Source organism: Athene noctua, chromosome Z (assembly GCF_965140245.1).
Source record: "Athene noctua chromosome Z, bAthNoc1.hap1.1, whole genome shotgun sequence".
NCBI lineage: Eukaryota > Metazoa > Chordata > Aves > Strigiformes > Strigidae > Athene > Athene noctua.
Window position 1 is genome coordinate 4,413,584 of NC_134077.1, and position 64,378 is coordinate 4,477,961.

Genomic DNA, 64,378 nt, shown 5'->3' on the forward strand with positions numbered 1-64,378 from the left:
AGAGGGATCAGTGTGCTCCCTGGATCTGGCCAGCCTAGTCCAGCTTCATGCCCTTTGCTAACTGCTGCTGGGAACACTGCAAGAGCTGCCGGGTATATAATTTTGCACATACCTTATCAACTTTCTTGGCCTATCTCCAGCATGCTTTCCATACAAATAGATGGAAAGTTGAAGGAAGCAGGAGAAAAGCCCTCTGACCAATGGGTATTGCTCCAAAAAGGGGTCTGGCATGGTCTGTTCCCCCTTTGTGCTCACACATTGCAGAGCAATGAAAATATCTGCAGGATCATTAAGGCACTTTGGAGTTGCCCATAGGTTGGAAGCGTGGTTGGCATCAAACAGGAGGACCTATGGTTCGCCAAATGTATGAACAGGAAGGCAACAGCCTATATATTTCCTCCTTTTCCAGGCTTAGATGGGGCCAGCCATTCACTGGGGAAGCTGTTGATAGAGAGTCTGGCCCCAGTGGGACACACCGTGACACCAACAGGCTCGTGTAAGCTCCCATATCTGGTGCTTATCAAAACAGAGACTTAGGGCAGGCACAGAAAGATGAGGCTCTCCCACACAGATCCATGCAGGCATGGGGCACTTCACAGACACGAGTGAAAATCTGTGTGCTGCAAAGGCAGTCAGACTTCAGTCACAATTACACCACCTGCGTATTTGTTCCAAAAAAGCAGTTTCAGTAACTTTCCCATTAGCAGAGGTGGAAACCAGACCTGATTCTGAAACTGAGGGGACGTGTCAGCTGTCCCTGGTGGAGGCTTAGTCACAGCAGGATCCTTTCTCCTCTGACATTAACAATATTCCCATTCAAACTATTGCTGCTGACACCGTTTTCCATGGTCCGATGAAACACATGCTTGCGTGCCGACCGTGGCAAACAACTCCTTGCCTGAACAGTCTGTGCCACTCTGGTCTCCCTGTTGCGTAACACCTGTACTTAGTGAGCTGCTCCTGCCCATCCATTGCCCGTTACAGCGGCCTCAGGCACCCCCCCTCTTTGCTCTCCTTAATACCCCTTCTCGCTCTTCATGCCACACGCCGTACAGAGACAAAATCCTCCCCCTTGTCAAAATTCATGGAGCTGTTTCCTCATCCTCCTCTAAATCCCTCCTTAAGACCTGCTGCTGCCTCAACGCCTGCAAATCCTGACGGTCTGTCAGCGGTAAGGCAGGGCTAAGCAGAGACTTCCAATTCTCTTGCAAAGTTTATTTGTTTTCCTGCTGCCTCATTCCTCATGTTGGCCTGCTTTTGATATTCACTGTTTTCCAGCTGAGACATGGACTGGAAAATCCCTACTGCCTGTCATCTCTGAAAAATATCTATATGGTACCAAGAATAATGAACTTTGGTTCTGGACTGGGCTATTTCAGCATGAACACAGCACAAACGGTGACTGGGCTGAAGTTGCCAATAATCACAGTACAATATAAAGTACTGTCGATAATACCAAGATGAACAGCAGCGTGTGTGTGTGTGTACATGCACTAGACAACAAACGACATTCAAAGGCTGTTACAGTTATGGAGCCAAGTATGATAAACTTAGGAAATGGCGTCAATAAATTTAGGTGTAAATTTGAATTTTGTGTTTGTTTTTCTTTTGTTCTTCAATCTCCTCTTGTGTATGAAACCGTATTAACATCCTCTCAAGGTACAAATCTCAGGAAAGCTGGCAGGGTGTGATTTTGAAGAGGACAGCTATTCACTTTTCAATAAGCCAGGAAGGACAGAGGTGATACTGCTCAGCCCATACAGCGTCATGGACAAGACGAAGATCCTCATCAGCTGCTGAAGGGTAAGAACTAGATACTAGTTCTCTCAGATGTACCAAATCTGATTGCATTTCCAGCTTTGTGTTTAAAACAAACAACTGGACACTAAATCAGTTAAGTATTCAATTTGTGCTTACAAGAGATGCATTATGTCTGTAGGACGGATCACTAACCTGGGCAGCAGTCTGGCAGTGCGATAGGTGTGATGACTCAAGGATGACAAAGGCTTTAGTTTAACCGTGGAATGTGGCTACAGGAGTTATTTATAGCATATAGCTGAGCTGCAGAACGTACATTTTTCACATACACAGAATTTTTCAGTTAATGGAGATACTCGTTGTAGAGGTTGGTACATGGTAGGCAGGTGTAAGGACTCGACGCCTTGGTTCAAAACCCCATGAGTGCGATGGTTTGTTGCTGTCCAGAGCCCTGTTAAGGTAAAACCACAATGTAGCAAGTTGCCTCTGAACTCTGAGGGTGAATATTTAAAAGTCTGCTCACCTTCAGCTCATGAGGTATGACTACGCCCATTGGCAAAGCGGGTCTAGAGACACACAATTCATTAGCAACCACTTGGCACGAAGCACCAAAAATAGAGAAGGCTGATGCCGTGTTCCTCTTAATGGTCTTTCCACTGGCAATTACAGAAGTCAAATCAGAGGGAAGAGTGGCCACCAACATAATACATTTCTCCACTTGAGATTGTTTGGGCTAGTTTCCAGCCTTTCCTGTGTCTCAAAAATATTCTAACTGATATGTGTATGTCTGGGTATGTAAAATATCTAAAGGAGGAAACTGCCAAAGCTAGTTCAGAAAATAAACTCAGAAGGTGGTGGCAAGTGAGGCAAAGGATTTAGGGACTGAAGTCGTGAGAATACTTTCTTTGACCTGGTATTTGCTCACCAGGAATAAACTAACATAATCCTGAAAACCTGCATCCAACAAGTTCGAGTATCGTTAACTGTAGAGGACAGTTAGACCTGAGGAGTATGCTCTGTCTGATGATATTGAACAATAAACTGAGAATAAAAAATACCAAGGTCTTCACAATAGTTCACCAGCCTGAAGTTTAATCCTTCGACATCTGTAAGGCGGTTTAAAACTCTCCTTTATGGTGATTGACTGCACTCTGCAGATGACACCACAGGAATTTACTGCAATGAAACATAACACCTTAATGAAGAAAAAAAAAAAAAAAAAGCTTTCCTTCTAATGCAAGCAACTTTGTCTGGTTTTCCCTTCAACCACGTTAACACGATGATTCAGAGATAAGACTCATGCGGTCGTTAAGTTGCCATGATGGATTTTACAAAGGGGAAAATCACGTCAAGTTTATGTAAGCTTGATGGCAGCTGCTCTTTGGAAATACATCTTAATTATGGGTAAAAATACTAAGCCATAACTTGTACACTTATTTTAAAAACCTCATTTTTTTTCAGAGCCATAATTCTTAACATTAGCTCTTCACGGAGGTTAGTATTTATTTATAGGCTGGATACCGTAAGGAGGTAGCCCAGGAAATGCTATTTGATGATGGTGGTTATTAAACGTGCCTGTTAGTGACCCCTCATATTTATCTGTATTTAATTATAGAATTACTGCCATAATGCCCTAAGTTATGTCTGAGAACAAAAGGCAATTCCATTTGTGAGACCATTATATGCCAGCACTCACAACTTCTTAAAAAATAGTAATGACCTTTGAGATGAAATCTTTTCAGCCCAATATTGACTTTCTCTGTGTATATGGAGTTTGGTAAAAATCAAGATTAGCCTTTTTTATTATTTATAGACACACAGAAAAAGACGGTTTGAATGATTTAAGAAAGTTTCTTGCAAACTTCAGGGGCCCCTGGGTAACTAGAAATGGCTCCATTTCTAAATGTTAAACTGGTAGTTTTTATACCAACCACTATATGTAGTAGTTATACCAAATTAAAAAATTTAGATGAGAAATAAAGAAGGTAAGCTGGAATTCCTGAGCTTGAGAGTATGTGTTCACACGTGCCAGTACACCTGAGTAGTGCCACTAACTGCTGACATACAAGAAGTTGAAATGTGTTTGCAGAATTAGAGCCAACATTTGGAAATATTTTGAGCTTTCATATAACAAAACTCTTCAGTAAGGCTTAAATAATATTGATACCATCGGAAGTGCAATAGATGTTTTACTCACTTCCCTAAATTAAGACTATATTCTTTTTCAAGACTGAAATGACAAATACTTTTGACCAGATGACAAAAAACTCTGATGAATATGTTTTTGTTCTATCACCCTCACTTAACAGTAATAATTTTTGGGGTAAGTTAGTAACAAAATATGCTATGGCTCTGCTGATGGGGTGCTTCCTCTTGCATCCAGTTCCAGCTGCTAAAACGTAATGTAATTTAATAGTGATGATTATCTAGACGCATAACACTATGTCATCGACTATACTAAAGCAATTGTTTTGTAAAGATGAAGACAAGAAGCAGCTGAGGTGTGGGCTTCTTCGTGCCTAATTCACACGGCGTCTGAGCGACTATAGGTCATACCGACGTTAATTAATTGCTGAAGTACCGGAACATCTCATGCTCGCTGGTGAGTGGATCTTAACCCAGAGCTGAAGCATGGAGATGTAATATTGATAAAACTCTGAATAATTTGCCCAGATGGTATCAGAAATGTGTGGCAGGGCAAAGGATCGAGACAGGGTCTCTCCAGTCCACCACATTAAGCACAAAGTTATCATTGGAATGATAGCGAATGAGTCTAATAACCATCAAAGCTCAGCGATTATGCAAATCGTGGTACCCTGATTGGGTAATAAAAGCTATCAACCATCCGGAGTTAAGGAGTTTGCATATTGTATGATTACTGAGAAATAAAATCAGAGTGATTATGCAAATCACCCCCTTCAGCCAATCGGACTGAAAGATGCAAGGGGAAAAAAAAAGTGTATTTATGCATCAATAACTATACAGTATCCCTGAGCTCCAGTTATTATTATTCTTGTTATTTGACTGCAGAAGTTCCCAGAGGCCTTGATCAATGCAATAAAAGATAGAATTCGGATTTTTTGGATTCCGCTGCACATCTCGAGTTCCGCAGTCATTACATTTTGGATAAGCAATTGGGATCTGAGCTGATTTCCTGCTAGAAGAAAAAATGTAAATCAACAGATATTGAAAAAAACACAGGGGAAACAAACCGCAGATATAATCCGTAAAATTAAATATAAAAGCGCGTATTTCTGCACATGAGGTGACTTACGGTTTTGACCGATTCTGCAAATATTAGATTAATAATACGCCCGTGGGGGGCTCCCCGGCAGGGGCATGCCGTTCCCCTCCCACTGTTGAGCAGGTACAACGCACCGACGGCGGAAGGACGGGCCGCGCTCCTTACGCGCCAACCGCGCTCCTCCGCGCCCTCCGCCCGCGGGAAAACACAGCGCGGCCCACAGGCCCCGCCCACGGACACGCCCCCTCACAGCACCCCGCCCCCGCCCCGCCGCAAAGCCACGCCCCCTCACTAGCCACACCCGCAGGCGGGAAAGCCCCGCCCCTTCCCCAGCGCTCAGCCCCCGCCACGTCCCGCTCGGGCGCCGGTTCGCGCCCCGGCGGCGGGCCATGGCGTTCACGCTGTACTCGCTGCTGCAGGCCGCGCTCCTCATCGTCAACGCCGTGGCCGTGTTGCACGAGGAGCGGTTCCTCCGGCGCGGTGAGGCCGTCAGCCGCCGGTCGGCTGGGGGGGACGAGCGGCGCGGAAGCGGAGCGCGGGGCGGGGCGGGGAGGCCCGGGCCAGGCCCGGCCGCGGCGGTGTGTTCCCGGCACACGGACTCGTGAAGGGAGCAGCCGCCCGCAGCCCGGCTGGCGGGACGCGGCCGCACGGCTCTCGGCGGGGCCGGGGAGGCGCGCAGCGGGGCTCCGCGGGCGCGGGAAGGCCGGGCGGTGTGGCGGAGGCCCTTCCCGGCTCGCCGGCCTTCCTGGGAAGCGGTGCTGCGGCCCGCCCCTCCCCGCGGCGGCCTTTCCTCACCGGTGCGGGGTATCAGCGTGGGAGGAATTGCTCGGGGGTTTTCGGTCCCGAAGTTTAATTTTCTGGTGGTGTGGTTGATGTCACTTCTGTCGTTGCTTTGTCTGTCTCTTTTATCCCCATAGCTTTCTTTTTTTTTCCGTGCCTTTCTAGTATTTCATCTCCATTTGCGCCACGCGTCAGGGCGCTGTGGTAGCTAGTGTGCGATGGTTTCTTTCATCTTGTCCTGCCTTTTTTTGTTTTGGATGAGATGGCACTTCCCAGGCTTTGCACGTTCACGCTCATGTGTCTGCGGTACTGAATAAAGATCCCCAAGGTTGGGGGCATCCTTTAAAAGAAAACAAAACTCTGCAAAATGCGGAAAAAGCCACTGACACAAAGACCTGCAAAGCCCCAGAATAAATCACCTATGGTCGAAGGTTTCCCATTTTACTGATCTGTAGAATCCTGACTTCTCCAAGTCAGGCTGAGCTTGGATTTTTAGCAGGAGGGCAGATAGTTATCTCTTCTTCCCGTTCCCCGGGAGGATTCACTGCGAGGGACCTGCTCAGTTTGGGTTTGGGGTTCTCTTTTGCTTTCCTGATGAGCTGCAGCACGGAGAAAAGGGAGATGTGGGGGCTAACAGGATGGGTCAAGCCCCTTGTCAGCGCCAGGTGACTCGGGAGACTTGGGAATAACTCCGGGCTCTTCCGAGTGGGAAGCAGTGGTGATGGAGAGGACTCGCCTACCGACCCCAGCGTGGTGCCAGCAGAGGGAGAGAGATGAGAAAGGGGGTGGGGGGGTGGAAATCACTCCGCAGTCGTCTCTGGGGAAAAGAAACTTGCAGGTTGCGCCATGAGGGTTTGAATGTTGAGAGCCACTCCCTTCTCTGCCCCGCTCATCCCCAGATGGGTCAGGGCTGTGGCCCTGGTTCTGTCACTGGGAGCACACACTCTGATCCCTGCAGCAGGCAGGGAAGGGATTCTCCCGTGAAGGGCTTTGTAAGCCTTCAACACTTCTGTCGCTCCCAGAAAAGTTCCCAAGTCTGTTTTGTTTGGGTTTTTTTTAATAACAGTTAGAAAAATCATCATTCTGATTTGGAACTTGTGCTGACCGTTCTCTGTCGTGCAGCTCGTTCCTCAGTGCTGAAGCATTAGTTTCATACCCAACAATTGTGATTTTTGTCTTCTGGTGAAAGGCTGTGTACAGACTGTAGTTTGGTTTTTTATATTTATTTTGGTGGGTGTTTTTTTGAAGCCCAAGTAAACTCATTTGTTTCTCTGGCATACAGGGAGCAGTAGAGTATTAAAAAGGTAAGGGTTTCCTTTACAGAAACGCTGAGGTGTCATTACTGTAAAAGGTTTAACAGTTTTCAGATCTTGTATTCAGATTCTTGCATTCAAATCTGATGGTGGAATAAAGGAAATTGGTTTGTAGTTTGTCTGTCAATGTTAGTATAAACTTCACCATTTTCAAGATGGATCACTCATTAATATTGTTGATAGCATTTGTTGCCTTTTTTTGTTTTTTTCCTGACGTCTCTGGCTGTTTTTATGTGACACAGTTGGCTGGGGAAGTGATCAAGGGATTGGAGGATTTGGAGAGGAACCAGGAATTAAAGCACAACTAACGAACCTTATTCGATCTGTACGAACCGTTATGAGAGGTAAGGTGACAATCTTTTGTTTAAATATTATGGTAAAATTTAGTTCCTGTGATTTAACAAAGTTACATCATGATTTCGGCTTATTTACCAAGCAGATGCTATTTCTGCTTGTCATTTCCACTCTGTCCTTCCTTCACGTGTGGACTCTGTATAGGAGGGCGCAGGTCATGGCTACGTTGCCCTGATTTTGATAAAGTGTAAAACGTTCCCTGACTGACTCTGGTTTGTGGTGCCGATGCTGCGTTTTGCCTTTCCTCGGAGTTTGGGAGCTGGGGGGAAGCTTGGTGATCAGTCAGAGTGTGCAGTTCGCTTCACCTTGCCTAAATTCAATGTTACGTGAAGTACCTAGTGAGGGAAATGTAATTCCCGAGATTCTGAAAGGTAAACCAGGCTTACATGCCCCAAAGGATTGGGGTAGAAAATACACTTTTAATTTGTAAGCTACTGGTAGTTGTTCACTATAAATCACATCAAAAATTCCTTTTATAGGTGATGATAGAGAGGAAATAACAAATTTTACCTATCTTGTTGACTGCAGGGTAAAAAACGATATGTTTCTTCTGGATCGCAGCAAGACAAGGGTAGAAACTGATTTTGAGGTGGTTTGTTTCATTGTTTGGAGAGGGGATTGGTTGGGTCAAAGTTATAATGTGATGGGCTGTATAAAAGTATTTATGCTGTTGCTTCCTAATTTTCAGTATTGTGGGCTTTGGTCCTGGCTTTTTCCACTAATGCTGATTTTTGAATAATAGAATTCAGTGTATTTTTAAAGTTTTCTCTGATTTTGCTCCTTAAAAGGTGGTTTCCCAAGATAAGAAGCTCTGTCACTCGCAGAACAAGATTTTCACAAGTGCTCTTCTCTTCTTTTTTTCCTATAGTGCCATTAATAGCAGTGAACTCCGTTACAATTGTTCTCCTCCTGTTGTTTGGTTGAAGATAACCTGGTGAAGATCTTTCAGACATCCAAAGAAGCAAGTCACTAACCATCACTGCTCTGAGTTTTCTGGGATCCAGCACAGTTTAGCTGTCAATTTGACGTTCAACTTAAAATAATAAAGACACTATTTCTATTTATCCTATTTCCTAATGTTCACTTGCAGTTTCATTAAACAAGATAAGGGGATCAATGCAACAACGCTGTGAATATATTGGACTGTGACAAGTTCTGTTGCTGCCTGTTAATAGCGCTGACTGTTAGAGTACACGTCGTGACATATTGCAATGATCGTCGATAGGATGCAGTTTTTAAATGTCTTGTTACTCAGGGATAAATTTCCTTCGGTACATTTCCCAATTTATTTGTAAATTACGAAAAACAGCAGTTTTTAAATTGCAGTTAATACAGCAGTCCTATTTTAAAGGATATGAATTAGGCTCAGAAAACGTGTTATGAATTCATGAATTACAGTTGTGATATTGAGGGAGATGAAAGTAGCTGGGTAAATTCCTGATTCAGTTCACATTGGAAGTCAAATTTTCTTGGTTTGATTGATTCCAGGCTTTTTCTCTTGGTGTTTCATAGCCTTTTCAAATTGATGTTTCATCTTGATGATGAAGTAAGTTGAAAATAGGTGCAATTGCTATGCAAAATCTAAAAACCCTGTACCTAAAGCTGGGCAGCTCTTAAAACTAGCAGGTGATAATAGTGATTAGCATTTGTTACTGTTCTGTCAAGGATTATTATACTTCTTAAAATGCGTGTTAAACTTCTGTGGTGGTGATTAGTGTGTTGGAAGTGGAAAACCATTTGTATTCCGAGCTTCTTGGGAAAGGTGGGAGGGGAGTTCTGTGCCCTTTTCAAATGCAATTCTTTGCTAAAAAACAGTGAATTTACAGCCTCTTCTGTTACTGCTGCTTCTTCACTCGCCCTCCATCTTCCTTTGTTAAATTAACAGCTTTGAGATTGAAACTATGGATATGATCTTGTTGCTTTGGTCGGATGTTACATAGCAAATCTGAACTGAAGAGAGCTGATTCTCCTTTAGAAAAGTTGGAACTCTCATGTCTGTTCCTCTGCTACAGTGTTTTAGCTTATTTTCAAGGTGGGGAAGGCCAAAGGATACCTGGGAGTTCTGTTATTTTAAAACAGCTTAGTGTATCATCCCTTCTTCTGACGTCTTGATGACTAAAGCATATGCTGTTGTATATGAGGATAAATCTGTAAAATGTGTAAATGAATTTAATGATCTTCAACTGCAGTGTTTTGCAGCATAGAATATATCCAAGGAGAGAGTTCTGTGTTGTTTCCTTTTTCTAGTGAAAACTTGTAAATAAATTCTGAATTTCTAAGTTAAGCACTCTCTTTCATAACTCGCTCTGTATTTGTGTAGTGGTAGTATCTCAAAACCCAGCTTCATCCTGTTCCAGACACCAGAGTTACTGTTTTTACATTAAATACCTTTTTCCTCATCCCTGTGGCACTTGCAGGCATCATCTCTTCGCTATGAAGCTGTATTTTGGTTTACCTAGCAAACCTAATGCGCTGTGGCAACGCTGGCCAGAGGAAGAACAGGATCATGCTAGCCTTTAAATTCTAAAGTAGGTAAATCTTACTGTAAAGTATTCCTTACAATAATCTCTGTGTAATTCTGAGGTGACAAGGGTACAGTCTGGATCTGTTATTTTCCTATCTCTGTCTTTCATGGAAACTGTACGGGACATGTGTGGAATAGCTACAACATGGAAGCTATGCAGCCTTCTTGTAGAATTTTTGTAAAAAATCAGTGGTGGATGTTTCCATTGATGATGCATTGGAGTACGGAATGGTTTGAAGCACAGCTCACATATCATCTCCTTTTCATATGTATTGACTATTAAAACACTAATTCTTTGCTAAAATAAAAGCCAGTCCCAAAGATTACAAGCAACAGCTTTGAATGTGTTGTGAAAAAAAGGGGTTTTTTCCTCCCATCTTCCTGTCCTTCCGAAAGGCTGAAGTTTCAGTGCTGCATGGCTTACAGCATGTGGGCAGATCATTCCAAAATCAACTGTGCACATGCAGGAAAAAGGAGCAGCGGTTCTGTGCAGCAGGAATCCTGCATTTGAGGCAAAACTGGGACAGATACCGGGCAGATGCAAAATAGTGATTCAAAGCGGGGCAGCAGTGGAAGATTGGGTCTCCCATGAGCAGGGAAGGGGCAAAAGGGCAGACAGCAACCAGGCAGAGAAAGTGTAGAGAGAAATGGCGAGGGAGTAACTGCACTGCTGCCATCTCCTCGTGTGGCTTTGAGCAGCTTTGGAACAAGTCTGCTGTGACTAAGTTCAAAGAAGGCAAAGGACCTCAAACCTGGCAGGGCCTCGGGTTCTTCAGTAATGGGGAACATGGCAAAAAGTTTCCACCTGGCAAAGAGCTCCGCATGCAAAAGTAGCCTGTGCTCCAACAGTCCTTTCAAGCCCCAAAGAGCGTTTTCACTCATACCTGCACAGAAATGATAATAACCATAATGTTTTACAGACCAGGATGAGGACTCAGACGTTCCAGTGTAGAGTACGTGGTCCTAGTAAGGATCTGTAAATGGAAGAGGCTTTCACAGCAGAGCATGTGCAGTGTGATGGTACCAGTCATGGGTGGCTGTGAGTGGAAGATGAAGCTTGTGGGAAAATTCAGTTTTTAGCGCGAATACGGTCAGGAATAAGAAATCGGTTCTGTATACCTGTGTTCTGTTTTGAAGGGCATGGGTACAGGCAGAGGGAGAGGTAGGAAGGCAATGGGTTTGTACACCGATAAGTGAATCTCAAACTCTTATCCTTGACGCCTTACCATACGTTGCAATGCTACTTTAGAATTGTACTACCTTACATACCTTGGATTTTCTTGAGGTATCATCACAATATAAAACTGCTAATGTACCTCATAGTAGTTTATTGATGTGCCCTCATTTCTCACGAAATCCTAACTGCAACAGCTTCAAACGCAATTTCATCTACCCCTGTGTTCTGTATGTCGCCTCTCCTGCATGTGAGCGTGGCACACTCCCACTGCCGTCACAGCTAGACAGCGGTCTCCCCAGCCTGGGGCTTCCTACTGTCCCAGGCGAAGCGCCATAGTCCTTAAAATTCTGCCTCATTCCAACCGAGCCGCTGTAGAAAGCTGATCTTCAAAATACCCACAAATACTCGGTGAGCGGCTTCGGCCAGGAAGCGCACAGGGGGCCGCATTCCACACAGCGGCATGGGGCGGCCCTTCCCGGCTCCTTCACACCCCCTCAGCGCGCAGCTCCGGGCCGCAGGACCGGGCTGGCCCCCCCGGAACGGCGGCTGCGACCCGGGGGCTCATGGCGGCTCATGGCGGCTCCCGCCCTCCCCGCTGAGGAGCCGCGCGCCCGCTTCCCCTCCGCGCCGCCGTGGCCCCCCACGGGCCGCCCCCCGCGCTGCCTGTTGGCGACAGCCGGAGGCCAGCCGGCAACACCGGCCCTTGAGGGCTGAGCGCTGCCGCGGTTCCGCGCCTGGCCGCGGCTGTGGCTAACGTGGTGGCGGCAGGCGGGCACCGGCGCTCGGCCGGGCGGTACCGGCGCTAGGCGGGCAGCCCCGTTTCCGCGAGGGCCCCGCGGGGCGGCGCGGCGGCGGGCAGGCAGCGGGGCGGCGGCGGGGAGCCGAGGCCAGGTTAGTCCCGGCGCGGCGGCGCTGCCCTCCCCTCTTGTTGGAGTGGGCTCGCCCTCCGTCTTCGGGCGCGAACGGGCGGAACCAACCATCCGCGTCACGGGAAAGGGGAGCCCGCCGAGCCCGGAGACTTCCCCCGCCAGAGAGTGGGCCAGCTCACCTGCCCGTTGTAAACTGGCGGAAAGAGGCGGCACCATCGCCTTGGCTGGGGTTGGAGAGGGTAGTTGTAGCCTCATGTCTTCTCCAGTAGGAGAGGGCAGGGAAAGGCATCTGTCTTGGAAGGCGTTGTGAGGCAGGGGACCGGCCCCGGGGCTCCCCGGTGAGCAGGGAGGCACGGACTGCCCCCGGCTCCTCAGGGGGCAACGGCAGGTCCACAGAGGAGGCTCTCTGTGGGGCTGAGCGGGAAGAGGAGGCCGTGTGGGCTCTCTGTGGGGCTGAGCGGGAAGAGGAGGCCGTGTGGGCTCTCTGTGGGGCTGAGCGGGAAGAGGAGGCCGTGTGAGCTCTCTGTGGGGCTGGGTGAGCGGCCCTGGAGCCTACAGCCCCACTGCCCTCAGTGCAGCCGGACCCGGGCCTGGGCCGCTCAGCTGCCTTGTCCTGGGGCTCATCTGTGGCTTCAGGGGCTCCTGCTTTTCTGCCTGGCTTGTGCCGTCCCCGCCAGCACAGGTCCTGTGGAGTGGGCTGGTGGGGTTGGGGGTGCAGGAGGCCCGGGGAGGCCAGCCCTGTGTGGGCAGTGCAGGGCACCTCTGTCGTGGTGAGCAGCCCCTCCGAGGCCCAAGCACATCTGTGCCATTACAAGTCTCGCAAGGGGACAAGGCCTCTTTCCCCGTAGGTTGTGAGCATCTCATTGCGTCCCTATAGGGCATGTAGGCTCCTTAGACCAACAAAGACCAGTTAGGAGTTGAACTGGATGGTCCCTCATGTCCTGACCAGCCAGAATTACTATATGGCTTCATCTTGTTTCTGTAGTTGTAATGCCAGCACGAAGGTGAGGCTCCCCTGATGTGTTGCGCTGTGATTATGAAAACAGGTACCGAAGCTTTTTAGGACTTTCTTCCTAGGCTGTGAGCTTTATACTTCAAATTAGGCTATGCTGAAAACCAGCTCTGCAAATAACTTCCATATCACCCGAATAAATACACTGTGAGTAGGACACTGTGAATTGGAGAACCAGTGGAGATCTAGGGTAAAAGAAGAATAAAAAACCCCACCACATTTCTGTTAAAGTAGGATATACTTTCTCTATCCTTAGCAGTGCTATCCGTGCAGGCAAGGTGCAGTTTCTCTGCAGTCATGTGTTTTTGGCTAGAGAATTTATATAATAGTACCTTCTTCAGTCCTCCTTTTAATCTCTCTCAGCACTTAAAATTCCCTCAGCCAGCATTGAAGTTTCTGGAGAAAGGTGTTTTTGTTGTCATGGAGGTAATGTGGAGTCATGCAAATGCAATTCTGTTCAGGCACTTTGTCTACACGAAGTATTTTACTCAGAGGAGATGTCTTAGAACCCTGGTGCCCTCTTTTCCCATGCAGTTGATGAAGGTCTCTTAGGAGTTCTGTTATCAACTTTGTATCATAGACATTTAACCTTGGCCTGTGTAGCAATAGACATACCATAAAATAAGTTGGGTTTTTTTTTCTTATTGCAGGGAACCTGTAGGAATAATGCAAGTGAAATCGCAAGGTTTTCTGCATGTGTGTTGTGCTTGAGACATGATCTTGATCATTGATAAAACTGTCTGCAAATGTAAAACTGTCCCAATAGAAAATTAAATTTATTAAGGCAGATTCTAATCGTGGTGTTGACTGCTCTGTGGTGTTTTTTTTTAAAGTACATACATGTTGCATGTTCTGTCTGTAACCGGAACAGCTCAACGTAAGATGGTGATGACTTGCTAGTGGTAATAGATCAGATACTCATTACTGTCTGACAGCTAGGAGAAAAGCTTCTGTATTGGACATTTGCTAAGAAATAGTGCAGCAAACTTTCTTGTGGAGCAAAATACAGCACTTGCAGCGCACACAAGGAGAAGTGCTAGTTTCCGAAGACAGCTTTTTAGCCAGATGACTTTCACAAGACCCCACTGTTTTCTTCCCCAATGCTTTTATTCTTTGACTGCTGACTTCTGTTTCGGGCTGAGTCTCATGTACCTGTTTGTGTGACACAGACGCTTGCTGTAGAAAGTCTGCTTGACTCTCCCCTTTGCCAGAGGAGGGAGTAACTGGGGTGGAGTAAATGGGGTGCTGAATATCCTTGAGCCCCGAGAACTTCCACGCTAACAGTCTGCAAAGTCACACAAGTAGCCAACCACCAAATAGCCTAAGAGTTAGGGCACCTGAGCTGTATCGTGGGCTGGACCGCCCTAGATCTCACTTACAAAAATGAAATTAACAATATCCACTTTTGCAGAGCATTTTGAGCTTTATAGTCAGAGCACTGTATCATCACTTAGTAGTGTTATATTTACTTGAACAGCGCCATTGGTATCGATGGGACTTGACGAAATGTGCTTGCTGAGGCCTTGAACCAGCAATACCAGACCTAATGATCCTCTTCCCAACAGTCCTAGTTGTTTAGAGAATTTTTTGACGCGCACAAATAAAGGCACTTAAAAAACAAATAGCACCTGATTTCCATATATAGAGTCTTTGGGAAAATACCACCCCATCAATTATGTATTTTTTTTAAACACTGCCTTTTATTTCTCTGTCTAAAGGGGCCCATTTAATACTGCGAGTAATGTTCTGAGTAATACCGGGCTTGGCACAAATGAGGCGCTTAACTGAGTTCCTTATTTTTATTATCCATTGTCTGCTAACCAGTTTTTTGTTGTTTCATTTATTTGCCTTTTCCCTGGGGAAGGAAGGATGGCAGCTCGGCGTGCACTGAAAGCTGTCTTGGTGGATCTCAACGGCACACTTCACATTGAAGACTCAGCTGTGCCAGGCGCGCAGGAAGCTCTTAAAAGGCAAGCTACCTTTTTCGATTTCCTCTGATAGGTTATGTCAGCACTGCTTGCACAAAGAAGCTTCTTTAAGTAAACGGGCCCGAAACTTCTGCCTTTTTGTGCTGTTGTGGATAAGCAAATACGTGGCCAAATTGTGATTGTTTTTACACCTGCGTTAATACCAAGAGAAATCAGCAAAGGGTTTAGATATTGAAAAGTTGCTGCATATCACCTGAGCTCCTGCAGCTTTCCTAAGTTGCTCTCTAGGTCTTTTCTAAGTCTTTTCTTGATAGAAAAAGACAATGTTCAGGGTGTTTCCACTAATTCATATGGGACTGCAGTTTTAACCAAAGTAGAAAGTAGTTAAGTTAACCTGAATTACCTCACGTACACCGAAGTCACTTCAGCAGAGCTGCTCCTCAGTGCTTTGTTTAACTACAGGAACCTGATTGTACATCTAAGCCTGTAGGTCTGTGCTGAGCTGAAGTGGAGTAACAGAGAGAATAGCTTGTCCCAGTGAGCAAGACAACCTTTGCAGAGTTCTCGTCTCATTCAGTCTTGCAGCCAAGGCTTTGCTTTATTATTGTAAAGTTTCTCTTCAAGGTAAACAACCTCAGTCATTTTTTTGTTTGTGATTTGATAATACAGCCCATCTTTTGTAGGAATATCCACATGTCAATAAGCAGGACAGTTAAGTACCTCTTTCTCTTCTGATGAAAGGGTGCCTAAAGAAACTGAGGCATAGTAAAATACTTAATCTGGCTGAGTCAGTGGCAGACCAGGATACGCCACGCCAGGGATCTTTGTACTGTGTTAGGACATTGTTTTCTAGGAGAAGACATCTTGCAATGGATGAAGAAAAGCGGAACGTAATGTAAGCTATCATGGTGAGGGAGGACGCCTTAAGATGCTGGGGCAGTAAGAATTAACAAGGGGAGAGGGACAGGGTTGAATTAAGGATGTGGTGTTTTTACTGGGTTCTATTGGCCACTTAGATTTTTATAAAGCTAGACTCTTGTTCAGAGGAAAAGTTCACAGAGGAATTAGGAAACTCTGCATTTCTTCTTGCAAATAACTCTGTGGAAATAATTATCTTATAAAGGTGTAAAATTGCAAGGAAGTAGAAACTGCTGAAGTGTTGGGTACGCATTTATTTGCTGCACCTTGTCTGCCTGGTGTTTCGTGCTGCAGGGAGAACTTGTGCCAGGTGAGAGTCATCATTCTCAAATTAAAAAAAAAAAAAAAAAGTGGTGATACTCTCGAGAAGAACTCAGTATCTATCCTGTTTGCTGCTCACTTGCAAAGCTCCAGGCAGTAGAATGGACAGAAGAAATGGCTTCTGTAGAATCAGAAGACAAACTGTTTTATAAAGTCACTGATTCTCCTTTGTCTTCTGCTTTTTCTTAATTCCTGCTGAGCTGAGCTCGTGCAGGCCCTGTGCTGGCTGTGGAAAGGGAGGGGGTTAGCAAAGGGATGAGGTGCAGAGGGAGTCTGGTGCTGTTTGTCAGCTTCAACCTGCTGTTACCGCTATGGAGAGTGGGTGTCATCACTTCACTGCAAAGAACAACCACGTCTTTTTGCTTAGAGGTTTGGAAAAAATATTTTCTCATGCTTTTTTCTGCTAACCCATGTCATTGGCCTTCTTAAAGAGAAGCTGAAATGACTGACATGCAGTTTGCTGAGGGAACAAATGGATAGATTCCATTTGTAGGGTTACCTTCCAGTATTCAGGCTGATAATAAAATAAATTTTTTAAATTTTTTTTTCCTAGCAACCAGGCGACTTTTTTACCAGTTTGTTCTTGTGAAGGGTCAGTGTATCTTTCTGGGCAGCAGACCAGACAAGAGGAAGAAGTGGCAGGTGTAAGCAAGTCTCCAGCACTGACCAACTTTATTCTGATGTTCTCCATGTAATCGTGATGCCAGTGTTTGTTTCTATAGCAACAAACAGAGAAAGTGATGGTGGGGGAATAATTAAAGGGAATGCCGTTGAAATTGTCACTTAAAATTATTTGATTGTTTGGTAGCATGTACTGTCAGTGTAGGGCAATAATGTGGTTTTGTGGGATATTGGTGTTCCTCAGCAAAGGGAGAAATGGCTGCAAAAGCTGACATAAAATGGCCACACAGGTAACACAGGTTCCTAGAGTATCCTGCATCTCTGAATGAGCCACAGCTGTGGTGAAATTCACTCAGTGTGTGAGTTCAATACATTCATTCAGCAACAAGGTTCTTTTGTTTGTTTATTTTGGTTCAGGATGCTGTTGATCCAGAATACAGGGCTGGCTTATTTATTATCTAGTTTGAATTAAACAGCTTTTCAAACTTACTGTTGTTGATTGTAAGTGTGTTTGTTACTACAATGAAGATGGAGTTTGGAATCACCATTTTCCTCCTGACTTTTCCTGGTAGAAGCAAAGGAGGGGAGACTTGGGCTTGTTCTGGTAGTGTAATTCTTGCTGTCTGTTTCACGTTACCCTCCAGTCTATGGAAGTTAACAACCTCCTGTTTTTTCTGTGGCACCAGGAGCCTGGGATGTATAGCCTTTTCATCTGCAGCCTTCAGACAAATGGTCCTTTTTCAGTCCCAAAGAGACGTTAATAGAGGGATGCTGTGACTGATTTGCCTTTGCTCTTCCTCCATCAGGCTGCGCAGCGCTTCGGTTACCATCCGATTTGTGACAAACACAACAAAGGAGTGCAAGAGAGACCTGCTGGAGAGGCTGACGAAACTAGGATTTGACATTGCAGAAAATGAGATCTTCACGTCTCTGACAGCAGCCAGAAATCTTCTGGAGCAAAAGCAGGTGCGGCCTCTCCTTCTGGTGGATGATAAGGCCCTGCCTGATTTTGCAGGTGAGGTGGTCAGAAAACAACATGGGGGAAGTTCCTGAGCAACTAAGGAAACATGGTGCCCTCTGTTTGTAGAATGACAGTCATACGTATACCACTAGTCCTGGTGAAGCCTGACACGTGGAACTCCCCAGAGTCATAAACATCCTTTCTTCTTTTTTAAATTAACATTAAACAGTTTGAAGTCGTACCTTCTTGAGGAGTAGTAGAAATGGCATCCAAAGCCTTCAAATAGTCAGGAATTTGGGTAAAACTTGATACTTTTTATTAATTTTCGGTGTAAAATAAAAAAAAAGAATATCACTAGATCACTGGAGAGTTACTGCACCTACCAGTGCTGATTTGTTTTATTGCAAGGATGTGTCAATTTGTTGGAAATCAGGTTTCCCTCAGCTATTGCACAGTTTTTGCTAGCGAAGAGCTGAAAAGCAAATGTGTACACACACACGCAGGAGGCTATTTCTCTCTTAATAGATAATTAGAAAATGTAAAATCTCCAGGTAATTATTGTTACTTGTCTTGTATTGATCATCTAGGTCTCACTCCATATACTTTGATACCTTAACTGGTGACAGAAGATTCATCACCCTCATTTCTCTAGATTGTCATTTTAAGACCTGCTTAAAACTTGCTTTGCTTTCACATTTTTGTTTCACATTTCCCTCTACCAGCAAGAAGGGGAGTAGAATATGATATATTCTAACGCAGACATGCCTGGTGGGTACCCGGAGCTAGGACTGTTAGACCTCGACTTAACCTCATTATTGTTTCAAGAGTAGTGAAGATACTTGCATTTTTAAAGTTTTTAATGTTTTTACTCAGTTGAAAACTGTATTTTGTATATTCAGTCTTTCATTGAAAGTCAAGGCAGCAAAAAGGTGGATGACTTACCACTGCTCTCTGCCCCCAGCCTTGTGAACTGAAATCCTTACAGCTGTGTACTTTAAGTAGATTCTAATCTTGCTAGGAGCTAGACATTCCCTGTTAAATTTTAGTGCCATAGTCTCGTCAGTAATCTTCAGTGTTCAGGAGAAAAGCCTCTGTGGGCTCTGAGGGCAACGAAACCTGATAATCTGCTCTACCTCACATCCTATCCAGAGAAATATGCCCCCAGCAATATTCTCTCTTTGTGTTGTCTGGGAAAGCTTTCTTGAGTCAGAAACAGCAGAGAGAACAACTATTGTACTGAAGGTATTTAAATCAGTTTAATCTCCGTGTATTTGGGATCTTTCCACCAGTTTTACAGTAGCTGATGCTAATTTTGTAAAAGATGGCAAAGACAGAGGTATGAGCAGAATGCATGGGCGACATTATCTGTATTGCCTGGGTCTGGAATGGGTTATTTTGTTTCTTTTTGCTACAAGTGGTTTGGCTCACATTCTCTCAGTGCTGCTCTTGAAACATTTAAATACAGTGGAGAATGCTTTAAATTCCTCTTAATGGCTGCTATCGAACTATTCTTGGCTGATCTCACTGTAAAGTTGGTCACAGATGGATGAATGTAATCCATTCCTGGTTAAAGGACCCAGATGCTCTTGGGTGGTGTCACAAATCCATATGTCATCTCTGAGTGTATGTTTTGTTGTCTGAGCTAACTGAAGAACATGGTGCAGGGGATGTCAGCTGCGATGACACTTTGGCGGGAGCTCTAGTTGTCCCAGTAAAGGTGTAGAGGGTGTGCTGTGTGAAGGGGAATGAAAACCCCAGCAAGTGCAGGATGCAGCTGATAACTTAACTGTCATAAATAAAACTCTCTGGTACTCCTGCTTCCATTGCTGATTCGGTTCAGAGGTGGCACTGCCACGTAAAAACAGTCATGCTTCTCTGGAGCAGTGCAGGACAAAGGAGGTGCAAGCTGTTCTGGAGGGGACTAATGCACATTTAAAAAAAGATTTAAAAAAAGACCTTGCAGAAGAGCCAAAATTAATCTAGTATAACAACTTCTAGGTCATGTGCAGTACTGTCTGCCATCATAACCAGACTGATATGTAGAACAACAGTCAGGCTTTATACCCTAAGTGGAGTTTTCTCTGACTAGAGGGGATAAAAAAACCTGTTGGAATTCACTAATCCTCTTGCTTTACTGTCTTTATAAAGCGGATGAATATATGTAGAAAGCAGTTCTCAGATAAAAAAAGTAATTCAGTTTAAAAAGTGCTTTGCTGACTTTCATTGGAGGCAGTGAGAGAATCGCTGTTCAACAGTCACTGTTAGGACTTGTGTCCAGCTGCAGAGTCGTGTTCTTTGTGAAGGATTGCAGAGTCTGGATAGATCAGCACCTTTTCTGCAGATGCTTTCCTCACTTCTAAGAGACATAAAACTAGTCTGTGTGCTGTGTCTGTGTCAGAAAATGCTCGTTTTTGCTGTAAAGGAATTAATTGCACTTGTTGACTGTGTACTGCTCAGTATGAGTAAAATTCTGTTGGCTCAGAATGATGTTTTGATTTTCCAGGGATAGCCACGGCTGACCCCAACGCAGTGGTGGTAGGACTGGCTCCCGAGCACTTTCACTACGAGAGGATGAACAGAGCGTTTCGGTAAGTCAGCCCCTCCTCACGGCTTCTTGGGTAGCGGCTGTCTTGTACCTCTACATGAGTGAGGAAATCCCTCTCGCATGGGAAGGAGGGGGTGGTAGCAATATCAGTGTTATGTAGCGTGGCTGTGGTGTCTTCCTCTGGGTCTGAGAGAGCACCGCTAACCTCGGTGGGCCTTAACCAGCCCTGGTTTTCGTAGCTTTCAGTCTGTAAATAAACTGTAGAACTGCAGTCATGGTTGTCATTGAGGTGAAAAAGTTGGCAATGCTTCAAGAGAAAATACACAAAACCAGGGATATTGGGAAGCACCAGGAGATGGCTTCTATCTTCAAACCTCAGCCTTTGGAGCCAGATTATTACAGGGAAGGAAATCCAGTATTTAGGGCAGATTTTTCCTTATCTGCCTAATGCAGGCTAATGAGCAATATCTTCTGAAACATCGTGTTCAGGAGTGGCCAGCACAATGTGCTGGGCTAGATGAACTGTGGATCTGGTCTGGTCTGTCTTATTTCTGAAGCTCTTTGTTTTGTGTGTTGATTAAGGGGTAAATCAGATAAAATTTAACTGTGACTGTACTTGGCGGAGGATGCCACAGTGTATGTAGAGGTGCACAGCCATGTGTCCTTCTCTCTAGTTCTAGTTCAGCACAGCACTCTTCATTTTTAACTTGGCAAAACCCTTTTGTTTCTAAGACACAAACGTGAGCCTGCTGCTGAGTTTAGCCCCGGTGATGCGTCTTTTGTCTGTTGTGAAATTCACAGAGAAGGGTTGTCTGAGCACGCCCCTTACCCTGCGCCCCAACAGAGCTGCCATGCCCCCATTTCGTTTTGCTGGGAGCTCTCTGGGCTCTGGCAGCCATTTAGGCCAAGCTGATCAGCCTGGCCTGGTAACAGAGGAGCAGCACCCACCTCCCCATCCCATCCTAGCTAACCCCTGTGAGCAGCTGGTAACCAATGCTAGTGCTATCTCAGAGCTAGAGAGGACATCTGCTAACCCCTGGATAACTCCCTGCAGTGCTACAATACATGCAATGAGTCCTCTCCACTCTTCACTGGTGGGACGATGGCTACCACACAATTTTTCACCTTGGAATTTGAAAAAACTGATCTCAAGCACCTTAATATGTCTTTATAACCACTAAATCCAAAGAGGGATTATCGATTACTGCTCATCAGTGTCTTATGGAGGCTTCTTGGAGTAGGAAGCTGATGCTGTCCTTATCTGCTTGCCAGTTCTATGTCATAAGAACATGTATTGACCCAAAATGACTCTGTCTGCCTCATTAGTGCTTGTTGCCAGTGGCATTGATTTTGGAGTTTTACAGCATGCTCAGGAGTGGGCTGTAATTTCACAACTGCATGAACTTAACCCGTCATGTATTCCAGTGCTTACATCATTTTATTTATTGATATTTCTGCCATGAATATCATAGCCATTGAATAATAGTCATTAGCTGTCTCAGGTTGGGGGCCGGGACACCTGAAGCCAGACACTTTAAACCGGTCCTGACATTCAGGTTGCTGCGGGCGCTGGGCTTCCCCAGGCCAGCACAGGCAGGCAGGCCTGCAGAACTGGCTCTGTGGAGGTGGGAGAGGTTGTCCCAGGCTGGATTTGGACAACGGCTCTGGTGATGGAAGGCAGGTGCTGAAGGCCAAATCCAGTCGGTGTCCCGGCTGTGGGAGCGGTGTGGCCTTGCTGCCTAAGAGCCGTATCCAGGGGGTAGTGTGGAGCGCATGCTGCCCGGGAGTCTGTGTCCTGGGCTGTCAGGGTGTTGTGGCTGCATCCTTCAGCTCGCCTCGCCTCGTCACAGGTGCATTCCCAGCTGCCTGGCTGGCTTGTCTGCCTGGAGGAAGATTTCATCCTCTGTCTATCTGTTCTGAATTTGCCTGGTGTTTTCCTGGTCCTGTGTTTCAGGCTGGGCAGAGGCCCTGAGATGGGCGCTCTCTGATCTCTAACATCTCACTGACTTGTTCTGGGTTTTTCCCCCAGTCCTATATTGAGGGTAAACTGGTTTTCTGGTGTCAGTTTTGTCTGGTCTAATGGAAATACTAACTACTGGCCACACTCTCTTCTTCTTGAGCCTTATGCCATGTCTGTATTGCTTGTCCTTTACTGCTCAGATAATTAAGTCACTTGGGATTTGTATTGCCCATAGCAAAACTTTAAGGTGAATCTGATTAAAGGCAGATACCTACAGTGCTGATGCCTGCATCTGAGCTGGTGACCCGGGCTCCTGAGGGAGAGAGGAGGTGCTCGTAAGGCATCATTCATTTTTCCCCTAGTCGTGCTTAAAATAGGACAGTTGAACTGTGCCCTGGAAGTGCTTTTTCCTCTCCACTGACTCTGAAGAGCCCAGGCTGACTAATTACCTGGTAGGCAACTACTCAGTTGATATCCAACATTAGGTTAGGTAAATCTAACCCAATATGAGTCCCAAAACGAGATACACAGAGTAAGGCCATTCTCTAGGCACCAATTGAAATGACTGAGACTAAATTTCTCTTTTTGTATACGTGGGATTTTGATGCCACATTTAAAAGAATTCTCTCAGGTGAGATCTTTCCTGCAAACTGCTGAATGTAAGTGGTTGTGGTGCTGCTGTCAAATTAAATTTTTCTGTATCCTAGAGGCATCCTTCCATCGTGAACGTATCTGGCTGCTCACAGACTCACATGCTAGCTCCCTTCTTGTTGAGCTTGCTTTGGAACTCATTGATTCAATAGAATTGTTTTGTGATAATTAAGTGAAATGAAATATTATAATTTATGTACTGCTCAGAGTACCCAGGCTGCTCTGCAAGCATGTGGGAAGGAGCAGATGTCCTCCAAGGAGCACACAGCTCACCTAAGCCAGCCTCTTTGAGCAGAGCCACAGCAGAGCTCCAGAAAGGCAGTGAAGGGGCAAAGCAAGATGTTGTTTGTCTTCTTAATGGCGCTTTTTTGTAAATCAGGCAGAGTTAAGGGGCAAAGAAATCCTTCCTTCTGCCCTCAAGGTAACAGCCAGCATTTCCCCTCTTTTTCCTCCGGCTTTACTAGTTACATTCCTACCTGTTGTGATGAAGACTGGAGTTTCTTCGGTACCCAAAGAAGGTGCTGTAAAATCGAATGGGAAGCGTTTGGTGGTAGTTCATGCTCTCTGGAGGGCTTTGTGCCACTGGAGCTGAGGCTGGGGCGCAGGAGGACTGCGGTAACGTTGCTGTGCTTGGCAGTACCCAGAGGATTCCTCTAGCACAGCAGCAGGAATGGAAGAATCAAAGATTAGGTCTGGATTCTGTGAAAGCAAGGTCTCTTAACCTCCCATTTATTACTTTGCTGTCCCAGGTCCACTGTTCCTGCACTGTGTGTGCTACCAAGACACGCTCCTTCCCACAAGGGTTTTATGAGACAGGAGCCCTCAAGTAGACATGCACTGACAGGGCAGCGAGGCTAAGGAGGTGCTGGTTGAGATTGGTGGGGCAACAGCAGTTTCTTAATTACTTCTTCCCTTACATTTTTCCACCTGCTCCAGACGATCCCATGTCCTGTGCAGGTTTTTACAGGTAGGTCAGCCGGCAGGCAGCAGTGGTGTCTGTGGAACCCCGAGGAGGACACACACTCTCTTGGTGGGGCAGAAGTGAGTCCATGGAAGGTGGGAGGATGTCGGCTGTTGGGCAGGCAGCAGTTCCCAGTCTCAGACCAGTGCTGCACTCACTTCATGAGGCTCCCAGGTGCTGTGCCCAGCCAAGACCCTCCTGCAGCACTGCCATATTGTGCATTATGACCCTTATTCATTGGCGCTTTTATTGTACTCAGAAGTATTTGGAATCCACCAACTTGTTGCTTTGAACTATCTTCCACCTGGAATTTTTGGTTCCTAATAGCAAAGAGCCTAAATCCAGTTTTGTTTCTAAAAGACATAGTAATGGCACTGTTAACTTGGGAATTTGGTGAGACATGAATCCCCCCTAATACCTTCATGCCTTTTTGTGTAACTTGGTATTGTAATTCCTCCAACGTTAAAATAGAAAGTTAAGGTAAAGTGATTCACCTTCTAGTTGGGATTCACCTGGAAACACATAGCTGTTAGAGGTGATACCAGGACCCCCAAGAGCTGCTGGGCTGCAGCATCCTGAAAGCACTGCTGTGTTCTCAGCCCAGGAAAGGAGATTAAGGCTGTGGCCATTAAATTGCTACCTCCAACTACTACCTGTAGTTAATGTATTTTAAAATACTTACTTGGAGAAATCAGATGGCTTCTAATGATATGGTGTTTGCCTTAGTGAAAAGTGAGGCTGCTTAGAGGAATGGACCTAATTCCATGAAAAAGATAGACAGAATTTAAAAATAGTTGTGTGTTAAAATCCTCAAGATGAATTAATTCTTTATTTTGGGGACTTACTAGCTGTTTCTGAGGAAAAGAAGGAACTTGAACTCTCCAAATGTATGCTAGCTTGAATTATAATTTGGGGCTTCATGGAAGTCAGTGGGAGTTTTATTGTCAACTTAAATGAAAAGTTGATAAAGGCCAGTTGAGGCCTTCAGCTGTAAATATTTCTTTAATATGACTTTTGTATTTTCTTCTCCAATCATTCTTTAGGTTGATTTTGGATGGTGCTCCTCTTATAGCTATACATAAAGCCAGGTATTTCAAGAAAAAGGATGGCTTGGCTCTGGGACCTGGGCCTTTTGTAACTGGGCTGGAATACGCGACGGACACCAAAGCGACAGTGGTGGGGAAACCAGAGAAAACCTTCTTCCTGGAAGCTTTGCGAGGGACTGACTGTGCCCCGGAGGAGGCCATCATGATCGGTGATGTACGTGGGGCCCAAATACTTTTATCACCCGCCTCTTAACGTAGTGCTTATCTCCACTGTGTAGTGCCTCCCAGATGCCATGAGCTGATCTTCCAAAAAGTGCTGGGATTAAACAAGGGGTGAAAATTGAGCTGTTAGAACTTCCAGGATTTAACATGTAGTCTGTGGGGTTAGTTCTCTTACTTCAGTTGCTAGTTTGATTGGGCGAAAAAGCGGGTCCATTCCTGTGACAGTGTGTCTAACAGGCAGCTAAATGATTTGACTCCGTGCAGCTTTTAAGTGACAGGTTAGTGAGGTGCAAGGCAGAGAATGTTATGAAAACCTTAAGAAACAGCATCTGTGACCGCTAACAATCTGATCTGTTCTGTCCCAGGACTGCAGGGATGATGTCGGTGGCGCCCAGAACGCGGGCATGCGTGGGATTTTGGTACGCACGGGTAAGTGCTGGACGGAGTGGTCGCTGCAGGAGGCAGTGGGGCATTCAGTGATCTTGCTCCAAGCCCTGGTGCCTTGTAGAAGCCCCCCAACTCCGGCCTTTGTACACCGAGGGGCTGCCAGGAGACCCCGCGTCCATCAGCACGTGCATTTTGGGGTGAAGTCAGCAGATGCGTTTCCTTGGCTGCAGCGTGGCAGCCTGTCACGCAGTGGATTGTGATTAATTCAGGATAGGCCATCATATTTGATGTTTCAACAACAGGGCTAGAGCAGAGACCCCAAACGCAGGAGGATGATGTAAAGTAATAGATGGGGGTGGCTGATCTTGTAGGTGTGAATTTTTTGCTCTAATCACTCTTAAAATCCTGAGCACCAATCAAAGAACAGAACTGTTACTATGACATCTCAGATTGACTGGTATTGGCATAGCAATGTAACCTCTGATCATCCAGGAACTCTGGTGATGTTCCCTAGTAATTACACTGGTAATTATAAAAGTAATTTTGCTTCAGACAAAAGTGGAACCTTAAGGGACTGACAGGTATTACCGATGTTATTGACGATACCGTCGACTGGGTAATGTCCTTCTGAGGTGGCAGCTGTTTGTGCCACACAGCCCATTATGCTGAAAATGAAAGCAAGCAATCCTACCTTTTCTCATAAAAAACAGAATGGAAGGTGATAATGTGATTATTTCAAGACCCTGCAACACGAAGATCTGAATCACGTAGTGCCAGCACAGTGGAGTGATGCTAATTTTGAACCAGAGTCGTCCCTGGAGGAACTGCAGTAAGGCTCAGTGTTTGCTCAGGGAAGGCTTGTGGGATGGTTGTTGCAGGAGAACCTCAGATGGGTTCTGGTTGTTACTGATCTGAGGAGGCTGTAATTTTCAGGGAAAAAAAGGATACTCAGAGGAGCTTGGTAAATGTATCTTTTTGTTAATCTGTTACAGGTAAATATCGACCGGCAGATGAAGACAAAATCAATCCGGCTCCTTACTTAACCTGTGAGAATTTCCCAGAGGCAGTGGAACACATCCTAGAGCATCTGCTATGAGAAGGGGAGTGGTTATTTCAAAGAAACCATCTGTGTCATATCATTTTCTTTACTCTTGCTTTCAAAATTAAGGTCACAGGACCAGTCGGTGCATGCGTGGCATCAGAAGCCAAGCCGTGAGCCCCTTCCACTCGAGATGTGGCAGGGCCCTGGCGCAGTCATGGCAAAGCCCCTTTCCTGTAGTAATTTCACAAGGATGCGATGAGGGACCGTGGGTACCCAGCAGGTGAGACAGGAAGGCTACAACCAGCACAGCCCCTTTCCTGAAAGATGCCAGGAGCAGGGCAGAGTTCTGTTTATTTTCAGTTTTCAAGAAGTAAGTGATGAAAAGCCCTGTCTGGAAAGTGTCATTTTCTTCTGCTGAATAAGCTAAACTGACAAAACCTACTGGAAATACTCAAGTAAATAAACCTCAAAGACTAACAGAGCCTTAGTCAGCCTGTAGTGATTTCACAGAGTAGGTCTCGGCTCTCCTCTAATTTAAAGGTAGAGATTGTGTACGTTTAGCACTGACTTTTAAATTAAAATATCACCATTGTTTAATATTAACTACTGTTGATATCTTTCTGCTCATTAGAACAGATCCTGGGTTTTGTTTTTCAGATTTTACATAAAATTAAAACTGTCACCATTTTACAGATGTTTTAATTAGATGCTGTTATTAAAAAGAATGGTACAGAAACAAAACTCTGGTATTAAATGCCATAGAGACTGTGAATTTTTGAAATTAGACTTCAGCAGGGTCCTATTAATGCTACAGTTGCAAAATTTCACTATTGTTGGAGCTTTTTGTTTCTTTTTAATGTTATGGGAAAAATCCTTCACAAGCCATGGGGACAGATTCCAGTTTTTACACAGTTGGTTAGCAGAGCTGTAAAATGAAATTTAATTCCATAGTTTGCAATGTTTTTCCTATGTGCTGAATCCACCAATATGAACCAACTTTGTAATGATGGTAAATAGCTTTTCTGGTCCATTTGTAAACCGTAATAATCAAAGTCCTTTACAGTTGTTTTACAGTGCTCCTGAGTGTTAAATTATTAGAATGTAATTATACATTACTGGAGGATTAACCTTATTGAAAATACAGTTTTGTGTTAATGAGCCATGCTCGTTCTTGTTAAGAAAAATCATTGTGATGAAGAATGGGAAGCTCTCCTTACATCAAAGAGTGTTGATCTGCACTCTGATCGGATCAGATCAGATCTCTGTCTGAGACAGAATGGAGTAAACTCAGCAGAAGAAACAGAAGAAACAATAAACACCACCCCCCCGGAACAAAATCCCATTTGTGTGCCCTCATCGGTTGTAACCTGCAGTTTTGAATAAATTCACACATCTAAGTGCTCATGGCAACAGTTCTGAACGTGTGTTGGTTTCTGCTTGGAGTACGTCAGGGAGGCCTTTGGCCTGTAGTCAGAGTCAGGTTCAGGAGGTGGGAGATGTGTAAGCAGAACCCTGTGAAGAGGTCACCCATCAAGACTTCTGACAACCCGAGTGACGCTGGCACAGAGACTGTCTGCCACGGGGCATCGGTGCGAGACGTGGCGCTTGGAACAGCAGCTGCACCCTGCGGGGAAAACCCCGGCAGAGCTGTGAAGAGGAGAAGTGTCTTGCCAAGCAAGAGGGAGGGTAAGAGTGGGGCAGGAAAGAGACCTGAGAGCCTGAAAAAATGACTAATTAAGAGTTTCAGATTTAAAGATTGCAGGACAGTGGCAGTCCTGACTTCTTGCCCATGCTTTTAAGCAGAAGAGTCTCCAGCCTGGCTGGTATTTACCCTGCGCTGCAAAGGCTCGCTCTGTGTGTTTTATGGCTGGCTGCAAACCAGTGGGGAATGACCAATCCAGTTTCTAGTTAGATTAGCCTAAATCCACTGATTTTCTACACTGTCTGCAAGTCCCTCTCATTCCTTGCCTTTTTCACCTTGGAAAGTCATACATTTGGCATGTCAAGGCTTTGAGCTCAACTGAAAATAATGACAAACTTAACAAAATTTACCTGAATTTCACTGAAAGCAGTGACTTAAATTTTATTGAAAAGGGTGCAGGCCTCTGCCGGTAAAGGTGTGTTGATTGTGATGCTCTACTCTCAGAAAGGGAGAATTACGCTAATCATCTGTTCTGAACAAGCTTTCTGCTCCAGTTCTTCTACCCCAAACCTGTAAACAACTGTTGTAAATAACAAGCAAGCAATCTCTAAGTCTTTATACATAAAGTTAAGGCTGGAATCTTCCTAACATAGCAACTGCCATTACATTATTTCCATGAAGGATGTTTTTTGAATGGTCACTTAAAAAGGCTAATAAAAAACATAAACAAAGAACACCACCCCCACCCCCTAATTACATTTTGGAATTGAAGATTTCCCCCTGATTTTTCTCACTGCATTCTCTTCCCTGGAAACAACACCACTTTCTTCCCGTCACCATTCGATCCTTTGGAGGCACGGTGATGCCACTGTGGATAGCAAAAGTCTTGGAAGTTTTCAGTCTTTTCGGGTTTTTTTCTTTTCAAACTGACTCAAATTCCCTCTGCCAAGCTGTGTACTTCTGGCTTAGATTCTTTGCTGATGGCTTGGTGTGGGCGATCACATCCAGGAAATCTGCTGTTGTGATTGTGTCTAATCGGATTGTGGGTAAGTTACTGTTGCCTAAAGAGAAGAGAATTGATTAAATACTGTTATTATTACCAAAAAACATTCTTTTATGTCCCTGCCAAATGCAACACTTAATATGCAAAACCAAAATTACAATCCTAGTGAGATAAGGAAAACTTGATATCTGTGAACAGAGCACAGATACCGACAGCTTTAAAAGAAGACATTTTCAGAAATGTTAGCTTAGGCAGATGTTTCAGAAATTTAGTTTAAAACTTTCCTAAGCAGATAACAGAGCTCCACCTGCTGGGGTTAACATTATAATGTCTAGAGTTACAGCGGTGGATCAGCGTTTCCCAGACCCTGTTCTCCACTCGGAGCTGTGGTACCTGGCTGATGGTTTTCAAGAGCATCGAAAATTTTCCTCACTGGTCTCATGGCTGCTTCCTTGCAGACAAGTTTTATGTCTGAGCCGGAGTACCCGTCTGTTTCCTGTGAATGATAGATTACAGCTTACAAATCGGTCAGGAATGGAATTTACAAGCATATCTGTTTTATCTAAAATATTTGTAAAGTCTATTCCTGTATGAAATATATATAATGTGCACATATATATTTTTATGTGTATACTCCCCTCAACATCATGCAGCTTGTTCTTGTTTTGAGTGCCCACACTACCTTGTAGGAGCAAGGAAAACACTGGTCATTTTCTTGCTAAAGGCAATTTTCTGTAGATCAAATAAAACCTGCTCTTCTGTGTCTGTTCCTGGCTCTCCTGTTAACATTTTTAAACTGTATTTCCTTAGTAGTGCTTATGAAACAAAAACTTAGCAGTGTTGTCTCTGTGAACAGACATAAAAGGGGCCAACTGGGTAAGCTCTAAGATATTTTCAAAGAATTGAGGATGTGACAATGGGCTAAATGAAGAAAGCCTCCTATCTAGCGAATCTCTTCACTGTCTAAATGCTCTTTTCTCCTGCAGCAGTGGAGCTGTGACAAACCTTCCCTACACAATTAACTGTTCATTACCCCGATGAATTGGAAGTGCTCCCAGCTTGGTGAGAAGAGTGATAAAATATACTGTTGCTGGAAGTCTCCCTGTATTTAAGGCTGAAAATCTGGCCCAACAGAGGGGATCAGAAGACACCATTTTGCAAGCAGAGCTGTGTGAAACCAGATATTTCCACAACCACGAACGTGCTGGTGAAATGCTCAGCCTCGTGCCTCGCTGGTCTCCCTTTGGCTGGAGCCTCAAACCGAGCTGAGGTGCTTCCCCCAGCTCCGTATCTCACAGTTGCTGTACCCAGAGGTGCTGTCCCAACCCTCTGGACCTCCTCTGCCACAATGGCTCCCACCCAGAGAGACCTCAGTCACCGCCTGGGCGCTGTTCCCTGCTGCAGTCTCACCTGGCCCAGCAAGCCGTAGTCCAGATCCGTTCTCAGCTCCACTCCTCCAGTGTTGCTCAGAGGGGGCAGCCAGTGCTGGATCATCACCCGCCGTGCCTCTTTACTTGGGAGGTCAACCAAAATTCTCTTCTCCAACCGCCGCAGCATGGCAGAATCTAACTCCCTGAAAGCAAAGGAGGAGAGGAGTTGTCTCAGCACGCCTCGTGGGGGAGACATGGCGTTGACAGCAAGCTCCCTGCTGTGGGGGCTGACACTTTTTAACCCCGTCTGTAACTGTGTCAGTGTAATTTTGAAAAAAAAAAAAAAAGTGGGGGCTGTTAATTACCCAGTGTATTCCTGTTCAGTATGTTAGCAATACACTGGCTTGTGACTGTGAGTCTTAACAGTAACAATCCGACGTTGTAGTTCTCTTCCCTGGCTCTGGTACCCACCTGCAGCGTGTCTCATCAGGAACAACATCTCCCTTTTTCCCTTTGCTATTAAGGAGATGCTACAAATTGTCTGGGGCACTGTCAGGCCTAATTAATTGCTACTTTGCAAGGGATGCTTAGTAGGTATAGAATACAAACTGAAGGTCTTGGATGTGAGCACCATGTTTATGGCAGAACACGATGTCAATCTGAGATTGCTCCTGCAGTACAAAATATAAATAATACAGCCACAAAGGCAAGTATCTTTATAAAAAATCATGTGAAGGATGGGCAGGCTGGATACATGTGTCAGCCAAAAACGATGATGCTGTCAACATCAACACCGATGTTTTGCCTAAAAAAAGAAAAAAAGGTAAAATACAAAAGTTTGGGACTACTCTTCATTTTTACTTGCTAGTGATGCACAAAGGAAGCTTGAAAGAAAAATGAATGTTTCTTTCTGTTCCTTTCTCAATGCATTTCATCACCATCTAGAAACAGTCCTTCTTGCCAGTGCCACAGATTCTATCAGTGTCAGGAGTCCTGGCTCGCCCAGCACACCAGCTTCTTTCAGACACACATCCAAACAGTTCATTTTAATCTAGTTTTTTTCCCCCAAGTGCTTTTCAGTTGTTTACATCTAACACAACCAAATAACTCAATACAAATTCCTACTCCAGTTCATCTCATGTCACTTGTGTAATGGGAATGGTCTACAGGTACCCCAGTCATCCACATAATTTTCAACAAGAAATAGCTGCTGCAAAATATTTACTCACTCATAAGTCTCCAGTGTCTTTCAGGAGCTGCTCTGAGCTATTATCCCTCCAAGTGCTGTACCAATCTTCCTCTACTGGCCCCATTCAGTCACAGGCTTGTTATTTCAGTCTAAAATATAATTCAAACCTCTGCCGAGAAACACTCATCAAGGGGAAAAACACTTCCACGTGCCTTGTGCAGGCAGAAAAACACAAGCACTAAGCACCATTGCCACCCTTGTCAGCTGAGCAGAAGGAGCCAGCTGTTGGAGGACTGCACCTGCAATCTGGGACCATAGCTACACTTAAATAAACCTGCCTCTACCTTTCCCGACTCCCTGGTGAAATCTTTTTGCCAGCAAAGTCAACAGTCAAGCAACGCTTCTTGTATGAAACTCCTCTTTAATTTACAGGGAGCTCAAAGCCAGCTCAAGTTGGATCTGTAGCACGTCAACAGAGCCTATTTCTGTCACCTTTGGTGACTTCTTATTTTTTAATAGCAACTGTTTTCTACTGACATAGTATTTGATAAAGAAAGTCAAAAATGGGCTCCCAAATCCCCACCTATGTGCCTGAATAGGTTTTTGACAGACCTCAGCATGCCTGGCTCTCAGCTCAGCCACAGCAGAAGCGTCCCTCTCCCCAAAAAAGAGCTCTCAGTTTGGGAGAGCTTGTTCCACATGCGCTGAGCCAAGGGCAATTAAAGTGGAGATGAGAAAAACAGATCAGTAGGAACTCAAAGGACAACAGGAACTCGCTCAGATCTAACCCAGTCCTTCTAATCAAGGCCTCAGAAGTAAATACCAGAGTTTGCTAATCAATGGCTGTTGGCATATTGTTATTATTGATATTTTTAGGCTGTTTAAGATGCTGTCCAACATTCAGTACAACTCCTCTTGCACAGGATCCCACCCAGACTGGACAAAAAACAACATTAGTCCCTGCTGTCCTTCCAAATGTATTTTTCAGTTCAACTTCTCCTCAAAATTGCTTTGCTTGGCTGGAAAGAATTACTCTCTGGCTGACCAACCCCTTGGCTGTTGCTTACCCTTATTACCATCCTCTGTGTAAACAGTGCAGAAGTCCTAAGGGTTTTAGAGATGACTGTGTAGATACTCTAAACCACCGTCGCAGGGAAAGGACAACCACAGCCAGAGCCTCTGCAAATACCCCACATATCCTCTAAATGATTACATTTTCCATCACTCTTCCTACTTCAGAGCATACCTGGGGTGTCCCTCCAAGATCACAGTTTCATGAGCTCCCTAGCCACATTCTGTAAATAAATCTGATGATGCACAGAAGTTGTTCTGTTTATCCAGAAAGGTTACAGTGACCCTGCTTGTTGGCTAAAGAGCAAAATAAAGACATAACATTTTTGCTATCTGAAGTGTTTAGGTTGTTTGCTAAATTGTTTTGTTAGTGATCAAATGCAAGGTTAAGTGACAGTAACCAGAATAGAATAATAAGCATTGAGCCAACCAAAATATTCTCTGAAACAGTAACTAATAACAGTATTAAGAAATGCTCATGAAGGATACACAAAGCTGTACAGGACCTATAAGTGGGTGACTTTTTGGAGCTCCCCCAGGTTGACATCAGGATGCATCATGCCATGTTATCACTCCCAAATTTCATGACGATAAACAAGACAAACACCTATTTTCATTTCCAGAAGGGAGAAGGGTAACAAATGCATTTTAGGCAGAAATTAAGGGACCTCAACAACTCCAGAGGTGAACCCAGAAACAGCAACAAGGACTGACTGGTCCATAGTTAATCCCTGCCTAGTGCAATCATCACTGTGGTGCTCTAGAGGAAAAGGCATCAAGAATGAGGAAACTTCTCATCCTTCCCACCTTCCATCGCCCTGTGCAGAGGCCTGGGCAGGGCCCCCATAAGCTGGGGGCTTGTTCTCACTCCACACCTTCTCCTGCCCCTCTTAGGGCTTCTGTCCTTCTCCAATCCCCTTCCCGCTCTCCTCCACCATACACCGTTCCCTGCTGAGAGGGAAGGAAAGGGCTCACTACGGGGTAATCCCAGATCTGATTAGGATTTTGCAGCCCACCTCTTCCTGAGCTCATCTTGGCCATGCACTCACTCAGGTCGGATAGAAGGGAAGAGTCTATCAGCCTGCACCAAAGCCTCACCCACACTGATGCTGGGGAGGGAGAAGCAAGTAGCACTGCAACGGAAGTCAAGTCCACTAATACATTAGGAAACATTCACTACATGGGTAAAGAACACTTTATTTCTTCACTAATGAGGCCTTTGTTTTATTTAATTACGTTGAATCATTTCAACAAGTAATTTGTCAATAGGAAGTGCCTTCATGAGCAGCAGGTAGTAAGGCTGGGCAGCAAGCACTGCCTGAAGAGGAAGATCAATAGCTGCAGTGCAGCTTAGGACAGCGTAAAGAGCTTTGTTTAGGCTTCTTTTCACTCATCTAAAAGCAGCTTGGTACTAATTTTTTTCATGATCAATAAATATCCAAGTTAAACAAATCTCTTGAAATCCAGCTTAATACCAAATGTTTGCACGAGCACAGGGCTGTGCTGTGAAGCCACAACCTCGGACTGCACTACTAGGTATTTTGAAACTTTGTCATGAAATATCCATATGCAGCTGAAGTCTGGGGTCTTACAATACGACTGAATAGTTAATACACATAAAAATAATCTGTAAGCATAGAGCTGAGATGTTAAAGGGGGTTCGAATCCTGCCAACCTCTCTAGAAGCACGCTTCCAAATTCCTTCAGGTTGTAAGCCTCAGGGACGATATAAGATGCTCATGGCTTTCACAAGCTTTCTATCCTCCTAAAACACCTTTCTAAGGATAGACTCAGTCACATTTTAAAGGTTGGATTTACTTAAGAGAGGCCAAAATCCAACTTGCCCAAGAGCAAAGTTCAGAAAGTCCAAAAGGAAATTCTAAGCTCTCAGGTATAAAACTTTTGAAAGTGGGAGCTGGCTTCTCACAACAGCTCAGCTGCCACCCTTGTACCAACGGAGTTTGCAAGTTTTATGTGGGAGCAGTTCCCCAAAATAGAAATCTTGTCATTTTGGATCTACCTTAAAAAAGCTGTGACATTTCTGATGTTTCAGAGAAGCAATTTTTCTGAAATTAGCACTTCGTAATTGCAAAATGATCCAAAATCAAATGTGTAAAACACTCAAAACTGTATTCTGTAATGTTTGCACGACTTTCCAGAAAGAGTCTATCGTTGCATAAGACAGACGCACACTAACAAGACACGTGCAGGAATTGCTTTCTGCAGGAGCATCGAGAGAGAGGTCAGCCTCATGCTTATGCTGACACATCTCCAAGATCCCTAGATCCACCACCAGCCACACAGTGACCTTCAAACCAGTTACTGTCTCTGAACTCTTCCTCAGTGGGTTTGAAATATCCAATTTTTCCTTTCAAAGCAGTGCGCAGGAGTAGAAAGACATGGATCCTCTGAAGACATCTGATCCTTTTTAATGCTGCCATGCTGCAGCATTACATGTGAAGCTTATCTACTCACAAGATAATTTAAAAGACCACAGAAAGGTGCAACGCACTGCTCAGAGTTTCTCTTCCTAAAAGGGTAACGATGCTACAATAACATAAACATTTATAGCATATTACTAATGAACCATAGAGCCAAATGGATTATTAATGCATTAATCCTCTTTCAAACTTAACTGTTACACACACAGTAGCTATTTATTTTTCAGCATTTTCTTACACAACTGGAACATAATTAAATAAAATTCTGCTCAGTTCCTTTCATGTAGATACTGTAACACAAAATGGGGTGGATTTTGTACTGATTTAAATTCATGAGGTTGTCCAAGGCATAAATCCTCCAAACCAACACACAGACTCTGCTCTGTTATGGCTTTAAAAGCCAGTGATGGCTCTGTACTTGCACTGTTGGGCCAGGGTAGGAACCAGCCTAACTTGTACATCTAATTTCTACATAAATTTTAGGTGCTCACACAGCCATTCTTACAGTTAAAGAGTCTGAAAGCCCTGGGCAGGCCATAGAGAGAGGCAGATGAAAGCGTCTGAATATGTTGCCACTTTGGCACTTGGATTTGAGCAGGTAAGATGTCTGGCTCTCAGAACCATCCTTCCCTGACTACATGGGAAACATAAGATTTTGTATTAGGAAAGAAAATGTAGATGAATGATAGGCTTGTAGAAGGAGACGGACTGGATCTCTTAACCGTGATGGACAGAAACTCCAAACTTTACAGGAGAAAAGAACCGTGTAATTCTCAAATGAGTTCTTAGGTATTTAATCTAATTTATATAACTTTAATGAGGGATACGAAGGGTAACACACTACCTTTTTTTATGCAGCAACTGTGCCTCTATGCCTAACTTAGAAGACCAATCCCTGAGGCTTTCTTACATTCGGAAGAAATACTTAGAATTACTCTCATGGTACTAAATTAGGCACCTGCTTTGATTTACAACATCACAGAACGGCTAAGGTGGGAAGTCATCTCTTGGAGATCATGTAGTCCAACCCCCTGCTCAAATCAGGGTCATCCAGAGCAGGTTGCTCATGGCCACATCCAGTCAGGTTTTGAGCACCTCCAAGGATGGAGATTCCACAACCTCCCTGAGCAACCTGTGCCAGTGTTTCATCACCCGCACTTCAGCTTTCACGAGATTCCTGTGGGCTCACTCCTCCAGCCTGTTGTGGTCCCTCTGAACAGCAGCACAACCCTCTGGTCTATCAACTACTCCTCCCAGTTTTGTATCATCTTCAAGGGTACACTCTGTCCCATTGTCCAAGTCACTGATGAAGATGTTAAATTTACAGCACTGACCGCTGTGGGTCTCTCGATTGCTCTGAATTGCTGCATCTCTTGTTTCACTGTTGACTTGTCTGTCTCATAGCAGGGGAAACTTGCCTTCTACCTTAGCTGCCAAAATTATGTGATGTGAACACAAAAGTTCATGAAAGGTGACATACTCTGAAGGACTCAGGCTTCTCAGCACCAACATGTTTTGAAATGGGCCAGGCTTACAGGCCACATGGGATTGACTGAACATATTAACTTTGGGCCTCAATTCTGAGGCACCAACATCACTTCTGTTGTTTGATTCTCTCTGCCTGTTCCCTTGGCCTTTCAGCCAGGTCTCCCAAAAAGGGGGTCAGCTGAGGAGAGGAATAAAGCATTACCACAAACTTTGTGAGAGAACATTAGGTGGTGTGTCATGTCTGAGAAGTGCATTTGTACTAGGAGCTGAGGCTTTTTTAGAAGTACTCAAAAGCAAGCAGCTGGGGATACACACACTAGGTCATTCAGACTTGGACATGCCCTACAGCCAGCAACTGCCTGCTGATCACAGCCTGGAGTCCTCCCGTCACACAGAGACGCTTTTCTAACACATCTCCCTGTGGCAACCTCACGAGAATCAGCCAGAAACCACTAATCATGAAAAACAATGCTGGAAAGAAGCCTGTGGTTTTGTGGGTGCAGAGCCCCCCCTTGCTGCCAGGCAGTCTTGGACACCTTGTGCTGTGGCTGTCAACACTGCAGAGCTGGGCAAGCGTCATGTCAACAAATGTGCCTTTCAGTCCAATTTCAAGTATCACCACTTAAAATGCTGCTAAGCCACTGCTCACACAGGGTCATTCCTTGGAACATCTGCCGTTGGGCTCCACCAAACATTTCCAAGACCATGGTTGGAAGTTCCCTGGAAACAGCACTGCTATTTTCTCCTTTTCTGACTCCTTGACCACCTCTACATGTGAGAGGTGAGTGGGCCCACTTAGGTCTGCTTACCTTTAGGGACATGGATATCAAGACAGACCTCAGTGCTGTGATGATCATCAGACTGCAAAAACAGCCATTCAGCCTGCCCCCAGCAGACACCTTGTATTTCTCTGCTTCGTGTATACTTCAGGGAAAGAAAGAAAAAAATCCTTCTTATGCCTAACTCATATTTTTTTTACGGGCATCTGTATCCAAGACCAAACAGATGATTTCCACAGTTTACTTTGCTGAGGTTCCACTCTCTGCTTTCAATGTACAGATTTTTCTGTAGGAAAACATGATCTTCCACTGAAGATTTCATAGATGGATAGCCCAAGGACAGGAGCAGCCAGAAATTCACAGACTAGTTCCAGACCTATGTAAACTTTAAGAACAAGCCCATCGTCAATGTGTTTCAGTTCCCTGCATAGGTGTTGGCTTCTACTCTAGAAAATTATTAATGAGCTACAAATCAGACTGTTAAACATAGCTGTGCTTAACCAACAGCTGTTGTTTTCCTCATGTACTATTCCCAACCATTTGATAATGTTTTGCGTGAAAGAAAGAGATACACTGCACTAGTTCAGAGGAATGATCACGCCAGATCAACATGGTGGCTCTGACAGCGGCGATGGGAGACGCTGTTCAAGGAGAGCACATGAGCTGGCCATTTTCTGCTGGCTGTTGCACTCCCCCCACCATCTACAGTCGTTACCCTACAAATGTCACCTCCCTACCTCATCCTTTTCTGTCTGTCCTGTTGTCAATACATGTCCTGCTCGCTTTGAGAACCAACATGTTGAAATGCCCTAGTTCCAGCCATAAACCTTTAATCTTCTATTCTAAATTATCTTAAAAGAAAGTGAATAATTTTGTCCCTCAACTTTTAAAAGTCACATTTCATACCAATAAAATCCAACATTCCTATTTGTGGAGTATCCTTCTAAGCACTAGATGTTTTAAGCACCTTACAGTCCCAGGCTGAAATCCTTCTTAGCTTAAACATAGTAAATAACTTGTTTATAAAGTCAAATACTCCATTTTTAATATTAGCAGCTGGTAGCAGCAGCATATGTTGACTTTATTATGGATTATTCTCATGTGGCACAAATAGCAAGAATTGTGGAGTTTAAAAGTAAAAGCCCCAAATTAATCTTTAAATGCTTTAACCAAGTATCAAGGCTTTTCTGCAGAAGTCTAAATAGAATCTTTATCTGCGCTTAGAAGCTCATGCAAATGTATTCAAAATGTACTCTCTGGATCTCTTACCATGGCAGATTGGAAGCTGCTAAAACAAATACAAGATCATCAGATCGGGCCAAGCCATCCATCTGCACCAGTAATTCTGTTTTCATCCGCCGACTTCCTTCATGTTCACCACTACCAAGATTCAGAGAAATATTATTTGCTCAGTGCATTAAAGTAATCATCTTTATTTATACAGTGTCATTCACAGCAACTGAGCCCTTGTCACAGTTTTGCCCCAGTTCAAAGCATGATTAAGCTCCATTAGCTAACATCTAAGCATTAAAATCAAGCTTTCTAATGATTACTTAAATGGACTCTTTTCAGTGCATTAAAGTGAGGAGAATTCACCCTTATTGAATCCAAAGAAAATTTTTTTTTTCTTCATATTAATCTCCATGCAATGCTGATGTTTACTGGAAAACAGCTAAGGCTTTGATTGATCGATCTATGTAGGAGAATTTTTATAATGTGATAGTTGCCATTAAATAACTAACACACCTACCTATACAGGGCAACTACTGGCATTTTTCTGTGAGTGAATTTTAAGTGGTCACAAGAAGACACACCTACTACTGAATTCAATATTTTGCAAAATGATCTATCAAAAGCAAACAGAAAAATAGGCCATATTGAAATGAATTTAAAAATGCGGTGGAGAGCACACAGAGAGGATCCTTCCCTGAAAAGAGAAGGGGAGCTTTAAGCAAAATGCCGAGATTTCTGGCCCTGATCCAGGTAGCCAATTTTGCAGGAAACCAATTTGAACTCTTGGTCCCAGATGTGGAGTTCTTGGAAACTCCTGGATCAAACCCAGAGAAAACATCAGGGCCTTAGATGCTAAGAGCTACAATTCAGGTTTAATGGCTTATTTCTGCAAACGCATCCACACATCAGTGCCAAGTCAATATTTAATAAGGATATGTAAAAGTAACTGTATAATCTTAGATAAAAATCCTTATTAAAATATATAATCCAGAGATGTTAATGAGAGCTTTTTAAAGTATACATGAAAGCAAAAATTTGGCCCATAATTTATAGCTATTAACTGACAATTATTATGTTGCATCTTTACAATATGTCACGTTCTATTTATAAATCTTTGTGAGTGTATAATTTACAGTACATAAAATCCACTGTAATGGGCTCCTAATGGTTATAACAATATTTTTATATTTCTCCTGCTTCTTCCTCATCCATAACATTTTCAATCTATTTTAAACTATAAACTGCCTATACCATGGATGACAATAATATCCTCCCATTCTTGCATCTGGAAGTCCTGACAATGCCACTAAAATTAGTCTCATTAATGAAAATGCCATTCCACCATGAACACCCCATCTTACCCTGCTACACCTAAGCCTGTCCAAACTGTCACAAAACCAGCTGTTTCCTATTCATCTCTAAAAAGTCATAGGTTGTTCCCCTCCTCCTTGCTTTTATTTCCTCTTGAAATCCCTTAAAGTACAGCACCACTGGTTGTACACTCTTGCATTTCCCTCCTCACAGTCTTGCTGGACCCACAGTCCCTTGCTACTCTTCACACAACCTGTCTTTCACTCTTGCTTCTCTAAGGATCTCATCTACTCTGAATGAAACAACCACTACATCTTGCTCTTTAAATCCCCACAGCGTACACAACACTTCCATGAAATGGTGCTTTCAGAGCTGATAGGCATTCTGACAATAACACACTGGTGAGGCCACTAAAGTTGACAACAGAACAAAAGAAAAATTGCTTAATAAAAAGTAAAGAAAACTACCGTTACCCCTCTAATTATAATGCCAACAAAATCTAAAAGACTAGTTTTTCAAGGGCCCAGAGTTTATGGAGTAGCCTCAGGCTTTAGTTTAGCTAAGATTTGTTTCTAACAGGTACACTGCATGATTAAACACCGGTTGGCACCTGAACACACACTCATGATATTGAAAAGATGCAGTAAAAGGGGGACAAAGATACTTCTAAAGCCATAGGAAGTGATCTCATTAGTTACCCAGAAACAGTGCCTCTTTGACTGATGACTGAGTCCAGCTCATCCAGGAAAATTGTGGAAGGAGAATGGTACCGGGCAAGCTCAAATAACACCTGTTTAGAAAGAAGAATAAACGTAAAAGAAAAGCTAAAATAACACAAAAAGGCATTAAGGGCCACTGGCACAGAAGATAAATAACAGCATCCACATTCCAAACTTCTAGAACAAAGAGGAGTAATGCTGGGGAAAAAAAGCTCTGGGTAGGCTGAGGGTCCCTGAAACCTCTCAAATTCTGAAAGGTTTGTAAAGGAGCTCTAAAGAACACTGACTTGTAATCTTGTCTATTTATGTGTAAATCTTTCTGGCTAAATCCTATCAGAGTAGCCTGTGAATAATGAGATAGAAGAAAATGATCTATCAGAGGATTCTGAGAACTTTTAAATTGTTATCAGAGATTAAACATCATCTTTTGTTGTTGCTCCATTTGTAGTTTTGTTAAATAAGGATTTGAGAAAAAAAAAATTACAAGTCAGCTGAACCACAATGAAAGGAAGTGGAGTAATTCTCTTGATAAGAATCAAGCAGTTGTTTTGTTTTTCCTGGTGAAAACAAACATAAACTGCTTGAACAATCAAGATTAAAAAATGGAATATTAAACTGACACCGAAAATCTGGGTCTGCCCTTTGGAGATGTTTCATCTATTTTTCTGTAAACGTAGGGAAGCTTATATTAGCAGTAAGAACATACTGTCAGTTCTTCTTCAGTGAAATGTTCTTGGAGTTTTTAAATAAATACTACTAACAATATATACTAATCGAGCACTTTTTAATCCGAACACTTGAAAAAACAAATTAAAAAAAAAAAAATTACTTTCTACACTTTGGATAAGAAGCGTATTATTTGCCCAGAGTCACAAGTAGTCCATGACCAGTCTACAATTTTACTAACAAATCTAAAACATAAAATATCACCAATACAGCTGAGAATTGAGGAAAACAGGATGAGTGGACATGCCTCCAAATGACCACAAAACCCTTATATACTCCATACAACTTTAGAAAATTCCTTCACCAGCCTCGTGCGATTTTAGGATATAAATTCACACAGTACTTATCTTAGAGCTGTCCTGATCCACCATCTCATTTCATTTTTGGATTCTGACAAAAACACAACTAAGGGTAAAATGACACAAACTCAATACCACTGCAAATGCTGCAGCATGTTCACAAAAACCTTTTGGATGACAGTGTCAAAAAACGGGCTGTCCCATCCCTACTCCTGCCAGAAGGGAAACTTCTAGGAAGCTACTGAGACAGATGTCAAGAGGATAAATAACACAGGAGGTGAATGTCAGAAGAAAAATGTGCCATTTTAAAGGACAAAGGACACGTGAAGAATAATTATGTTGCAGAGATTGCCTAAATTTCAAGAGAGATTAACAATGCTTGCAGTGCCATTTGCCAAGTGCAATCTGTTACGATTATTCATTCTCAAGAGCTCCGTATCTATCTGAAGTGTAGCCCAAGAGATGTGTGTTAAGGCAGGCTAATAGCATGTGGATTTCTTACACTGAAAGGGTGGACATTATGGAGAGATTAGGATGGGCACATTAGGGCAAGGATGCTACACCTGAGCTCCTGAATTTTTTTGTATCACAGCTGAGCCACGCATGCTACTTGCTAGTCTATATGCAAAAATACATTTACCCATTTACCATCAAATTACCTTCCTTAAAACACTACATCTGCGTTTGACTGTAAGATCTTTGTGACAAGGGAGTTCTTTGCCAATTCTGTGCCCTGAAGACAAAGAGTAGTAGGGAATTTGGGAATCTAAATAAGATTTTGTGGGGAGCCTAGGAGCCAATCCTTGCCGAAAGGATGTGAAGCACTTTGAAGCGGTCACTAAGCAAACACTAGTTTAGTTAGGAAATCTGTTGGCCTGTTTCTTATTCAGTGAGTCAAAAATATTTGTTGCCTTCAGGACATCTGTGTCATTTCGCATTACAGAACTAAAATTCCACAGCAAGAATCCATTGTGAGACTCCAGCAGAAGTGATATAATTCCTATTTTAATGGGATACAAACAGAGTTAGATGTTTTGTCCAAGAAAGGTAAGATTATGAGTATCAGAGGAATACTCACTTCCCAGTTTCATGTTAAACTCCAGTTCTTTAAGTGGGAACCTGATGTTTGTTGAAGTATAACAAATGAGATGATAATAATCCTTACCCGGACAAGTTTTTCTGAATCACCCCTCCATTTGCTGACAATGGTGGATGCTGATATGTTAAAAAAGGTTGTATTGCATTCTGTGGCAACAGCCTTAGCAAGCAACGTTTTTCCAGTACCTACGAACAACAGCATTGAAGAAATTCACTCTCTAAAGAAATACAGTGCAAGTGTTTGAATAATTCCCTGCATCCTACTACCAGTCAGAAAAAAAAACAGTAAAAAAAGACATGGAATCAGACTGGCTTGGGTTTGAAGGGTCCCTTAAAGGCCATCTAGTCCAACCCCTGCCTGAGCAGGGACATCTTCACTTGATCAGGTTGCTCAGATCCCGTCCAACCTGGCCTGGAATGTTTCCAGGGATGGGGCATCCACCACCTCTCTGGGCAACCTCTGCCAGGGCCTCACCACACTCATCGTAAAAAATTTCTTTGTTCTGTCCAGTCTGAATCTCCCCTTTTTTAGTTTAAAACCATTACTCCTCGTCCTATCCCTACACTCCCTGATAGAGAGTCCCTTCCCATCTTTCCTTTTAGTACTGGGAGGCCGCTCTAAGGTCTGAGTACTGCTCCAGCTGAACCCCCCCCAACCCTTTCAGCCTGTCCTCACAAGGGAGGTGCTCCAGCCCCTGCATCATTTTTGTGGGCCTTCCAGAATTGTCTGGAAAAACTCAGGTAACACAGCACTGCAGATCTCTTGCCCAAATTCTGAAGTACCACAAGCTGAAATGGTCAGATACCTTCTGTGGCAAGTACATTTAAACACTCAGAGGAACAAATGGAGTTTACTGCAGCAAGTCTTTGCAATCTGACCCAGGCGGTACTTGTTGCCTCTGTCCCCTCCCCTCCTGCCAAAGTGGAGCAGAGCAAGCAGGGAAGCTGTGCTGACATGGAAAACACCCAGCTAGCACAGAGGGCAAAGCTTCCACCCCATTTCCAAAACAACCCCCAAATGCAGAAGAAAGACAGGACATTTTCCTTAAGAAGGTGAGTCACTGCCATATTTATGCGCATTTTGGAAAATCGGGTCAAGCCAAACTTGATTAATATGGTCCAAGCTGAGTAAAAACAGAGTTGTCACTCCTCTGAATGGTGACTATGAGTACTGTTTTTGGAAGATTCAGGTGTAGAAATAGTCAAGTGTTGTGAGAAAGGCAAATGGACAAGTCTGAGTGTCAGAGAGATGTAATCATCCTTTATGTCTCCTTTTATTTCACATTACAGAACATGTTCTTTACCAACACGTTTGATCTAATTAGCACCAATCATTTATCCATGGGGCAAAACCAAAGGCAGTGATGAACAAATGGATATGGTATAAAGCTCTCCATACCTGGTGGTCCATACAGCAATAATCCTTTCCAAGGAGACAGAATGCCAGTAAACAGTTGTGGGTACTGTGGAAACAGAAAATTAATTTATGGATTAAAACTGTATCACCTACAACAAAATGCAGGGGATTCTTACTCCTATCTCCACCACTCCTAACACATTCAGGAAACCCAAGAAATTTGAAGAGAGGGGGATAAAAACCCTGCAAAACAATATAATACGTATGATCTGAGTACCGAGAAAAATATTTATTATTTGAAATCTGTTTTAAGTGAAAACTTCATATGCAATTGGTTTGATATCCATTGAATATGGGCCAAATCCAGCACCTCTAACATTGCCAAATATGCCAAAGAACAGAACACAATACTTATAATTTTAATATTGAAAAGCTGTTTTCCTATAGGAGAATAAACATGCCTTTATCAGATGAAACAGGACTGGTTCTAACATGAACTGCCTAGAAATGCACAGAAATAGTGATAACTGTAAAACATCACTGTAATTACAAGGAAAATGCTAACGAGCCCAACATTTTCTTCAAAACTATTTAGTGCCTTACCCTTATGGGATAAACAACTGCTTCCTTGACTAGCCTTTTCGCTGCATCCAGTCCAATAATATCATCCCACTTCACGTTTGGGTTATGGAGATAAATGTCCTGCAACATACACCACATCCCGTCAGTAAAACTTTTCCTGCACTATGGTAATGACCTCTGGCAAAGTAAAAGAATCGACTCAGTTATAAAATAAGAGTGCTATTAAGTGATACAAACTGTATTATTTAACCCTACGTACCAGGGACCTCCCAAGAGGAAAGCATACACAGCAATCATTTCTACAGAGCTGCTACACAGTGTCTTGCTTCCCCTCAAGCCCTTAGTTTCCCTAAGAACATACACACTGCCAAATGTATAAGCTGAGCAGTTCTGTTTCTCGGATCTGTTTTCTGTTAGTTGGTTTTAGTAACTAACTAACATATGAAGAGCTATCACGATATGAAGGTTCACCAACCCTAATATTTTGTCTCCGATGCTGGCAAGTACTGCATTTTTAAAAAATGTATACACAATAGGAGTGATACGTTGGTTCATATTCACATCCACCAAAATCTGCAACCGAAGGACTTGGATAATTAAAATTACATCTTAGTCTTTGAGTTCAAATACACTTTGACATTCATTCTTCAATGAATTTCTCTTATCTCTTTTCTGAACTGCTTATTCTGTAGTAATGAGTTCCACAATTTAATCATGTGCAACGTAAAGATACTTTTGTTTGTTTTAAACTTGATGCTCAGTAACTTAATGGCTGCACCTAAGCAATGGAAGAATTGGTATTTACTCCACACTATGCAAGATTTTATATGCTGCAGGAAAAGCTGTGAGAAACTCTGTAACAGGAGGAAAATTTTCCCCTAAGCATCTATCAAAAGATAGTTGTTAATTAGTCTATGCCCTGAAGCACTCACTAAATTAATTTTATTTAATTCATCAAACTTTCCAAATCTACAAATCTTTCCCTTTGCCTTAGTAATATTTTGTGGCTTTGTGTTCCAGAGACTAATTGTTCTGCAGAAAGTATCATATCCTCAGCAAAAACAGTTGGGATAAATTCTTCTCTCCAGTAAAAACAGGCAGACCTCAGAGAATGAAGAAAAATTATGTGCTTATATCTGAGGGGAAAATTTGATTTAATACAATTAGAAAAATTATTTATATAGAGTAGATTACACTTTCCCTTTCTATTAACAGCAAATTAAGATGAATCAGATTTATGATACTAAGTAGAGACTTCCATAACTGTTTTCAAATTAAATTAGATTGTGTTGTGAAACAGATACCACATGCTATTTATTTTTATTGATTTACACAGTGTTGATTACCATAGCAACTAGGAACATACCAGCACAATTTAAAAACCATACCATAACGAAGGTTAAAGCAACCCTATTGCTTTTTGCTGAAGTAGCAGAAAGAACAACACTATTTTAAAGGTTTACCATAAATTAAAAACCATACAGGAGTGGAAATGAATTAGAATATTCTTACTTTAAGGCTGGAAATTTCTTAGGCTTCAGTTCTACTAAACTGCAAATGTAAAACTTGCAGACCAAGAATCTGGGCCATACACAGCTTACCAAAATCAGACAGCAAAAGACTTCCAGGCTTTTTGAACAGCTGACTTTAAGTATGTGGGAGCAACAGCTGATAACCATTTCTGATGCTTATATCCTGAAAGAGTCACAACACTATCAAATATTGTGATACCATGAAGTCTTTTGGACAAGTGCCTCGTGGAGTTTGGGAGGTGATTCACGCGAAGTATTTACCTGCTTCGTAGCCAGGCTGATCCCCAGTAGCCCAGGGCCTGTTTTCTAGGCTGCACCTTGACCCATGAGTGCAATGAAATGGTGCTGACAATGTTGGGATTCCCTCCAGCTGCCAAACTACCCGTCCTGGAAAAATCCCCAGTGTGCCCTGGGATACAGTGTGTTATTGATGCTGCCCTCGCAGTTCCTGTGCTGGGACGAGGGAAGGGCACTGCTTCCAGAGCCTACAGGAGTCCAGATCGTGCAGGCAGTGCAAAGCAAAGCACAGCACCAGCATTATAAACACTGTGGGAATACCAGCGTTTAATAATTCTGGTACATGGTATCTAGTAGATGCAGTGAGAATCAGGATACTGCTGCCATAAAGGCACACCATCCACACTGCATACCACCCGAAGCCTCGAATGGAAACTGCACCCACAGAGCTGAATCAAGGTTTTCTCTCCATTTGATCACAGTTAGATAATACATTACATAATAGTTGGTATTAGCTAATATATTGAAATCTCTCTTTTCTGTGATCGTACTTATACTGTGGCAATAAGAACAAAGGGAAAAGCTATGACAGTCCCATGGGTACAGCATGATTAGATTACACGTTCCCCATTAGAAATGAACACTTAATTACGTCCTCCCGTTGTGTATCAGAAAGAAACATCATTACACGTAAAGAAATTACTTGTTGGGAGTCGCATGATAAGAGAAATAGCTTGCACATTCAAGAACAAACGCTATCAGTGACAGTAAAAAAAGAAACAAACAGTATTCTCAGATAACAAAGACAACCAAGATCCCTATGCAACTGAAATGGAGATCCATTTACTTTGCTTACAACCGTTGCAAGTTCTCTCATCTCACCAGACATGCCAATAAAAGCACTAAGGGGTTTCAGTAATCGTTCCTAAAAAAGACAAACATAAATTCTTGTCAGACTTCAATTATTTTTAAACAGATGAACTATGAAATAATTTCAAAAAAGCTGATACATCGTAACAACTTTTAAAGCTGTAAAAATATGGATAATAATAAAGATTTTGAAGTAAGCCATATTTGCAGTAACTCATCTTTTCATTTTACAGAATCTAATCCTGAATTAACACTAAAATGAGACGCTCTCTTATTGCACGTGTAGTCCTAAACATGCCCTACGTAGATTAAGAGAAGTGAAAATGTAAATATGGTTCACGATGTCAGCATACAGCCTGTTTTGAAAGTCTCTTCAAGTGTAGCAGTTGCCAGGTGGAGTGGCACTGAGTAAATTGGATGTGCTGTCATAGAAGCTATGGCTTCTGCCTGAGTGATTACTTTACTGAAAATTTTCTATCTTAACCAACTAAACTCTGTTCTTGCCTCAGCTGAGGTAAACACTACCTCACACTGAATAACATAAATAATGTACTGAATTCAAAGGAACTAGAATTTCACCTTCAGATGTTCTGTGGGTTTCTGCAGGTTTTGGGTGTTTTTTTTGGTGAATCATAAGGTATCACTTGTATTTGTTGTCTTGTTCAAAGAGTAAACAGCTGTCTACAAATTAGACTTGTATCAAGTATGACTCAAGAAGGGAATACACCACTCAGAAATCTAAGCCCTTTTTTTAGCACTTGGGAACAAAGACAACATCACTGCAGTGTTTTATTTTGTTCCTGGCTATATGAAACTGATGTTCAGGGTCACTGGATGGAAGTATGAACAGAAGCACTTACTGAAGGATCTGGATCACAATTAAGGCTGTTCAAGGCTATTCCATTTGATGATACTTTGACAGCATCCTGAATCATCCTATGGAAGTCAATTACTTGGCTCTAAAGGAGAAAATAATGTTTTGATAGGCTTTAACAATTAGAACTGCTGTGGACCAAATTTTGCTTGCCATTATAGCAATTAGTTTCCTTGCTGCACATAAAGTCCTAAACCTGGCAAAAACTGACCACAGAACCTGTGGTAGCAATGGGAAAAAAACACACATCTCCTCAGTCACTGCAACAATTTCACTGCAGAGCCTCTTATCATCTCATTTGGGAATTTGAAATTTATCTTCAATTTTAGCTATTACCCCCCGGGTTTTAAAACCAAAAATATTTTTCCTTCTTGATGATGTTTGAAATACTATTTAATGCAAGCAGAGTCTCCTATGCAAAGAATTACTGCCCAAATAATAAATTATACGATAACATTTTGTATAAAAATAGACAGAAAAAGCTCACATTTGAGATTTGTGAAAAACTTTCATGTGTTTTTTCTACATACACATTTCTACCATAAACCACACACTAGGTTTCCACCAACCCTTCTTGGGTGAGTGCTGTCTCCTCCAGTTCTGTTGATTGCTGCGATGCTTAAGCCAAAGTGAGATGGCTCCAGAGTAACTGCACTGTCATTATCCTAAAGAAAAATCAATTTTAAACCAGATGTATTGATGAGTTACAGTTATCCCATTATAGGTATCATCCTACTTCTTCATACATGCCCAGATGAGCTGTATCATTACATGTAATGTAATCGCATATTGTCAGACACCACTGTACATTTAGTTATGGTACATTTAGCCATGGCTCTAGAGCTCAGCATTCAAGTTACTTCATACGCGTTGTTATTATTATTACATTTCATTCTAAGTTGTAGAAATCTGCATTTTACATAGCTATGTGCAGAAACACTTAATGAACAGTGGAAACCACAGGCAAGTAGAAGGCACAATGTGTCAACTCAGAAATGAGGAGCCATTTTAGGATGACAAGTTACTTTGACATTCACTTCATAGCAGTCACTGCTGTAGTGTCCAAAACCTAAGTTTTTTAAAGGGTGAGAGAACAGGTCAGTGGTGAGAGCCACGCTGTACAGGAATATGGACAAGGACTTAAAGAAAAAAAGAGGTTCTCCTTCTCGCACTTCCTCAAAAGCTGTAACAAACATGGTGCTTGCCCACCCATCTGTTGTTCCCGATCCCTCCTCTATAAGAAATGTTAATAGTTTTCACAGCAATCTCACCAAAATGAGACTCATCAAACTGAAAATTGGAGACCCAAATTACTCCCCCAATCTCAAACACTATGAAGATGATTATAGCTGACATCATTCTTTCTATTTGGTTGGCTTGTCTTGCTTTCTGGCACTAAAGGATCAATCTGCTGGTGTTAATGGGAAAACTCTGGTTGCTTTCAGTATAGGTTGGATAATATGATTCCATTTCCTTCAATTTTTGCCTGTGATTTGCTCCCAAACTCACAGCCAGAAAATATATTCTCCTCAACTCTTGCATCTATAATCTTAAAGAACATAACTGGTAAAACCCATTAGTTACACAATTAATAATTGTGTAACAATTAATAATTGTGTAACTTGCATCTTCTTGCTGCTTATAGCCTTTCAAAATAAAATCACATTAATTTCAACTGTAATGCTGCCACGATAAAACACATTTAAACCTGTTTGAGGGTCTCCTTGGTAGAAGATTTAAATTCTGTTGTACTCCCAGGTGAAGTTTTTGACAACGGTCGTTGCACAGTCTGATGTTTAAGCCTTGGGAAACTCTGAGAAGAGCTTGCTGCCCTAGAATTAAAAAAAAAAAATAACATCTTGAAAGGCTCTCACAACTTCTATTTTCCTTCAAAATACCAAAAGACTAAAAGGCAAGAGTTCTGAAATAAAGCAGTTTTGGGCTAACTTTTCTCCCACTGAAGTTAAGGCATCGATTTTAATCACAGCAAAGTTCAATGCTGACTGCTTTCAAACACAGCACCCTACCTCAACAACACTGTAGAAACTTTGTAAATTGTCTGTATCTCCATTTGGGAAATAAGTCTTTGTTTTCCTCTAAAAGATACAGAAAAATGCACCACACAGTCAGCAGCGTGACTCTAGGCTTTAGTATTCCTATGGTATCACAGTTATTTTAACCACGCTGCATATTGCCTTTATAGGAAAATTTTCTGCCCAGAAAAAACCCACACATTTCTCTTACCTTCTTGGTCTTCCCTCAGTTCTCAGCTGTTGTTTATTTTCTGCTGTGGCAAAATTAATATTAAAATGGAAAATAATTAAGGATATAAAAAACGGCAACTTGATTTTTTTCCCCCTTCAAAAATATTTTTGAGCACACATTAATGGTGTTGGAAATAGAAATGCATAAGCAGGAACAGTATGATTACAAGCAATGCAAGCTTGCAAAAATGTTTTGAAAGCAAACTGATATTGGAGATAGCAGTTTGGCTTCGGGCTTGTTAAATTTTAAGGCTCATTCAGTCTCTGGCTTCTTTGCTTACATTTTAAAACCAGTATAACTTTTAAAGTAAAATGGACACTATCAGAAATTAGATTATGCACAACAAATTAATTTAATATATCACACAGAATGCTTATTTAATGCTAATATTTTTTCATTGCTGAATTGGGAAATAAGAATTTGCATCACTCTTCTTAGTAGTAATTTTATCATGTTCAACATACCAAGACAGCATAAATGTCACATTGCAATGGTGGTTATCAAATTGTGTCAAACTCACAAAGCCCAGATGTCAACTGATAAAGCTGAGGGTTTGTATCATGCTAGCATGCACCTAGTTGTTCCAAAACACATCTCCCATCAGTGTTCTCTGTACAATGCTCTTGCACCCAGATTCTTATACACTTACATATAATAATCCTTCCCAAACAGCTCTTTCACTGAAGGAGTTTGGGAACACAGCATACTTCAAGGCAGCAGAGCCCATGCCTGAAACTTGTAATCCTGTGGGTACATCTACAACACTGCAAAGTGCAATTCCGCATGGAAATGAGTTGATTCTGTAGGATTTGCTGGGAGTATTACAAAGAATTTAGTAGGAAGGACCACCACCCTAATCATTTTGTTCAGCCTGCGTATACCATGACCCGACCATGGACACGGTTTAAGGCAGATCACAATGAACCAGGCAGCAGCTACTCCAGAGAGACACATGCGGGAGAAAAGAGATGATACCCCTCCGGCCAGCATGGTTGCCATTCTGGGCTTGGGTAATGTCAGAGTGCTCCATGCCTGAGTAGCTTTATTGTCCAAAAAATGGGTACTAAGAGCTTGTTAAGTGTCTAAGAGTGGCTTTCTGGGAATTGTTCACTTGGATCATGGATCGAGACTTGGCGACCACTCAGTCTGACTAAGTATAACGTGATGAACGCTTTGCAAAATACATTTTCCTTCTTGATTCGTAACAAATCCCTTTGGTTTTGTCCTGCAAGACTGCTCCTCTTTGTATTAATGCCAATCAATAGGTTCTAGCTGTAAATCTTTGTCATGCAGATAACACTTGCTTCCAGCTAGTACTGATCTTCTGCATCACTGTGAATGTAATGACGACTCGTAGCTTTAGTACCTTTAAAAATCATTTCACCCATACAGGTAATTTTATTATATTTGTATGATGTTTCATTTACCTGTGATTTCAGAGTAGCTGGCAGCCATACGAAACAATGATGACTGCTCAGGGATGTTCCCTAGCCAATCATCCCCTCCTCTAATGTTATATTTTTCTTACGAGACAAACAGGCAAGAGATGTTGGTGTTTTCTGCATCCTCCAAGCTCTTTATAAGTGACTCTTATACAGTTTTTCTTATGGCTTCTGTAAGTCACATTTTGTGCTCAAGTACAAAAGCTTTCAGGCTCTCAGAGTCATAACAAAACACTCATGTTCTCATTTGCCTTATTCTGTATCATTTGTCTATACCCCAGACTTGAAGGCCTTTGGAACAGAAAAACCTATGACTTGTTTGGCACATTACCTTTAGTATATGAAAATGTGCAAAATAAATGGTTAATGAGACTAGTGGTGATAAATTTTTAAGCACTAGCTTGGATGAGCAAAGTTATAATATTTCATTTAAGTGGGTCATTTTAATTTAAAAATTAAATCCAAGATATAACAGACTATGTTCTCCCCATGAGAAGAAAGTGCATGTATCAATGTCATAATACTTTGTGCTTACATGGCATTTTCCAATATCAAAGGAGTTTTTAAAAGACAGCAAAATATCACCTTCTTTTTCCTCTATATAAAGAGAGAAGGAAGAACAGAAGGGCTCAAAGTTCCATCTCTCAATTCTTATGTCCCATGTGCTAGAACTATAGCTCTGTAACTGTAAGAGAGTTCAAACATTAAACACTGACATACACAAGAAGGGTGGTAAGTATATCAGGCAAATATATGTTTTAGGCTTTGAGAAACAAAAGCTTTCTTTTTGGAAAACAGCCACATACCAGTGTCCAGGACCTTTCTAGTAATTTTAGGATATTTTTGAAATTTTACAAAGTAATAGCTTTCATATTCCATCAAAATTGTCTCAAGATCAATGTTGTCACAAACTTCAAAGCCACGTAAACTTAATTTTGTCTCTTGTTCCAAAGCATTTGCAGCATCGACATACCTGGTAATTTCAAAAAGCAAAGATCAAAACACTGAGTGTTATTATCTTATCCTGATTTTTGACAGAAAAAGCAAACAATGGCATTAGTAAGTATATGATATTTTTAACCTGTCCACAACTCTATTTGTTATAAAAGCGTATACCCTATTTAAAAGTAATTTTCTGATTGCTTTAAAGTATTTTTAAATTATATAGGACATTTTTGTTCCAGGAACTGAAACAATATAGCAAAGTAAACTGCCAAGATATGTAATAGTAGTTTACCTCCTCCTCACATTAAGCCAAAGGGCCATGCTGTCGATCCACCCAACAGAGGTCAGAAGGACACATGGGAGGTCAGACACACAAAACCCCACAAACACAGAGCAGCATTATTTAAAAAACATACCCTTCCTCCATTAAATAATGCAAAATTAGAATGAGGAGGTTTTTTCGACGAGCTTCTGTTCGCATCTCATCCTGTGAATTAAGACAGAACTCTAGATCAAATGTAATATTCTCTTTATTGCTGTAAACAGCATCTAAATGTAGCCTGTGGAAACAAACAAATTAAGACAACAGCATGTAAGAACTGTAAAACAACTCACTGTTAATAAACAGAAGGAAAGTGGTTTTCAATGTAATTTTTCTTACACATTATGAGGGCTACTGGATGGGTAGAAACCTCTTCCTAGAGAAGAGAAAATTACTTTGAAGTTGGAAAAAATTACTTACTTCCCTTACTATGGTTATAGCTCTCCAACATGTTCAGGCTGCTATGAATTTCAGGGTAGGACTCTTGCAGACTTCATGCATAGTGTCTCCAAGGGCTGTGCAAGGAAATTTTGTGCTCCAGCATGGCCATGTCCCTCCCTCTTAGAAACTGGAAACCCATTTTCTGAGTGCTGGGAGAGTTCAGGGTGGAGAAAAGGTCTGGGATCTGCATAACTACACTACAAAGACCAGCTGTATACTCTTGGCCTTTCCCAATTCATGGACCTTGACATAAAAACACAAGTGAAATACAGAGTACTTGAAGAATCAGAAGTTTGACATAACATCGCCCAATTTTAACACAGGATAGACCAAACTCAGGACCCAACATGCAGAAATTTCAATATGGAGTCAGTCCTACAGTTTTCTTCACACAGATTGGACAACCCAACGTCATTCACAAATGGTGTAATGATAAAAACAAGGCAGTGAAAAACATCTTTGCCATCATTCATTGATGCTACATGGGGGGGGGGGGGGGAAGCATAAAGTGCAATATCAAGTAGAGCAAAGGGGGTGATGGAAGCAGAAATCTTGTAAGATACTGGAACAAAGACTTATGCTGATGAAACATGCCATATATGCTGAGTGTCTGCAGAGAAACCCTGAGATTTAGTCATAACGAAGTTGCTACAAGGAAAGCTCTAGAAATCAGCATATCGACTTTGGTCTGTCTCATTGGGTTTGAAGCTGGAAGTGTAGGAAAAGCAGGTATGGCCAAGCCCGCATTTAGCCAAATGAATTATTTCTTTTCTCTTTTAAGATGCTGACCTTCAGCATTGAGAGTTAGACTTGCTGATCCTTACGGGTCCCTGCCATCTTGAGGTATTCTATCATTCTATGATTACTTACGAGGACCCAGTGTGAGCATGAAAGAGTGGCATTTATTCAGTGGATGGAGAAAGAGCAGTAGTTTCTGTTGCTTGCATAGCACATATATATTCCTGATCATGTTGCATACTAACGCACACACAGACTCCTACTTCCACCCCCAGTTTCCCTCCTTTCTGTATCCTTCCCCAAGAAAAAGCCTAGCTCAAGTGTTAGGAATCTCCACGTGACAGATCCACAAATCTTTATCCTCTTCATACTGGAGAGCCTCAGCGTCTGTAAAAAATGACTTCTGCTGCTCTCTGCTAGTGCCTGACACACAAACAAGCCAAAAAATTACTACTGACCAAAGCTTATGTTTTCGAATCCAACAAGATGTGTAAAAGGAATATTCATACACAAAGACAATTACGCTGTCCTCCTTCTGGTCTCTTGGAAGGAAGCATCGTTATAGTAAACTGTGGATATCAGAGAATCACTTATTCCTACATGCAGAGGTGTTTTTGGGTGGTGCAAGTCGAATTTACCTCTTTAGTGTGCCTTTCCTTTATCAGATTAGACCTATCTGCTCCCCCTGTGCTGTACATAGCAGTGGGTATCATATAGCATTCTGATGCTAATTTAAACACTTGTGGCAGCACAATCAGCGATAGTGGTTTTTTTAAAAAACCCTAACACCTCTCTGTGTGTTCGTCAACGTGTAAAAAGTACTGGGTAGAGCAGACAAAAGGTGTCCCAGTATAGCAGATATTTTCAGATGTGGGGCCATCTAGTGACACAACTAAGAAAGGGCTGGGGGTTTGCTTTTAACGTTTCCTGTGGGGTGAAAGTGTGTTTGTATTTTACATATTAATAGAAAGCTTGGTAGAATCTACATTCTGGTGTTTGAGAGAGAAGAATTAAATTGGCTGGGGAAAAGGGAAGAAACCATACCCCACTTCTAGCCTTTACTATCTTTAATACCCCCTTGATAAAGTTACACGGCCGCTCTGAGTCCATAAGGAAGCTACAACACTGTTTGCCTTTCAGTGGTGGTACAAAGATTTTTCTAACCATTTTAGGGAGGAAGAGTGATGTATAAATGATTGGTAGATCAGTAACTCTTGAATGAACTTGACTGGTTCCTGAGAGGTGTTACAAGAAACAAACCAATTCTGAGAACTGCCGTGAGCAAAGAGAAAACACCGACATCCTGGGATGAAAGGATCTTTTCATTCTCACTGTTTCGAGATGCTGGTATTTGGAAAATACATTTTGAATTGTGGACCTTTCACCATTTCACCTGGATCATCTGAATCTTCTGAATCAGGCTTGGATGTGCAAGAAGGAAGCTGGAGTCATCACTCATTGAGAGTCCCACCTGTCTTCTAAATGTAACTACTCCTGCTGTTTTATGCTGAGAAAAATGGACTGTTGTGTTTGCCCACATATCAAAAAGTAAGATCACGGCTACCTCTGAATATTTAAACACAGTTTGAAAACATAGTCGTTGCCATAGAAGACAAACCCACCAAATGTTTCATGTTTTAGTATTTACAGTAATAGTCTGATGAGAGAGGAATTGCATCTGCCTGATGAGCTGACAGGGCTCACAATCCTTCATTGGAACTTTCCTTGCAAAGAATTTGCATTCTGATATGTCTTCTGTTAGTGTGCATCTCACTAGGTTACTCCTGGTATCCTTAAAGGCATTTCAAATTCTAGTATAAATAGTGATAGAGTGATGGGCAGCATCACAAATATTCTAAGTAATGATCTGCTTTGGGTATAGGATAACATTTTGTCTATGTATGCGTAACCCATTTCAGCCTTAACATACTGATGTTCATCCTGTTGCACTGACCAAACAGAAGCGAAAGTGAACCTTTACCTCAAAAAAGAGCCCCACCTAAAAATCAGGAGATGGTTTAGACTGAGATGTTCATTCTGTCTTTACCCTGTGTTAATACAAATGCGAAAAGCAGTGGTTAATTTGAGAAATCAGACATCTGTCCAAAGAAAATTAACTAGAGTCATTAATCAGCTGATCCACTGACAAAGACTTGCATTAGACTGGATCTGAAAAACAGAACAGAGATGTGAAAATCCCTGATCCCACTTCCATGGAGTTTCTATAAAACAAAAATTAAGGACCTTTCGACACGTAACTGTTACCAAATCAAAAACCTTGTGAGTCAGTGGCACATGAATCATTGCTTTCTTGACCAACCCCACAAAGCCACATCTCCCTGTCTTTCACCAATCTTATTTTAGCACGTACTCATTACAGGAGGTAAGTGAACCTCTACGTGCGTCAGTGCCACCAGCAGCTTTAGCTGTCCACTCACAGCTCTCTGCACGTGCTGGTCTCCTTTCCTGAACTCCAGTTTATTCTCTAAGGACTGATTCCCACTGCAAGTATGTCCACAAAACAACATGCCTGCCACAGTACAGATACTAACACTGCCCAGGACTTCAGCTGTGCTTAGAGAGGAAACGGTAAATCTTATGCAGCATGAAAAAAATCGGAGTACTTACAAGTGCAAAGTTACTTAAAATTCAGTTTAGCTTTATAGTGATTTAGCCTTCCTGTTTAATTAGTATTTAGAATTGCATGTTGTTTATAGCCACTGGTATTTCAATAGATGTTTAAGTGTTTAAAGTTTAATAAGCTTCCATTCTTAAAAGAACAAAAAATGTATGTAATTAAATTTTCAATTACTATAGGGGATTTTGGGGTCCATGCAATTAATAAAAGCTTAAGGCACTTGAGCGTGATCTTGTTTTAAAAACTAAACAGTTGAGCACTTAACTGATTAGCTCCAACACAGTGTATTTTATTTATTTCTATCTTAACAAAAGTAGTAAGTATTCCTTTCTTTTCAGACATTTAAAATTATACTCTGTTAAGAGTCCTGCATCTTTAAATGTAATTGTTCATTTAGTCATTTCCATACCTTTTACTAAAATGCACTTACATTATAAATCAACCTAGTCTCTCGTGTAATTCCATCAAATTAATGGACCTACTAAAAGATTAATTTAACCTTATAATGTTTCATTATCATTTGAGCCTATATCTCTGCATGACTATATTTGATAGCATGAAGAAAAAAGTTACAGTCTGAAAAGCTTGGAAATAATTACTATGGTAATACTGTGCCCTTGTACATTCAACTGAGGCAGTCAACAAGATGAGTTCAGAGGGATCTGTGATCAAGAATTCAGACAAGAGGCATGTGGTTAGCTCTGTAATCACACAGGGAAAGATCTTAATGTAATACACACAGAGTGTCCTTTCCCCCTTGTGCTGTTGGGATCCCCAGATAGCTGCCAAGTATGAGGTTCCTCAAGACCAAGCTGTGCCGGGATAGAGAGTAGCTGAGGCATGACAGGCTCACCCAGTTTTCCTCCTCCCTCCACCACTGTATCCCCACAGCTTTCCCTCTCCCCTAGTCCTCTGCATCTTGTATTTGCAGCCTTGCCAGGCTTTTTAAAAGGCTGATGTTCAATTATTGCTTGGCTTGGTGACAGTATTTTTTTGAGAAAAACAGACAGAGAAGGGTGAGTTTTAAACAAGGTATAACTTGGCTGCCATTGAATAGGATTTCCCAGCACAAAGAAAAGGCGATTCTTTACTCTCTTCTTTCTTCCAAATTATACAAGCCTGCTGCAAACAATAGAGCTGGCAAAGTTTCTCAAGAAGGATTACAAATAGCTTTCATAATTAAAGACATACAGCAAGCTCACCACAGAAGTTACGACTGTCCTAGCAGCAACACTAGGATGCATGCGAGAGACGTTATGTTTAAAATCTAAAGACATTTTACAATTTGAGTTTGGTGCGCTGAAAAGAAAAAACTTCTGATTTCTCCCCCCACTGCAATAGTTACATGCCGTCCTTCATTAACTCATGCGCCAATGCTGAGCCACTCACAGACCACTGTTATCTCCCTCTTTTAACAGTAACAGTGCTGAAGCCAGGATTTACACTGCCAAGACTTCACTAATTTGAAGTGATATATATTATGAATACATAAAAATGAGTAGACACAAAGTATGGTGAATTATTAAACGATACAACGATGCTGAATTTACAAATTAACTAATAAGCACTAACTCTCCCATTTGTATGAATTTGCAAAGTTCTACTGAAGTTTACAATAATAGTCAAGAATACTTAACAGAACAAACATAGGAAATATTTAACAACTAAAACCAGTGAAATGCCTCACAAATTTCTTTGATAGTAAAACTACACTGGGTGGCCATGAACAGCCATATAATTGTAATGCATATAAGAATTATATGCACATTTTTTTAAACCCTTTTTCCCAAAATTGCTAGAAAATAATAATTTCCATTATATAGAACATAGTAATAGACAACTCATTACAGATACGGGCAGAAATTCCAATAATTATTTAGTGCTACAAATTAATGATGTAGCAGCCTAACTTTTAGATACTGCATTGAAATACTGCAATTCAGAAAACAGAAATTAAATATCTAGGCTCCCTCCAGCGAAGTCAAGAACCTTAGAGCAAGAATCAGAGAATCCTTTTGGTAGCTTCAGGGTATTTCTTAGTCAGTTCTAGTCGACTGGCTTAAGAAAAAGTAGGCTCCAAACTTCTGCCCTCTGCAGAATATGAACACCTCCCTCTATACCCGAAGTATAAACTCCAATTTCAAGTCCATCTTGTGAAAAGCCATGAAGAAGTCAGTTTTCAAGGCAAAACAACCCAAACACAATGGCACAGCTCACAGGGAACAGTTCTTGAGCTCCAGGTCCTATTCCCATCGTTGTTTCTGCATTTATTCGTCACACTCATCCTTGGGACCAGGGCCACCCAAATCCCCACTAGAGAGGTTACAAATCAGACCCCTTTTTCCTCTCGTCTTCCTTCTGCACATTAACACCGTTACAATACCACACTTTAGGGCACCACCCTCAGTGGTTGGGATCCGAATTCACTTTAGGGGTCTGAGACTGTGCTGGAAGCTCCCATTCCTAGGTAAATATATCATCTACTAATCAGAGGTTGACATAACCTAAAAGTCGGGCTCAGAACCTCTCCCCAAACTACCTTTTCGTGAGCAATCCAGTGCTATCCATGCACACTGGGGACTTGTTTATGCATACAAATCACCTAACACCTTTCTGGGATGGTCCTGCAGTGCAGCTTCATAGTCTTACTCTAGTTGAATCTGACCAGCAGATGGAAGCAAAAGAACAGATTAAGAAATGTAGCAAAATCCTGCTGCTTCTGGGCTTGCTGGAGCCCGACCCATCCGTGGGATGGAGGCACAGTGGGAGTGTACGGCCCTGATTTACAAAAAGGGACCTGGGGGCGGAATACGTCCTCCTCGGACGCACCTGCTCCTGCTGTGACCATGCAAGGGACCAGGGCTGTGGGGAGCAAGGGGCCCGCCCTGCGGAGCGGAGCGGCGAGGACGAGCAGCACTTCCCTCCTGTACAGGGAAGGGAAACGAGAAGGGAGGAGTGCGCGAAGCCCCCACCCCGAGGGAGAGCCAGAGCCACCGCCAGGTAGATAAAACACCCAGCGCTGCCTCGGCCGCCATGTCACTGCCAACCGCCCCCCCGCCCCTTTCCCGCCTGCGCACTGCGCGCCGCTCCCCTGCGCCTGCGCAGAAACGCCCCTCCCGATTTCCATGGCAACGCGGACGCGCGGACGCCCGTCCTGCCGGTTCTTACCGCCTCCCTCGCCCGGTGGGTGGTTCTCAGCGTTTGGCGGGAGAGCTCCATCGCGGCGGACACGGCCACGGCCACGGCCACGGCCACGGCCGGCCACAGCCCGCGGGGAAAGTCACTGCGAGGGCGGCGGGCTCCGTGCGGGAGAGGCCCGCCCCGCCTCCCGCACACAGCCAATCGAGCCGCCGAAGGGTGAAAGATTGCCCGCAGAACCACCCAATCAGAAGTGGCCGTTTGAAGGATGGGCCAATCGTAGTAGGGCGGCAAGGCGGGGATAGCAGTAGCGCTGGCCAATCGGCGGTAAGCTCACCTGAGCAGGGCGATGGGGTGGTTTGTGGAGCTGTGAGGGAGTGGCGGGGCGCTGGGCGGAGGGGCTGGGGACGGGCCGCGCCAAACCAAACCGAACCAAACCAGTCCACGGTTAAACATGCCCAGTTCGCTTAGAGAGGAATGCGGGGTGCGCCTGAGGAGAAGCAGATGCCGTCAGCCCCTCACACCAAGCATGGCGGTGGGCCTTAAAATGGAGGCCAGCAGCATGGGGGTGCTGAGGGAACGCAGGGCTGTGAGAAGGGCCCTTTTCAGGGCACCCGAAAGCCGTTGCTAAACTTGGCTGCCTGACTGCTGCAGCCTCATGGGTTCGGGATGTGAATTGCTGGTGGGGTGAGTGGTGTGTGTTGGATACTGTTTGGCTTCAGTCCAGCTGGAGTAGACATTTAAAAAAGAAAAAAAAAATCTCTGAATATACATGAAAGGCAAGCTAGAGCATGCAAATGGCACAAAGCAGGATGGAAGAGGTCAGAGTGTGAAGAGCAATCCTCTGAAAACAGCCGGTCCTCTCGTATGCAAACACTTTCCAGCCAACCAGCAGCAGGCGCAAGCTCTCCCCAAGTCCTGCTGTTGGAGACCCACGGCCACTCAGTTCCACCAGCTGTTCCTGGACAGGGTAACTACCAGATTCTTTGTATCCATGCCACGCTATGCTTGCTTAGCATCTCATCCCCAAATACACCTTTTCCAGACATCCAGACCTTCCTCCAAGTGCTGTCTCCTCAGTATAACCATCAGTATCCCAAAAGGCCTTATCCTTTTGGTGGAACCCTGTTTCTACTCCAGAATGCTTCTCCAGCCCTCTTCCTACACTCTCCCAATCTGGTGTAAGGCAACACAAACTTTCTGTTCCCTCAAGCTCCCTTTGCTAATACAATTCCAATTGCACATACTCATAACATCTCTCTCTCCTTTCAGTATGTCTTAATCTCAAGGATGTCCTAAGCAAAAACACGACTTCAGCGCACGTTAACTGCTCAGTTAGTTACACTGCAAAAGTACTTTCATCTTGTTAAGCATCTAATTTAATACATACCTTTTTTATTAAATTTGTCCCATTAATCATGAAGTTTTCAAAGTGTATCAGATTAATGTTCCTGCATTCAACCTAGGTCCTCTCCTACTAGACTTTGTATTTAATTTTGTGGCCTTAAGGTGGTAGTACAGCAGGTAATAATGCATTCATTTTCCATTACTGCGTGCTTCTGTTTTATGGCTCTGAAAGACAAGTTCCTGTAATTGAAGTTAAGATTCAAGCCATCCCAGTCAGGTTTCCAAAATCACATTGTTTCTGTTGAGAGAATATGCCAGGTTTTTGGCTTTTCTTGACTGGAGAGAGTTCTCTACCACTCTCTTAAAGGGGTAGCACTATCTTCATATGTGGTTTGCTACTGTTTTGGTAGACAGAGTCTTCAATCCTTAGAACACAAACTCGAGGGTAACTTTCATCATACATTTGTGATGAATCTTTCAAACTGACTTTGGAGACAAATGCACACCCACAGTCGGGGAGGTTGTGTTCAGGACCCCACAAAAGCTCGGGCAGTTAAATCTGCAAGGGCAGACTTCTGCAGTTGAACAGTGTTGGTTGGCAGGATTAAGGTGTCCCCAAACAATTCAAGAACATATAAAGAAATCATGCTAGGGCACTCACTATCTAGGCCTTACATTCAATAGGCATAATTAAAAGTAATAACGGCCAGGTAAACAACTTTATAATAAACATTTAAATATCTCCCTGCTGTGCTTATAACAAAAATATAGGTGTAACACTCTAGTATGTCAGGATAGGGGAAAACTAATTAACATGTGTTTCATCATCAAAATTGATTAGAATATAAAAATAAGAAGAAATTAGATTTCTAATTTACATTTTATCTATATCTACTGAGTCTGACACCACTTTAGTTAACTTCACTGTATGTCTTGACAGAGAAGACTATTTCCCATCTAAGCTCTGTTTTGTCAGTTAGCTGCACAGAAGGCGCAGATACAAAGCACCCATATGTACAATTTCTTTCCAATACATAAAATATCCAACTCAGAACATCTTGTCTTGTAATCAGAGCCCATATTTTTATCAGCAGGGGAGCAATTAAGGGGGTCTGTGAGCCTCTGCTTTGACAGTTTTAGACCTAACACAAGGGGGCTGTGGGCACTGAGCGGCATCCCATCACATTTTTGCCATCCACTTTCTCTAGTGTTACACTGAAAAATAAATGGCTGTGGGATAGAAAAGATGATGGAGAAGTCTCAGGCTGGCCTCGTAAAGTTCTCTCCTTTAAACACAGCATACACACACACAAAAAATCTACCTTTGACCGAGTCATGTCAGACCCCCCCAGTCACTGTCTGTAATTCATTTTCAGTTGTATTAGCAGCTGGTTAAGCAGCACAGGAGGCATTGGTTGAGGTATAATGCTGATGAGTGTAATTGCTGCAATGCTGGGAGCAGCTGTAGGGTGGGTTTTTTTGTTGTTTTGTTTTTAACTGTCTGCAGTGTGTCTGTGGGAGGCAGGGAGAATTTATTTAGAGGTTCATATGTCCCAATTTCAGTAGGTAACACAGCTGTGGGAAGAGTCAGTGCTTGTATAGACAGGCCATGCATAGTCCTAGAAAGATGACTAAAGAAAGCTGAAGCCCAGATGTTTGTTTTTTTTCCTAACAAGTCTAACTCATTTTAGGGGGCAGGATGCTTAGCCCCCATAGGCTCCCTTCTTACCTTAATTAAAGCCTATTGGGAAAACAAACTAATTGCTGCACTGATGTGCTATCAGATGGGAGTTGTTGTGGATTGAGCTCAGAGGGCAGCTGAGCACCATGCAGCCACTCACTCCCCTCTTCTTCCCCAGTGTGGGAAGGAGAAAAAAAGTAAAAGGCTCAGGAATTTACATTAGGACAGAGAGGGGTGACTCACCCATTATGGTCATGGGCAAAAGACAGACTCATCAGGGGAAGAAAAAAGAATATGAATTTAATTCAGACACTAGTAATAACACTTAACAGACAGAGTAGGACTGTGAGAAGCATTACCACATCTTGAAAACATCTCCTCCCATACCTCATTTCCTCCTGGGATTAGCTTTGTTCCCCACATCTCTTATCTGCTCCCTCCCCAGCAGCACAGGCGGTTGGTCAGTCCTGCCACTTCATCCCCCTCTAGAGGGGGCTGACACATGACTCCTTGCCTTCTTCCCCTGCTCCAGCTTGGTCTCCCTCTCACGGGAGACAGCCCTCCATGAACTTTCTCTGACATGAGTCACTCCCACAGGCCACAGCATTTCCTAAGATGTGTTGCAGTCCCCCCAGCACTCAACTACAACAGTGGGGGTGTCTTCTTCCCATAGAGTCCTGGCCGCCATTAACTGCAGCTGCCTGCTCTGGTGTGGGGTCCTCCACGGGCTGCAAGTTGGCATCTGCTCCTCTGGTGACCCCCATGGGTAGCAGGGGCTGTGTGTGCAGTCCTACCATCTCACCAGAGGGTACAGGGGGCTCTGTGCTCTGGCACACCTCCCCTGTTGCTCCCACTGACCTCAGAGTTCATATACATGTCCTGCCCATGACTCCAACACCTTCTCCCAGGTTCTCCTTCTTAAATATGTTATTGCTGGAGTGTGGCCACCATTATTAATTGGCTCAGCCTTGGCCAGAGGTGGGTCTCACGTGGGATGGGGGGAGTT

The 64,378-nt window shown here is 43.0% G+C and overlaps 3 protein-coding genes across 5 annotated transcripts; 2 read left to right on the plus strand and 1 right to left on the minus strand.

Moving 5' to 3' along the window:
- The first annotated feature begins 5,319 nt into the window (after positions 1-5,319).
- Positions 5,320-8,518, plus strand: IER3IP1 (immediate early response 3 interacting protein 1). The gene is made up of 3 exons (XM_074931228.1): positions 5,320-5,482; positions 7,338-7,439; positions 8,318-8,518. Exons 1-3 carry the CDS (start codon positions 5,392-5,394, stop codon positions 8,371-8,373), a joined length of 249 nt encoding a protein of 82 aa, XP_074787329.1. The 5' UTR covers positions 5,320-5,391; the 3' UTR covers positions 8,374-8,518.
- Positions 8,519-11,979: 3,461 nt separating this feature from the next.
- On the plus strand, positions 11,980-27,985 carry HDHD2 (haloacid dehalogenase like hydrolase domain containing 2). 2 transcript variants are annotated; one of them, XM_074931227.1, is made up of 7 exons: positions 11,980-12,041; positions 14,900-15,001; positions 17,626-17,834; positions 20,284-20,368; positions 24,941-25,157; positions 25,531-25,594; positions 26,545-27,985. In XM_074931227.1, exons 2-7 carry the CDS (start codon positions 14,901-14,903, stop codon positions 26,646-26,648), a joined length of 780 nt encoding a protein of 259 aa, XP_074787328.1. In that variant the 5' UTR covers positions 11,980-12,041; position 14,900; the 3' UTR covers positions 26,649-27,985. The 2 variants fall into 2 exon arrangements, with proteins under 2 accessions (XP_074787328.1, XP_074787327.1); XM_074931226.1 differs by having other exon boundaries at positions 11,981-12,041; positions 14,896-15,001.
- A 153-nt stretch (positions 27,986-28,138) lies between these two features.
- On the minus strand, positions 28,139-60,459 carry KATNAL2 (katanin catalytic subunit A1 like 2). 2 transcript variants are annotated; one of them, XM_074931224.1, is made up of 16 exons: positions 60,375-60,459; positions 53,484-53,554; positions 52,929-53,095; positions 50,660-50,702; positions 50,124-50,247; positions 48,985-49,080; positions 48,402-48,500; positions 47,519-47,596; positions 44,924-45,022; positions 44,363-44,426; positions 43,031-43,149; positions 40,820-40,911; positions 38,847-38,957; positions 30,650-30,812; positions 29,633-29,735; positions 28,139-29,297 (listed from the first exon to the last, which is right to left on the minus strand). In XM_074931224.1, exons 1-16 carry the CDS (start codon positions 60,423-60,425, stop codon positions 29,158-29,160), a joined length of 1,620 nt encoding a protein of 539 aa, XP_074787325.1. In that variant the 5' UTR covers positions 60,426-60,459; the 3' UTR covers positions 28,139-29,157. The 2 variants fall into 2 exon arrangements, with proteins under 2 accessions (XP_074787325.1, XP_074787326.1); XM_074931225.1 differs by having other exon boundaries at positions 50,660-50,673; positions 52,897-53,095.
- Positions 60,460-64,378: the final 3,919 nt, after the last annotated feature.

Bases quoted from the DNA above. Each gene is read 5' to 3' on its own strand.
- IER3IP1 (XM_074931228.1), top strand. From the start codon at position 5,392: ATGGCGTTCACGCTGTACTCGCTGCTGCAGGCCGCGCTCCTCATCGTC. The intron at 5,483-7,337 runs GTGAGGCCGTCA...TATGTGACACAG, and splicing joins GGAGCGGTTCCTCCGGCGCG to TTGGCTGGGGAAGTGATCAA. The intron at 7,440-8,317 runs GTAAGGTGACAA...TTTTTCCTATAG, and splicing joins TGTACGAACCGTTATGAGAG to TGCCATTAATAGCAGTGAAC.
- HDHD2 (XM_074931227.1), top strand. From the start codon at position 14,901: ATGGCAGCTCGGCGTGCACTGAAAGCTGTCTTGGTGGATCTCAACGGC. The intron at 25,158-25,530 runs GTACGTGGGGCC...GTTCTGTCCCAG, and splicing joins AGGCCATCATGATCGGTGAT to GACTGCAGGGATGATGTCGG. The intron at 25,595-26,544 runs GTAAGTGCTGGA...AATCTGTTACAG, and splicing joins TGGGATTTTGGTACGCACGG to GTAAATATCGACCGGCAGAT.
- KATNAL2 (XM_074931225.1), bottom strand. From the start codon at position 60,425: ATGGAGCTCTCCCGCCAAACGCTGAGAACCACCCACCGGGCGAGGGAG. The intron at 53,096-53,483 runs GTATGTTTTTTA...TGAAATTACCAG, and splicing joins CATTATTTAATGGAGGAAGG to GTATGTCGATGCTGCAAATG. The intron at 44,427-44,923 runs GTAAGGCACTAA...CTGTTTCCACAG, and splicing joins CAGTTGTTTATCCCATAAGG to TACCCACAACTGTTTACTGG.